This window comes from Antechinus flavipes, chromosome 4, assembly GCF_016432865.1.
Source record: "Antechinus flavipes isolate AdamAnt ecotype Samford, QLD, Australia chromosome 4, AdamAnt_v2, whole genome shotgun sequence".
Lineage (NCBI taxonomy): Eukaryota > Metazoa > Chordata > Mammalia > Dasyuromorphia > Dasyuridae > Antechinus > Antechinus flavipes.
The window spans coordinates 362,144,310-362,216,398 of record NC_067401.1 but is presented as its reverse complement, the minus strand read 5'-3'; the positions used below and the strand labels follow the sequence as shown (position 1 = coordinate 362,216,398).

The following is a 72,089-nucleotide window of genomic DNA, read 5'->3' as shown; positions in this document are numbered from 1 at the left end:
AAATCTTAAATACAATATTAGCAAAAAGATTACACAAAATCATCCCCAGGATAATACACCATGACCAAGTAGTATTTATACCAGGAATGTAGGGCTGGTTCAATATTAGGAAAACTATTAGCATAAATGACTATATCAATAACCAAATTAACAAAAACCATTTGACAACTTCAATAGATGCAGAAAAAGCATTTGATAAAATCCAAGATCCATTCCTAATAAAAACTTGAGAGTATAGGAAAATAAATGGACTTTTCCTTAAAATAGTCAGGAACATCTATTTAAAACCATCAGTAAGCATCATATGTAATGGGGATAAGCTGGAACCATTCCCAATAAGATCAGGAGTGAAACAAGGCTGCCCACTATCACCATTACTAGTCAATATTGTATTAGAAATGCAAACTTCAACAATAAGAGTTGAGAAAGAGATTAAAGGAATTAGAGTGGGTAATGAAGAAATCAAATTACCACTTTTTGCAGATGAGATGATGGTATACTTAGAGAACCCCAGAGATTCTACTAAAAAGCTATTAGAAATAATCCACAACTTGTAGCAAAGTTGCAGGATACAAAATAAATCCACATAAATCCTCAACATTTTTATGCATCACCAACAAAATCCAACAGCAAGAGATATGAAGAGAAATTCCGTTCAAAATAACTGTCATAAAATATTTGGGAATTTGTCTGCCAAAGGAAAGTCAGGAATTATATGAGCAAAACTACAAAACACTTTCCACACAAATAAATACAGATTTAAACAATTGGAAACATATTAAATGCTCTTAGATAGGCTGAGCGAATGCAATAAAGATGACAATACTACCTCAACTAATCTATGTATTTAGTGCTATACCAATCAGACTCCCAAGAAACTATTTTAATGCCCTAGAAAAAATAACAAAATTCATATGGAAGTACAAAAGGTCAAGAATATCAGGGGAACTAATGAAAAAAAAATCAAATGAAGGTGGCCTAGCTGTACCTGATCTAAAACTATATTATAAAGCAGGGAACAACAAAACCATTTGGTATTTGCTAAGAGATAGATTAGCTGATCAGTGGAATAGATTAGATTCACAGGACAAAATATTCAATAATTATAGCAATTTAGTGTTTGACAAGTCCCCAAATTCCAACTTTTGGGATAAGAATTCACTATTTGACAAAATCTGCTGGAAAAACTGGAAATTAGTATGGCAGAAACTAGTCATGGAACCCCCACTTAACATTGTACACCAAGATAAGATTAAAATGAGTTCATGATTTGGGCATAAAGACTGAGATTATAACTAAATTAGAAGAACATAGGATAGTTTACCTCTCAAACTTGTGGAGGAGGAAGGAATTTGTGACCAAAGAAGAAGCAGAGATCATTATTGATCACAAAATAGAAAATTTTGATTATATCAAATTAAAAAGCTTTTGTACAAACAAAACTAATGCAAACAAGATTAGAAGGGAAGCAATAAACTGGGAAAACATTTTTACAGTTAAAGGTTCTGATAAAAGCCTGATTTCCAAAATATGTAGAGAATTGACTCTAATTTATAAAAAATCAGGCCATTCTCCAATTGATAAATAGTCAAAGTATATGAACAGACAATTTTCAGATGATGAAATTGATACTTATATGAAAGGGTGTTCCAAATCACTATTAGAGAAATGAAAATTAAGACAACTCTGAGATACCACTACACACCTCTCAGATTGGCTAAAATAACAGGAAAAGATAGTGACAAATGTTGAAGGGCATGCAAGAAAACTGGGATACTGATGCATTGTTGGTGGAGTTGTGAATGGATCTAGTCATTCTGGAGAGCAAATTGGAACTATGCTCAAAAAGTTATCAAACTGCATACCCTTTGATCCAGTATTGTTAGTATTGGGCTTATATCCCAAAGAGATATCAAAGAAGGGAAAGGGACCTGTATGTACCAAAATGTTTGTGGCAGCCCTTTTTGTAGTGGCTAGAAATTGGAAAATGAATGGATGCCCATCAATTGGAGAATGGTTGGGTAAATTGTGGTATATGAATATTATGAAATATTATTGCTCTGTAAGAAATGACCAGCAGGTTGAATACAGAGAGGCTTGGAGAGACTTACATGAACCGATACTAAGTGAAATGAGCAGAACTAGGAGGTCATTATACACTTCAACAACAGTACTGTATGAAGATGTATTCTGATGGAAGTGGATATCTTTGACAAAGAGAAGATCCAATTCAGTTCCAATTGATCAATGATGGATAGAATCAGCTACACCCAGTGAAGGAACACTGGGAAATGAACGTGAACTACTTGCATTTTTCTTTTTCTTCCCAGATTATTTTTGCCTTCTGAATCCAATTTTTCTTGTACAAGAGAACTGTATGGATCTGTACACATATATTATATCTAAGATATACTCTAACATGTTTAACATGTATGAGACTGCCTGCCATCTAGGGGAGAGGGTGGAGGGAGGGAAGGGAAAAATCAGAACAGAAGTGAGTGCAAGGGACAATGTTGTAAAAATTACTCATGCATATGTTCTGTCAATAAAATGGTATAATTAAAAAAAAGAAAGAAAGAGCTCAATTGTTAAATAAATACCAGCATACTTTTAGATTTCTCTATAAATTTTGCATGAATTTAGCAGATCTATAAGAGAAGGTCCAGAGAATGAAATCATCACTAGACTAGGGGTCTGCTGAGTGTAAGCTAATAATTTTAAGAATAATTGGCATTTATATAGTGCTTTAAGGTTGTGACTCATTTTATCACTATTATTTCATTTGAGCTTCACAGTACAGCAGAGAGAAGTTTATAATTTTGATGTGTGTACTACTGAATAGTCTTAAATCTATTCATGAATGCATCAATAGATATGCAAATTATATAAATAACAGATAATTTCTAGTTTATATTTCAAATGCCTTATATAATTTTGAGTCTCATAACAATCCTACGAGATTGGTGCAAAGTATTGTCATAGTCATCCATAGTTTCCTGATGTGGATACTGAGAAACAGAGAGATTAAGTAACCTGCCTGAGGGCATAAACTAGTGAGTATTAAATGTTGGATTTGAATCCAGACATTTTTGATGCTAAATTGAATATTTTGACCATGAGACCCTGATGATTATCAATCACTCTGATTTTCCTCTCTGTTTTCTCATACTAGTACATAGTAAATCAAGTGTGATTTTCTTTTTTTGATATTAGAATCCTAACCTAAGATTGGTGATATTTTCAGTACTTAATAACTACTCAAAGTAATGCTATGAGAATATTTTTTCTTAGATATCATACAATTGACCTCCTAAACACATTGAAACATTTATGTATTTTTATAAAGCACTTCATTAACCATATCATAATGTTCATTCTTGAGAAATTCCAAAAAAAAAAAAAAAAAAAAAAGGTCTTGAAGGCCACACTTTTGATCAAATCAGAATCTTTCTGAGTAATGTACAAAATTCCGAGAAGGGGAAAGGATCCTAAAAGAATCATCTGGGAGTCAGTAGGCCAGTGATGTGGTGAAATAGCCTCTTTCCTCCTCAAATCTCTACAATCTCTGAACTTGTGATTCCACAAGATAAGAAGATATACACTCCTTCTTTAGTACTCTCTAATATCTATGAGACCTATATTCTCATGAGTTGATGCTGAAGAATTTAGAACTCTTAATCATACCCAAGGTTATGTTATCCCTACTTACTTACAGCAATGAACTCAAAAATATTCCAAGACTTATGATTGAGTGACTTGTTATAAGAATTACCCATAGCAGGGAAACAGTAACAGAAACTGAACGAGACTAAAAATGTGCGAGTGTGCGTGATGTTCTTTTGGGGCCACAGATTGTGGGAAACCCTGTGCAAGGCATAAAACCCTTAGTCCAGTAAGGAACTCTGCTGACATGTCTGGTTTGGTTCCTCATCTCCCTAATGGTGCCTTAGCCTTCTTGAGAAGTCAGGGGGTGTGACAACCTGTGTTGTACTTGAAGCAGAGTTATGCTGACATAGCAAGGAAACATCTACACATAAAAGCACGCCATTTATGTAGTCCTGCATGCACAGTATCCTATAGTTATGTGTTAGGGGCCATAACTAAGTGCAAAAGCTCCCAGAACTGTGAATCATAACACACTTGAAGGAATTGCATATCAGTCTTTATTGACACAAACGTTGCTTGTTAATTGTGAATGAAATGAAGTGGAGGCAAGAGGGAAGAGGAGAGAGGTCAGAAAATGCAACTGTCTCTCAGTCTCCTTGTATCATTATCATCCTCTTCCATGAAGGGATTTATTCTGCTGGACAGAATTAGATTCCCAGCAATTACTAGCAGGTGGCTCCTGTAACAAATGGCACCCAACATGGCACAAAAAGAAAAACAAGAAACAAAGAAGCAGCAGCACTTGAGAGCTGTTTGTGAGTAGGATCCTCCCAGGAGAGGTCCTTCAGCAACCTGTGGGGAAGGAAATGGAGAAGAGGCTCAGTAAGACTTTTTCAGTTGGTGTAATTAAAAAGGGTCAACACATCAAAGAGTTGAGCCAGGAAACTGGTCAGAGACATATGAAAAATGCGTACTCTGACTACAATCTACTTCTCCATTTGTCAGAAAGTTTGCCTCCATGATGGACTATTATGATATTAAAAAAGTTACATCTCATAAGACTAAATTGCTGCTATAGCATTTCACCCTGAAACCATCCTGAGGAATAGGATGGAAAAGATTTTGACAGTGATGTTTGAGTTTCTTAGCATGCAGACTCACATAACCCACTTCATAATATTGGACAAACTTACTGACTATGTTGTTGGGGAGAAAATAACCATCTTCCAATAAACAAAAAACAGGGAATTGTTAGGACCATGCCTAAGTGTGAAAACCCCCATAGCCAGGAATCATAACATACTTGAAAGAATTGTGAATTAGCCTTTCCTGACATAGATGTTGTTTGTGAATTGGGAATGAAATAAATCAGAGCCAAGAAGGAAGAGGAGAGAGGTCAGAGAATTCAACTGCCTCTCAGTCTCCTTATATTGTTATCATCCTCTCATGTCAAGGGATCTATTATGCTGCTCAGAATTAGCTCCCCAGTAGCCACTAGCGTGTGGCTCCTGTAATAGTTATGTAAGTATATTACATAAGCATACAGTATATAAGGCTGAGGATTTCTTTGAATAAATGGACTCCTGATTGCCTATCCTCCTGAGTTCCACTTCTTCACTCCTCATTCAAGATGAGGGCTTAGGCTAGTACTGAAGTCCTCCCTTGAGCAGATCTGGATAGTATTCATAGCCATACTTTAAAGAGGATCAACACCTTGTGTCAGACACAAAAGAGACTGGAAAATAAGCTAAATTTATTCCCCACTCCCAAGAATGAAATCAATATTTTCATGATTTTATGTTGTTTTTGTTATTGTCTTCTGACTTTTATTACATTTTGTTCTTTTTTTATTACTATTACTTTAAAAATACATTACTTGGCCTCTTTAGTTGTTATTATTGCTGGCTTGAAGTAGGAGCTGATCCTAGATTTACTCTCACTTCACTAACAAGGCTTCCTGTTGCATTTATTAAGGAATCTAGTCTGATTTTATTATATGAAGACTCTGCAATTGACTCTTTTCTTTTACTTTACTTTTTTGGCATTAGGTAGAATGGGATAGCACTAAAACTGGCAATTCACTGGTATAGGGAACGTTCAAGGAGGAAAATCCTTATGTCAATATAAGTTAGCTCTTTTTCTACAAGAGTCTGAAAGAGGTGCTTATTATTGAGAAACTAAATGACTTGTCTAAAGCAATACTACCAGTACATGAAATAGGCAGGACTCAAAAGTTGAATTTTCTTAATATCAAGCACTGTTCTCAAGATTGATTTTCTTTTATTCTTGGTATCTTAAAACTTGTTCCCTTGCCTAATTCCGCTTTTTGAGGATTTTTTTTTCATTAATTTCTTGGATTTCTTTCTTCAGTTGATTGACTCTTTTCATAATTTTATTGGATTGCTTTCTCCCTGCCCTCTTCATTTTTGCTTTATTTTTCTTGTTTGATTTTTGAAGTTTTCTTTAAGTTCTTCCATTGGATTATAACCATTTGATGTTTCTCTTTAAGGAAATAATGGTTCTTAATAACAAAAAAACAAAAATGAAAAATAAAACAACTTTACTCTCTTCCTCAGTATATGAACCCGGATCTTCTTGATTCACATAGTAGCAGTCTGTGGCCAGATTCTTTCTCCTTTACTTACTCAATTTTTATTTTGTTTAGTTTAATTTTAAGCAGCTTATTGTAAAAATTATTGTGGTTTTTGTTTCCAGGTGTGGGGATTGATGTCTCATACCTTCGGTCCTTCCTACTGTTATTTTCTGAACTCTTTCTGGGGACCTAACTTTGGGTGTTCTTCTCCAACTTTAAGCCATGGCTAAGACACTGTCTAGAAAATGCTCTTGTTCCATTTGATTTTTTTTCATCGTGGCAAACTTTAGCTTTCCCCTCTGTCTTGAAACAGAAACCAGGGATTCTGTTCTCTTTCAAGTAAGTGCCTACAGCCAGCAAAGTCCCCATTCCTCTGCTACTGCACTCACTCTTGTTCCTTATCTCCCAGTCTTTGGTCAAGAGTGCTGAGACTGAGGTCCTCAGACAGCTGAGGTTTCTTCAATTTTCTCCTGTTCATTTGTCTGACACCTCCCTTCCTCCTCCCCTCCCCCCCACATTGTCCCAGCTATCTCTAGGGCTTTGTGTTTATTATAAGAAGTGGGCCTGGAGGTGTTTGCTCTTCAATAGGGCCAAAGCTCTACCCCTGGAGATTGAGTCTTTCTTGAGGTCTTAAATTGTCTTAGTAAGACAACTATTTTACCAAGACTTTCATTTACTTTTGTTGCTTCAAGTTCACTTTGAAATGATATTCTGTCTTGGTTATTGAGGAAAATTTAGAAAGCCTAAAATTTTCTGACCTACCCCACCTTCTTTTCAGAATCCTCTTTATTATCATTCTTGATAATTAATATATAAATTACATTCAATTTTTTTCCCAGATAAAAATTTATAGTTATAATTGGTTTGGATTAATCTGGTGAGTAATGATAAAAATGAGGTCAAGAATGCTCAGAATCAAAATGACAAAATGACACAGTGTCCTAGTAACTATAATTTTAGTCAAAATTGCCTTGTCAAACTTTTGAAGTTCAAAAATCTGAATTGCATTGCTATAACTTAAGGAATACTTTATTCTGATGTCAAACCAAATAAAGTTTTGTGTGAAGAGAACATACATATTTCACAGTCTTTTATAAATATGAGCCATGTCTTATTTTCAGACACTTAGGATCATGGACAGATTTTGTCATCACATGCAAATGTTTATGAATCTATTTGTGATGACATTGACACAAATAGGTTTGAATATATGATATAACAACTTCATGCAAGAAGAATAAGTAGCTATGTGACAAAGGCCAAGCATAATAACAAGTAATGAAAATATGAAGTACAATATTAAAAACATTCCTACCAGCAACTGAACTTGACTCTGCAATATGTTAAAAAATATGGAAAGGGTATATGCCTAAATGCCTAAAGATGTTCATGGAGTGTAGATTTATACAAGGATGCTGCCCAGTTGCTACTCTGAGAATAGTTAACTTGCTTTAAAAAAGAAAAAAAAAAAGAGAAATCTTTACTTTTTCCAATGCTGTACTATATATTTGATCACAAATTCATCAATTTGTCAAAAAAGGTTCCACAAATAATTTTTTTCACTTGTCTTAAGCTATGAAATACTAAATACTGAGACCTGGAGAATAGGAGAAGATAAACAGTTCTTGACTCTTTCAGGAGATACCTACTACTTTTTGCCAAAAATAATGGTAACAAAAATACCTACTTAGATACAAAGAAATTTTTTTATTTACAATTCATTACAGTAGTAGTTGATCTACATTAATTTTACATATACATGTGTATATTAATATTTTTATGTGCATAATATTAATATATAGCCTTAACAATTTAGTCAACATGATCATTGAAAATAGTGTAGTTAAGATTACATTATGGGAGGAACATTCTGTAGTTAAAGGTAGAAAAAGTAAGAAGACACAAAATACCATTTTAAGCTAAAACATATATTATTTGTAATATCCAAGTAGTATCCATCTTTTAAAAGAAAGTATTTCAAACTTAAGCTGTTTCATTCACAGCTTCTGAAAGAACTTAATATATTTCCCAAGGCTTTCTGTATAACTTCAATAATAGAATGTACTTCCAGTTGTTTTCTGAGCATAGTAAAATCTCAATTAACTAGAATTCTACTACTTAAAAGAACAATTGAATAATATTTTTTCCCTTTTCCCCTTTTTGCTGTATATTACTTTATATATTACTATATATATTACTTTTATATATATATATATATATAAATTACTTTAGGACAAAAAAAGAAAAATTTTTTAAAAACAAGTTGGTTAAAAGTGTTTCTAGCAAAAGAACAGGAAACAATGCCTAGGTTGTTTTTTGAAGGTCTTTGTACTCTTAGCACAATTTCCTAGATCATCTATCTATCCAGCTATATAGTTATAGTAATGACTCTTGATTATTGATATTCAAAATAATGATCATTAAAGAAAGATTTCTAATCTTTAGAGAAAGAAGAACTTACTTGGAAGTATTTATAATAATAGTAATTGAAATAAAATGAAATTTCAATTTAATTCAGTTAACCAAAACATAAATAGTACAATTATAGATCAGGAATGGAACTTATATGTTATCACATCCAGGTCCTTTATTTATAAATTGAGGTTACACTGAATTTAATGATTGGAGCATTTTCTTTTGATATCATAAGAATTGATGATTATATATGGACCTTATCTAATGATTATTCATTTCCTTCTCTTTTGTGTCTACAATTTTAATAGCATTCTTTACTTCACTTCACTTATATAATTTTTTAAATTATTGAGTTTTTTTGATAATGTGTTACAGAGTTCTGGTACCTATTGCTAGCTTCTCTATTGTCTTTTGGGTAATCATCAGTTTCAGTAATCTAATATATAACAACTAAGTGAGTGTCTATGTCTCTGTTCTAGTTCCTGCTCATTTCTCCCCAGTTCAAAACTGCCCACTGGCCTTTTCCAAAAACAAAAACAAGCAAACAAAATCCCTTCTCTATTCAAAGGTGGCATTTTTATATGGCCATGTAGATGAAGGATTTCTCCCTCTCTCCCTAACTCTAACCTCAGAATTCTCGGTATGGATTTAGATCATTCTATTCCCCAGAAATATCAATGATGCTAGCTACTACAATGATGATGATTATGATGATGACAACAAGAAAAAAAACCTTATGGATTCACCAGAACTAACCTATAGCTTCTAGATGGATACTTCAGAGACTGGAATATTCCATTAATTAAAACCATGGAACATTATTTGAAGTATAGAGATAAAATTACGGGGCTTTGTTTCAGGGAGAAGCTTAGGAGTTATTAAAAATTATAAAATATTTGTAATTCCTTATAGGCAATCTAACATGCTATTGTCTTATTTATTTCTGGAATTAATTCTCTGACCCTTTGTATTATTTTTTTCTTTATTGATAAACCCATAAGACAAAGCAAAATATATTATACTCATTCTGAGCCTTTCCCAGTAATATGAAGATTGGATTAATTCCTCTTATTTTCATTTTTAATCTTCACACTTAAAAGTTTTTTTTTTATCAATATGATTTTGCCCTAGTGTGATGGCATTAATATGATTCTGTCTTAGATACTGACTAGCTGTATGATCCTGGGCAAGTCACTTAACTTTACTGGACCTTAGTTTCTTTATCTCTAATTTTATCTTAGTATCTTTATCTAATGACTTAATCACTGCTAAAGTCCATTCTAGCTCTAAATTTATGATCCCATGTGTAGGCAACTGCGGATTCTCAAAATTTATGCCAGTGGAGAACAAGTTTTGTCTGGCAGAACACAGGAAGATAAAAAGACTTGAAAATGGACTTTAGTGACCGAACTTATGTTTGTTGGTTGACAATCAACTTATGAGAGTCTCTTCACAGGAGTATTAGCCATGGAATGGTTAATTGTTTTGGCTACAGTAATGCATTGTTAGCTCCTAAGATGTGGAGATTTTTCAATTTTTATTAATTGAGGGAACATTCACATTAACAAAATTGTAGATCTCTGTAGTATTGATATGATTTTTACCATTTCTACTAAACATCTGTTCTGATATTCCCTTGAGGATAGGGAATGACTGAATTTTCAAAGGCCAAGTCTATAATAGTATTATAATAACTACTGAAATTCTTACAAAGTTAAAAGAATTTTAAATATTGTCCCAGTATTAGTATATATTTGTGTGCACATGTGTGCACATGTCATAAGGTTTTACCTAGGCAAATATAGAAATGTTTATTACCTGAAGATTGTGCATTGGAATATTTGTGATTATTTCAAATCACAAACACTATTGAATGATTTGTAAAGTGTATTCAGTTAACACTGGTAGAATTTGAAAGGAACTTGTATATTTGTGATATCATTGATGTGATTATTCCCTCCAGTTATGCAGATCACAATCTGTCCATTTGCCAATCCTCTGAAAACCTTATCAACGTCCTTTAATAAATTCATGTAGAGATAAGAAAGTTTTCTTTATCTTTAAAAGTCAGAAACATATTAGGATAATGCATAACTCTTGGCTATATTGTTAACATGTGATGCTATTTAAAGAAAATGTCACTTCCAATTTCATTTCAATGAATATGCTTTTCAGAATGTCAACTTTGCTCAACATGGAGCGGAGTCTCATTTGTCATACCATCAGTGGTAGTTGATAATCACTGAAATATTTTTCCATTTCTGAATACACAATAAGTTTCAGTACCATTAAATAATATATATATGCATACATAGCATATAGTCACATATACTAGTGAGTACCACAAGACACACGCAGAGTACACACACATGTATACACACACAGACATACATGGGCATGTACACATGCTTATACACACCCCAATCAACCTCTTAGTACAAAGCTGACTAGTGGCCCAAACATTCTTCCATTCTGTTTCCATATTCGGATTCCTGCCTAATTACAAAAATATTGTTTATATGTCAGTCACATGAATCTTTGTTGCAACCTCACTGCCATGTGTGTATTCTCTTAGGATATCCTTATAAAGAGGGGTGAATCATCTTTGGGATATTTTCCTCAAGAAGAAGCATATTGAGTAAATCATCAACAAAATCAAGTAATGAAGCAAGAAGCCCAATTGTGGTCTAATATTTCTGCTGATTTTTTGTTAATAATTTGTATTCATTTGCTTCAATTAAACATTTCTTAGATATCATTTACATGCAAGGAAGTATGCTAAAAACTGAGAATACAATGACCAAGCCAAAATAGCACTTGCACTCCAAAAACTTACATTCTATTTGAATACTTACCAGTAGAAGAGAGAGTTACCTCTTCCAAGAAGTAAGTCCTATGAGCATTGTTTGTTAGCAATCTTTGGGAGTTAGTACACGGTCATTTCTAGTTTTTATATAAACTTCTAGGCTACATCTCTCATCTTCTCCTCTCATTCTCTGAACCTCAGTGTCCTAGATTTGGCCCCTCTTCAATGCTCACAAATATTCCAATACACAATCTTCCTTTAGATCAGGAAAAATGCTAAATATGGTCAAATTTGAGAGCAATTTCAATGCATATAAAGAATGGAAAATTATATGATAGTTTCAGTAAAAGCACATTCTCTTCCAGAAGGAAAAGTCAAATTCATTCACATTCTGTTTGCTTCCTATGTACAGCAGTGTCTGTAAATGGTATGTCGTACTCATTTCACACAGGATGTTGGGTAATCCAGTGAAGAAACCTTCTGTAAGGTAACATAATTATCTCTGTATTCTACATGACAAAGTGCACAAAAAATTTTTTTGAGAAGACTTGTGTGGTTTAGTTTTATTGCAAGTGCAGGAAAAAACTGCCCATTGACAGAACGGGGAACTTTGAGGATGAAATATATGTTTTGTTAATTTCACTAAGATGATAGTTATATTCTGTCTTTATTATTTATAGCATTTCAATTTTCACTATTACATATGAATTTCATTTCTGCTGACTATTTCTAGTCATGTAGGATAACTAGTAAGCTTCAGTAAAAAAAAAAAAAAGATTAGACATGGAGTTGGAGTTTCTGCAATTTTTATTATTGATTTTAGTACATACATCCCAAACTTTCTTACTATATCAATGCTAGCTATGATTTCTCTGTATACCTTTGGTGCTCAATAAATGTTTCTTGACTTTCAATTTGTATGTAAGCTGGAGAAAAATTTCATCTTTTTTTGAGAAGACTGCATAAGCATGATCAAATTGCTATTTTCTAAAGCTATATAACATCTCTTCTCAGATTTTAATTTTATTCCTGTTTTCTTAAACCAGATCCCTGCCTATGCCAGAAAGCCAGATAGCTGAGTCACAAATCTTGACCATCCCAACCCTTGTGTGAGTCCTTACTCAAAAATGAAGCAAATGAATTAATTTGGTTAAGTCTTTGGTGCTACTGAGTTTCATAACTGGTAACAATATGATCTAGAAGAAAGAACATTGACCCAGGAGATAGGCAACCTGGTTCATTTCTTAGCTTAGAGGCTAAGTTAGAGCTGTGTGGTTTTAATAAGTTACCTTCCTTTCTGCTTTTTTTTCTTATTTATAACAAAGTGGACAACAATAATATCTTCTTTTTTACTAATTACCTTACAGGGACATTATAATTATAGATTATTGTTCTAGACTTTTAAGATCTAAAATTATATACTATATAAAATGAGAGTTAATTTTTAAATAGTATAACCTCAACTTCCCCACCTCCAAACCAGGTTTTAGCTGCCCTGTGCATGTCCTTAGTCTGCACGAATTGTTAAGTTGTCAAGAATGGAAAGGCCCATTATCTCATCCACTTCAACCTCTGCCGGCATGGGCTTTGCTCTGGAATAGTTTCCCCCTTGCTACCAATCCTGGGCATGCTAACAAAGAAATTTCAAACTGTTGTTTCCCTTCTGTTGTTAGTGATGATAGGGCAAGTTCCCATAACTCTTCTAGACAAGGGAAGTGAGAAGGGACTATCGCTTACTCACTAGCTTGCTGTATTTGTTCATCTTAATGATGAACTAAAACAAAACAGATGGCTGCAGCTGTGACGTCTTTCATTGAACTCGCTCTTTAGTTAAATGTTTTCCAACTAGCCTATGTGTCAGCATACACCAGGGTGTCACAAAGACCTCACTGATCTTTGTATGCCTCAGCAAACTGGTTATTCCCTCTAGTTTTTGTCCTGTTTCTGAACTACCCTAAGACAATTCTGGGAAATAAAAAAAAAATCTAAATTCCATATGAGGATTGACAGAAGGAACTAGGAATGTATAGCTTAGCTAATTGACATGGGGACTTAGAGAGATATAGTAGGTATTTGAAAGGCTATCACATGAAAAAGTGAATTAATTTGTTCTACCTGGAACAAATTGAGGAAAACTAAGATCAGTAGGTGGAAGTTACAAAGAGTTAAGTCTAAGGTTACTGTAAAGGAAACTTACTTAATAATCAATATTTTTCCAAAGTGGAATTAGCTTCTTCGAAAGGTAGTGGGTTTCTCACCACTAGCGGTTTTCAAAGAAAGACTGAGGGCCCATGTATTGCATGTTTTGTAGGGGTCATAGATATTATGAAGGTTTGATTTAGATTAGTTTCCATTTCTAAATTTCTGTGAATTTTTAGGACTCAGAACTCTAGGCAGAACTAGGACTAACTACTGAACCATAGCTATAGGGAAGAAGCACTTTAAAAGGCTATTTCAAGTCTTTCACTTTACAGAGAAGGCCAAGAAAGGCCAAGGCTTAGAGAGGTAAGTGAACTGCTGAAGCTTACATAAGTAGTATATATCAAAGATAGATAAAAGCCAGGGGGCTTTTAACTCCAGAATTAATAGTCCTTTCCCCCAAATTTCAGAACAACAGACTTCCAAGATCAGTGATCTTTCTACTATTTCTTTCTCTCCACTCCTCCTCTCACTTTCTCTTTGCTTTCCATATGCACAAATATATAAATTATACTATAGTTTCCATATGTATTTTTATTAAAGACTTACTCTCCTACTCTATTCTCTCAATTAGCATAATTTTCTTATGTAAATGTTTTGGTTTCTGTGTAGACTGATTTAAAATTATATATGATAAGGCTTTCTGTAATGAATAGATTAATCAATAAGCATTTAGTAAGAAAACACCTACCTATGTATAATGCATTGAGGTAGGCAATAAAGATACAAAGCAAGGTAAATCATTTTCTATCCTGAAGGAATCTGTATTGCATTGGGAAAACAACACTTACATGTATAAGTATATCCAAAACAAATATCAGAAAATTAAATACAAGATATTTTTGGGAGGGAGCTAACAGTAAAATTAGGAAAAGGTTTGTTTACAAGATTGCTTTTTAGCTCTCTCTCTATACACTAAGATTTCAGTCAAAATTTTGATTTATATACTCTAAAATAGAGCAATTTGATATGTCACAGTTTTCTAGGCTGGTCACAAGAAAGACAATTGCATTTATATGTGTGTGTGTGTGTGTGTGTGTGTGTGTGTGTGTGTATGTGTGTGTATATATATATATAATGTCGATAATTCTATTATTGAACTCAGTAAGTAATAATAGCTAAGATTTACACAGCAATTTAAGTTTTGAAAGAAGTACTGAGCTACCACATAGGAGAATGAGCTGAGTTCTTCCCTTGTACCTCCATATTCTTCTCCCACCTCATCTGAATCTGGGCTAATGTGAGTTGTGAACTTGGCTCCAAAGCAAAAATTCATGGTTATAATTCTGTATATAGGGAAATGAGATACAAGGTCCATCCTTTATTTAAACTAATAAAAATGAACTTATGGGCAAAAATGAACAAAATAGGAAGTCAGTATCCAGATATAATTAATTGGGATAATTTGTTTCTACTTGTATTTTAAGGTAATATGTTAATGACATACATTAGAAATCAAGTGCTTGGTTCTTCGAATTCAATTTATTTTTTTAAAAAAATATTTAATAAATATTAGCTATATAGAAGGCCACATGTTAGATGCCAGGGTTTTAGGGACCAAAATGACAAACAACCTTTGACCTTCAGGAATTTATACCCCAGACTTTTGTTTCTCCCAGTAATTGTAGCATGAACTTTATTGCTTTCAAAAACCTGATATTTCCTCGGTGTGGACAATTGCTCCATCGAAGTCCATGATAGATAAGTCTCCCATAAGATCATACGTAGATCTTAAACTGGAAGGGACATTGAAGGACATGTATGAAAGTTTATATATATAAGGTAGGGGTGTGTGTGTGTGTGTGTGTGTGTGTGTGTGTGTGTGTTTTAGAAGGTAGACTGGCTTGACTCTCAAGCCAGCTCTTTATCTACTATGCAACACTGCCCCTTGAGGTTGGTGGGAAAAATATGATTATCCTTGCTTATGCAAGGAGAATCTCAAAGATGTGACTTGCTCAAAGGCTCATGTGCAATAGTCAAAATAGTAGTTGAATTCAGCTTTTTGACCGTTACAATAACCTTCTGCCTCTTCTAAGTATGACATTTAACCTGGGCAACTGACTGGTACAGCGGATAGAGGACTATGTTTTCAATCACAAAGACATGAATTCTAATCGGGGCTCAGATACTTAGCAAGAATTTGATCTGGACTGCTCTTTCAGGATGTCTGCCTTAGTTTCCTCATTTGCAAAACGAAGATAATTATAGTTGTTGTGAAAATGAAATAAAATAAGATAATATTTGTAAAGTGTTTTGCTAACCTTAAAGAGCTGTATGAATGCTCATGGTTAGCTATTTTTATTAGCTCTTTGCGCTGCTTGTCTCATATGTTCAGTTGAACTAGGGATTTTGTTGAAAAGTAAGGAATAACTAATTAAAATGATAGTGAGACGTGTAGAGAAGAAAATCAGCACCAACCTTATAATTACTTATGATTTTATCTCTTTCATCTGCTTCATTCTTTTTTCCCTGTTCCTTCCTCTTTGGCTTCCTTAAATATACAGACCTCCCCCTGGAGTAGGACATTCTACACTCTCTCAGCCTCCACCCTTTCCATCTCCTGCTGGAGACATAGTAATTGGATAGGTTGTGGCAGCAGTGGCTACTGCTGTTGCTCCTGTCTGGCTTCTAGCTCTTCATAGACCCTGCTAATCAGTGCCAGGTTTATTCATTTTGGTCCCACTGCCAAAGAAACAATGGAGTTTGAAGAAGTCTGTTTAGGAGATTATTTGTCCCTTTTCAACAAAACACGCAAAAGCACTATGTGCTGTTCTTCAAAAAGATCAGCCTTCCACCAACCCCTCTCATGTCCAGATAAATACCTGTGCTTCAGCCACACAAAGAAAGCATGACTACCAAGGACTAGCATGATGTATCACAGACGTGGGATTGGGAACCCTAGATTTGTTCTAATGGGATAGATGAGTCTGGTGAATATCACATTTTCCCCTTTCCTTAAATTCACTTTATGGGGAACACACATTTTTAGTTGTCACTTTAATGGAAACATTTAAAATCTAAGTCTTTGAGTTGCCATCTACTATTATGCAAACCTGTTCAAAATAGTCACTGACAATAGAGAATGAGGATGTATTTGGTAAAGCCAAGAGTAAGTGAATAAAGATTTTTTTTAGATGAAGAGCAATCATTTCTTAAAGCTACAGTGTTTCTTCACAAGCATATGTCTTTCTAAAATAAAAACCCTCTGGCAGTAATTCCTCCCTTCAAAGTACATACATACATACATGTATACATATACATATACATATATATATATAGGTTTGAAAATACCAATATTCAAAATATATAATTTTCCAATATTTACATGTTCAGTAAAATCTCATTTAACATACACTAACTAGAGTTTTGAAATACTCTCACCTTTTAATTTGAAAACATTCATACTTTAGCCTAAATGCCTATTGCTTTAAGCACTGCATTCCCAAGTAAAAAAAGAGACTTCCAGACAATCCTGCAATCCTAGTAGTTTTATTTATAGCATTTTGTTTCCTGAGAAAAGACAGGAAAACTAAGTTACTGACTTTCCCTTTCTTTTGTCTGGCTCCTCCTCCGTCAGCAATCTGGGATTGCCTTTGGTGGAAAAAGGAGGAGGGGGGTTGGTACAGAACCCCAAAGGGGCTGGATTTGGAATCTCCTGCCAGGTGCCCCTGAGCGAATTGTCAGATCAGAGGGAGAAATTATGTCATTTTTTCAAAGGAATGAATTAAAAAGTGCTTCCTCGTGTGACTGATTGACAGAAAAGAGGGTATATAAAGGAAAGAGCTGCTGCCTAAAAGGCAGTAGGAGAAACTCCATCTATAACAGAGTGAATTCTGAACACTTGAAGTTTTGAGTTAGCTTTTCAAAAAAAGTTCAACTCTCATTCTTTCTGGATTTGAATCGGAGTATCAATTCTAATTAGAACATTTTAAAAATATCAGGTAAGTGAAAATTCTTAATCCACAATTTCTTCATTAAGAATTTTGCTGAGAATTATTTTATTTAAAAGAAAAGAAAAAGAATGTTGTGTAAACATGTAGTCTTTCCTGTGTGTATCTAGCCCTATGTAAGCAACTGCAGTGTTTTGGATTAAAAACAACAACAGCAAATTTTTCTGTCACATAACAAGGACCATGATAATTAAATATTTATTTAAAAGTTTTATTTGTAATGCTGCTTTTTTTTATGAGCTAGTATGTTAAAAGTCGTTTGAATGGTTTTCCTTCTTCCTTATTTCTTTTCTTATACCTGCTTGTGAACTCTGTATATTCTTGAAGATGCCAAAGTTTATATTTGTGAATAACTCTCACTTGCTGAAGTTTCTTTAAAGAGGAAAGGGACTATTAAGATGTGGTTAAAATGTTTTGCTGCAATTTGACAATCTCAAATTTCATTGAAAATTTTGCAAAACCTAGGAGAGATCACATTGCTACTAATTTGAAACCTGCTTAATTAATGAAAAAAAAAGACTTTAAATATATAGTTTTTGGAATGAGCAACTTCATTAAAATTCCAAGAAAATGTAACATTACCTCCTTCAAATTACTTGGTATGTAGATGTAATCATTTCCCAAAAATATTAGGGGAAATGTTAGTGTGTGTTTAAACTACAGCAAATAGTAAGTTGAATTTGGCTGTTAGCAGAACTGGAATCAAAATGATCCCCCCCCACCATGTATTCCAATGACTTTGTGTAGGGATAAATACAACTTAGTCATTATTTTGTCTCTATTAACTGAAGAACTCCCATTCTCAAATGGGAGATATTTTCCTCTTTAAGAATTTTAAAAATAAATATTTAATATTCTGCCACAAAAAACTTTGGAATTTGATTTACAAAATGTAAGCATGGACTAACAATATGAATTACTTTAGAATTGAAAGAACTCATAAGACTAATGGATATAGATATTTCACAATTCAGTCACTCAATACTGCTACTAAGTATTTTCTGGTCATATACATTTTTTAAAATGTTACAAATTTTTCTCCTTCCCACCCCTACATCCTGCACTCCTGCTTTAATGAGGTATAATTCCATTATTACATTTTTCAGATCTCATTTTACAGCTCAAATAATCACGATCACAGTCACAATCAAACAATTTTAATTATATTGTAAAGTTATTATTCTAAGTTAGTGGAGGAGCTGGGATTTTTGATTTGTAGGTATTGGATTTCTCCTCTTATTCAGTGCTTGATTCCCATGGCACAGGGGGGAAAGTATTAGCTCTAGAAAGACATATTCTTTGTATTGCATGTCTGATGTGACACTTTGGGTAAATTATTTAATCTACAAAGTCTCAGTTTCCTCCTACATAAAAGGAATTATTTCTCTGAGACTGGACCTCTGATATCATTTTCAACTCTAAAACTATGATCTCAAGAATAGGTCACCAAGACATGATGGTGCTGTTTTGGAGCCATATACTTTTTCCAGAATCAGGAATCTTGTTATCCTGACTTGGAGGATGCAGTTTTAAATAAGGGATAAATTGAAGACTATTGAGGCAGCATATACATGACAGCAGACATCTGGTTGAATAGTGAAAAATGCAGTAAAAGCATTCCAGATGTTTGGTCTATGCAGTGCCACCTAATCAGCATTTGAAAAGAGTTGGCTGCATGAATGAATTTTCTAATTTTCCTCTGAAACATTGTATAGATATAGCTTTAGGTACTTAGGTCAAAAAGGGGCATTTGAGGACATAAAGTTCATTCTTTTGTCTTCTTAAATGATTTTAATTAAATAATTTCTTAAAATAAATTAATATTTTCGTTTTTTTCTCTTTAAATGTTCCTAAATATTTTGAAGTAATAATACTAAGCCACTTTGGTATTATTAATGTTATAATAGATTGGATTTCATGTTCTAATTTCATTTAAAATAGAATGATATATAGACATGTCAAAGGACTGATCAAAGATCATGCCCGTTAGTAGCACAACTGGAATTGTCTCCTGACACCCCTAATTAGTCAGATGTGGTAATGATAAAAACACTAAGGCTGGATTTAGGGAAACCTAAGTTCAAATCTTGTCTCAGACACTTACTGGAGATGTAACCTTATGTAATTCATTTAACCTCTATTTGCCTCAATTTCTCCAACTGTAAAATAGGAATAATAAAAGCTTCTATTCTTCAAGTCTTGTTTTAAGAATCAAATGAGATATTTGTTAAGCACTTAACACAGTTTTTGGCCCATAGTAGACATTAAGTAAATGTTGTTTTAATTGCTGTCACTGGTAGTGGTGATGGGGAATATTTCTCTTTGAAATTGTCATTGTTAGAGAGATCCCAGCAGTGCAGGTACTCTTTTCACTGGTTCAAGTCATTGTCCATATATGTCTTTTTATCCTACGTAATTCTTGCCCATCCACTTCCGCTAGCCCTTTGTAGAGGAACTACTCAATCCCTTTCTCTGTGGTTTATATGATCTCATAGATATCAATACTATAATTAGACTTTCTATTGTAATCCTTTGCCCTCAATAAATGGCAAATCTATTTCCTTATTTGATCATACGTAACTTTGGTAACAATTTACTCATTTTGGTGGTAATTTGTTGACTGTAGGCAAGTCACTCTTCTGAGTTTCCATTTCCTTATCTATAAAATGAGGAAATGAGATGAAGTGGCCTCTAAGGTTCTTTTCATCTCAAGATCCAATGCTCTGACATAATTTATGTTCTTTCCACCATATTAGCTCAACGTTACTAAGAATTAAACTCACAAAAAGAAATTACAGTAAGTAAAATTTTCCAAATTTAAAAAATAAATCCTCCATATGTAAGGAGTGATGTCATTTCTCTAATATTTTCTATTCAATCATACTGAACAAAATTTGTATTTAATCTTATTTTTAAATTATTTATCATAACCACTTTACTTTAATGAAGTCTCCTTATAAAGGCACATTAACATTTCTCTTTAGATCATTTTGTCCAAATTGCTGCTTTACTGCTTGAAATATAGCACAGTGGGAACATTTTGATTTTGGAGTCTGAAGGACCTCAATTTCTTTCCTGATCCCAAATAACTCTATCACCTCAGGCCACTCATTTAATACTTCTAAGCCTTAATTTCCAGCTTCAATAAAATGGAAATAATAATCCATGTTTCCTAGTATATAGAGTTTGGGAATTGTAAAGCACTTAGAAAAAAAGGCCTTTATAAATGGAAAATAGCAAGATTATTTTAAATAATAGTTATCAATTTAAATTCAAGGTTACCATAATACCTATCACTCAGCTTCTCACATGACAATGCACATTTGATTTTATTTACATATAAGTATTCTAAAATGGTCAAGTGGCTAAAGAGCTCTGTGCATGGTGAAAGCTGTTTTTTTTTTTTTTTTTCTCCCTCTTGATTTATCCATAGGTGTGATGCTACAGGGAGGTAGGATGCTCTGGTGGCTGGTCCTCTTGGCTCTCTGGGCTTTTTCCAGTACTCAAGGTATGTCCTCATTAAACATATTAAACCTTAAGATGTAACCTAGATAAACATTGGGAACAAGCCCAAACAAAATAGTTTTTCAGAATATCTGGTACAATATAAATGCTGAGATAAAAAGATGATTGTAACATTTTTTCTATTAGTTCAATTATGATGTCACAGCATTAACTTTTTTGCTTGTAAATTTCAACAATAGCTTTAGGCTATTGATTAAAAGAAAAAAAAATGTATTATCTCCATTGTGTATAAAGTTCAACTATTGCCTAAAGCACTTTATGACCCTTACCATGGGCTATAATAAAGAAAATAAACAAATGGACCTTAGCTAAATAAAATGGTTCAAGCAAATAAAAAATAAACCAAAGAGCTCTTTTCTAAAAAATTCAGTTTAAATTAAGGAAGGGATATAAATGTATTTTTCTTTTCTTTCTGGGTAGATCAATTTTAGAGTTAACTAGTTTTATATAAAACATTTGTAATGGAAAGAAACAGGATAAAAGAGAAATTAAAGGAAAAAAAAAACCAGAGCGATTTCATTATATAGATATAAAGTCATCATAACTTATATGCTAATAATAAAAAATATGCAACCTTATATATATATATATTTTTCGATATGCTTTTCTCCTTCCACTGGTTAAAACCTTTGTTATTTGCCATTAATTTTTTTCAGATAGTGATGGAGAAGATGACACTTCCTTTGATCTATTTGAAATCAGTAATATAAATCGAAGGACAATTGGTGCCAAGCAATTGCGAGGACCTAACCCTAGTAGCCCAGCTTATCGTTTTATCAGATTTGATCACATTCCACCAGTGAAAGCTGAGATTCTCAAGAAGATGCTGAAGATCATGAGGCAAAATGAGGGTTTCTTCCTCACTGCTACTTTAAAGCAGGATAAACATTCACGGGGTACCCTCCTGGCTTTGGAGGGCCCTGGGAACTCTCACAGGCAGTTTGAGATTATATCAAATGGTCGGGCCAACACCCTGGACCTGATTTACTCAGGAGATAAGGGCCAGAATGTGATTTCTTTGGAGGATGTGGATCTGGCTGATTCCCATTGGAAAAACATCACTGTGCAACTGACAGGGGAGACATATAGCCTGTACGTGGGCTGTGATCTCATTGACAGCTTCATTCTGGAGGAGCCTTTCTATGAGCAGCTGCAGGCTGAAGATAGCAGAATGTATGTGGCCAAAGGCTCCATTCGAGAAAATCACTTCAGGGTATGTGTGCACTTACTTAGAGGGATAAAACAGGAAAATAGTGTATCTTTTAAAATATTCATACTGTTTGATGTCATCACTTTCTGTCAACGTGATAAAGGATGTATTCCTAAATAAAGAAGGTATACAAAATGACAATATACATTCCCACATTCAAATGACCGTCCTACAACTGCATTATACAGCTCCTATAAGACTAATAGTAATCCTTTTAAAAGATCAAACTATTTTCAATCTCACATATAGATGATGGCTTTGGGATTCTGAAAAATTAGTCCCATTCAGATTGTTTGATTCTGTAAGGTTATTTCCACTGTTTTCTGAAGTTACACTTGAATTTTGTTGTTGTTGTTGTTGTTATTTTCCCCCTGTTTTTTTTTTTTTTTTTTTTTTTTTTTTTGCTGAGGCAATTGGGATTAAGTGACTTGCCCAGGGTCACACAGCTAGAATGTATTCAGTGTTTAAGGCCAAATTTGAACTCAGGTCCTCCTGACTCAGCACTCAGGGCTCTTGCTCTATTCACTGACCCACCTAGCTACCCCTTTCCCCTTGTTTTTGAAGAGCTAAGGAAAGTAAACCATTAGCTATCCATGTCAATATAAAGACTAATTGTGAGAATTTATTTCAGTGCATATTTCAGTGCTCATTTAATTTGCTATGAGTATCTTTCCAAGCATAAGTGCTTGATGACACATAGTAGAATTTTAGTGACATTATTTTTTCCCAATGCTTTGGTCCTTGAAAATTTAATTATGATCAAAATTAGCTAATGACTTAAATGGTTCAATGCTAATTATTTTAATCTTATATTATTTTTAAAATAACTTAGTTGAATTTGATTAGTTGGACATATTACAATGGATGGCATACTCTACTTTATTACGCTACTGAAACCTAGTATTTTGCCCCTTTGGGATGCAATCTTCATAGATCTGTAGATCATCCTCTAAAGATTAATATGAACATTATTTCAAACAGTGGTTATTTCTGGGTTTGTCAGCATAATTCAGACAAAGAAATTTTAAAAACAAGAATACTGTTTTTTATTTATTTTTACCCTTGAATATCACTCTTTCAAAATTCTTTCCATTCCAGGTTTTTGTATGGATGGTCTTCCTCTCCTCATTTAGAAATACTTTTATGTCAAGTTCTTATTTTCAGATATTTATAACTGAAAACATTTGATGGTAAAGTCAGGATAGCCTTGAGTTCTGGTTGGAGTATTATAGAAGAGACATGAAGGATACTAGCCAACTATTGAGGGGAGAGAGTCTCATGTATGGCCTCCTTTATTGATCCTTGAGTCTACTTTTATTCTTCCTTCTTGGGCCTTTATTCTCCCTAAGTCCAACAGGATGCAGAGAACCTAATACCATGGAGCAGTGGAGTGCTATTTGTAAGAAGTAGTCCCTTTCTTCCAAGAAAAAGTGCTATTCATGCCAATGTCTGTGACAAAGTGCTCCCTACCCCAACCTTTATAAATTTCCAAAGGTATGAAAAATAATGTGATTTCATGTATTTTATCCTCATGTATCCTGAGGATAATTATATACAGAGTGGTCAAGTTTACTAGCTATAAATCATGAAAGAAAATAATTTTTATTTGTCCTTGATTATTTCAAAATATTTCCCCTCTTATGTTTTTATTTTCCTTTCTTACAGGGTTTCCTTCAAGATGTCCACTTAGTTTTTGAAACTTCTGTGGAAGATGTTCTTATCAAGAGAGGATGTGAGAGAAGCCAGACAGGTAGAGATGTTTTGTTTGATATTGCATTCCGCAAATCATTTCTGATAGCATTTTTAGTTAAATGTAGCTCTGGGGAAATTAATTAAAAACTACTAAATAAATTATCTTTTGTACATTTTGGATAAAGTACCCATCAATTGCAGATGTTGGCAGTGAAGTGATAAATCAATAGAGAGACTGACTTTGAATGGATTTTAAATGGTCCAAAAATCTTTTCCACCTTAAGTTTCCTTAAGCTATTTATTGCTGGTCTGTTAAAGTTGTGTTGAGTATATGTTACTTGTACAATATGGTCCTGTTAAAAAGTTAAATGAATATTATCAGCAGAAAGAAGTTTGTAGGGATTGCTTTCATTGCTGATTTATTTTTTCCCTTTATCATTCCTAATCAGTATTGACAGAACCAATCATGCTGACTCATTTCACCCCAGGAAAGAGAGAGCATGAATCTCCTACAAAAATTTTAACATGTGATCATATTGATCAAAATATTACATCCCTAAAATTCCAAATGAAGAAAGTTTAAATCAATGCTTCATAGAAACAAATTATAGTAATATACAAACCCCAATCACATATTGAATGTTAATTGTAGTCTAAATTTGGCATAGAGAACCATTAGGGAACTATTTGACTTCCTTGGTACGTGAACATACTTGTCTAAATCCACATCTTTCTATCTTCTCTCTTCCTTCCCGCCTTACCTTAATCCCTTCCTTCCTTCCTTTCTTTCTTCCTTCTTTTCTTTCTCCTTCCCTTTCTCCCTCCCTTCCTTTCTTCTCCCCTCCTTCCCTCTCTTGCTGCTTTCCTTCCCTCTTTCCCTTCTTCCCTTTCTCCCTCTCTCCTTTCTTCCTCCTTTGGTTCCTTCCTCCCTCAATCCCTTCATCCCTCTCTCTCTCTCTCTCCCCTATCTCCCTCTCCCTCTCTTTCATCTCCTCTTCCTCCTCCCTACTCCTCTTCCTCCTCTTTTTCCTCCTCCTCCTCTTCTTCCTCCTCCTCCTCCTCTTTCTTTTTTTCTTTCTCCTCCTCCTCCTCCTCCTCCTCCTCCTCCTCCTCCTTCTTCTTCTTCTTCTTCCCCCCTCTCTCTTCCCTCTGTTTCTCCTTCCTATCTATCTTTCTATCTATCTGTCTTTACCTTCTATCTGCCAGCCTTTGAGGCTGCTTTTTACTTTGTCATGGGAAATATTACCCATATTCCCTATAAATAGCAAAATAATAAATACAAATGAGTCTTATATTCTTTATGTCTTTGAGTTAATTGTATAACTGTGAAAATATAATATGTGATAATCTTTTATGAAAGCTTGATTGTTTCTTGTATTTTCATCACATAAACTCTTGATATATGTGAGTTTTTATAACAATTTTTGAAAAGGTAACTATTGATAACCTCTTAATTTATGTTTTCATAAGTAATATTTTCCCCATTCATTTGGTATCTACTTTTTAATATTATATTTAAATCATTCATTCAATTATTTCAAAATTGTGTTGTTTCCATCCTGGTTCCTGGTTTTATATTTACTTGTCTACTCCAGCTGATCTTTTCATCATGAATATACTTAGTGTTATTTCTATCTATCTAGAATATTTGGGACTGAGATGTGGTGGTTCCACACTAATTGCTGAAGAAAAAAAATTGTAATAGTACATTTATTTTTTTAGATGTATTCTTAGTGCCTTCAATTCTATTTTTTGCCACTATTACAATTAAAGAAAATCTCATAAGATTGAAGGCAATTGTATTTTTCTTTATTTCTTCATTTTCTTTATCATGTCCAAAGAATTTATCACCTAGTTTTCAGTGTTTTGACCATGAAGCTCTTTGTGCTGACCTAGGCTGTTTTTTTTTTTTTTTTTAAAGAAAGTAGACAGAGTATATTATTTGGATTATACTTGAAGACTTTCCAGAATAGTGGAATCTTAAAAATTCTAATTTATTTATTGTCATAGCTTTCAAGAGTTCAGGGTTACCTTTTTACAATGAGGTTTAAGGGTACAAGCTATACTTTATTTAATTTTATTTGCTTAAAATAAGTTTTTTTGAGTCATTAAAATCTAATTTTTAAATTGCATACTTCTTATAGATATTATATAGTTAGTTATATTACAGTGATACATAGTGTAGTTGTTATATTACTGTGACACACAACATATCTTGACACAAACCATCTTCTCAATCTGAAAAAAAAACATAATTACTAAAAATGCTAAAAAAAAACTATCAGTAAAAGATTTTTGATAAATTAAGATAGGATTAGAAGGAGGAGATCAAGAGTATTTATTTTCTCTGATTTTCAGAATTATTCTTTTCTTAATTATAAAATTATAAATATAAATTATACCTATTACATATAATAATATATAAAATTATAAAAATAGACATTTCTATATTGTGAAAATATGAACACAAGTGAGGCTAGCATTAGAAGACCTGGCTCATGTGGAAGTACAGAAGATTAAGATTAAGCATATTAAATATCATCTTGATTATGGTTGATTAGTCCTAAGCTGGGTTAGTGATTATTATAGGTGACTTTTCAAAAAGGATAACTTTTTGGTTAGTTGAAAAGCAATTTTACTTGGAATCAGGAGAATAAACCACACCATTTCCTTTCTGCTCTATGACTGCATTATTTTTAGTTAGTCTTCATAAATCATGTCCGAGGTAAGTGACATGAAATAATAGAGCCATGAAAACTTACATTTGGAAGGTGCCATAAAGGCCATTTATTCTGACCTCTCTTAACATTATGAATCCCCAGTGTAACACCATTACATTGTTATCAAAAGTAGTTTCATAACATTTGTGTAAAATAAGAATAATCAATGTGGCTATTGAGTTCTAAGCCTCTAATATACTTTATTTAAGTAGATCTTTTGTTACTTTTAGCTTGTAGTATGAGTAGAAAAGTTTGAGAGGTACAATTATTTAACAACAACAACAACAACAAAAAAACTATATTGAATTTGGAGGGAAAATTCTGAGATTCCTGGCTCTGCCCCTCAGTACCTGTATAAGTTTGAAAAAGTCAATTGAACATTGTGAATCTCAATTTTCTTATTTGTAAAATGTACTTCTGCCTTTCTGTTCTAAATCTATGATCCGATGAGTTGGGTAAGATTGTAGTAGTGAATGAATATAGGGTAGGATGCAAAATGATAAATGTTATAAAGTTCATGTCAATAATCATTTTTTTAGACCTCAGAATTTTTCTGGAAAACTTCTTCCACACTTCTTATATATGATTATTTCTAGTTCTCTGAATATGTGTGTCTATACACACACACACACACACACACACACACATTTATATGTAAATATATATGTGTGTCTATACACACATCATTATGGCAGCTGGATGGATCAGTGGAATACTGGGCTTAGAGTCAGCAAAAGCTGAATTCAAATTAGATTTCTGACACTTGTGATTTGTGAGACACTGAGTATGGCACTTCATACTGTTTGCCTCAGTTTCCTCATCTGTAAAATGAGTTGGAGAAGGAAATGGCAAACTACTCCAGTACCTTAGTCAGGTCGTGAATGTAGAACTAGACATGGTTGAAATGATTGAACAATAACACGTATTATGATATTGACTTGAAGACTTATTGCCTTGAACAAGTGAAGACATATTATCAAGATCTGAACATGCTATGTGTATACACACACACATATACTGTATATCTGTATTATACATACGCACACACATGCACATCATATATGTGATGTGTATATGTGTGCATATGTATAATACATTCATGTATAATATGCATATGAATGCAATGCACACATCATATATTTCTATATTTACTATTACTGTTATTTTTCTCTATTACTATTCATTTCTCTATTCGTCTTTCACTGTTTCTATCTATATTTACATACATACATACATATTGATAGATATAAATATAGATATATAGAACCAGAAATGTGATTTAATTGGTAAAATAAATTCCCACCTGTCTTTAGCAATGTAAATAAATCAGCACCTGATCTGCATCTTATAGTGTGAAAATTTCCTGGAATACTGAGCATTTAAGTGTCTTCCTCAGTGTCAAATAATTATTATACAGCATAAAGAAAACTTGAACTCAGGTCTTTCTGATTCCAAGGCTTTTCTTTATCTATTACACCTCATTAATTCTTACAAAAGTGTCAAAATTTGGTCAAAATCCATAATTCTTTCCTCTGACACTCTAACATATCATCTTTGGGGATCCTGGAAGGTGGTGGAAAAAAGCAGTGATCTTAAGAATTAAAAAATATGGATGCAAATTGAGATTCTGACTACTTGACATTGGATAAGTCACTTTACTTCTATGACAATTTCCTCATCTAGAAAATAATAGATTAGATTAGATAATCTCTATGTCACTTTTGTTCTGATTTTTTACCCTCTTTCCCCACATAATATATGTGTGTTTTTGCCTGTAATAATATATACCATATTAATGTGACATAATATATATGTATATATATGTATATATATACATATGTGTGTGTGTGTGTGTGTGTGTGCATGTGTGTGCATACATGTGTGTGTGTGTGTATGTGTGTATGTATTCAGATTTTTTTTGCTCCCTCTGGCATATACACATTCCTCCTCCCTACCTTCATATCACTTGTTATTCCTAGCAATGACCTAATTACAGCTCATTTGAGGTTCAAAACATGTCACTGATAATTAATAAAAAATGCTGAAGTTTAAATATATAATTAGGAGTATATGTATTGACTAGATCACACCCATTTCTAAAACATTAGATTGTGAGTCATTGATATCAAAACTGTGTTCTTAGATAAGTAATTGAGGCTCTTCCCCTCATATCTGACATGATTTCAAGCTTCTCTGACTCACCTGCAAGTTGGAGATCAGAGTCAATTCTCTTTCTATGCAAGGTGGCAGATGGCTTTGCAGAAGATTGGAGAAAGACAAAGTCAACTGATAATTTATTATCCTGAGAGAATACTATCCAGACAAGCCTCTACTCTTAAGGTGTAAAAAACCAGATTTTCATGTCTATATGCAACTCAAATGCTAAGGGAAAACCAATTGTTAAATTTCAAACATGAGGTTCTATCCCTTGGGAAATAGCAGAGGTTACAATCAGATGTGTTTATATAATAATATAATGTGACATAATATATATGTGTGTGGATGTGATTGTATGTATGTGTGTTTATTGTCTAGATTGAGGAAAGTGAAGGAGAAAATGCATGTTACATTTTGAATTAATATTTTTAGATGGAAATTCAACTTAAAAGTTTGTGGTTTATACATTTTTTTTTTTTTTTGGTGGGGGAGAGCCAGTTGTTAAAACTTTTACTAGCACACTGCTGCCTATATCCAACAATTGAAACAATCTGAGTAACTCTGAATTTAATATGGCCTGGTTTCTGTAATGTTTATAAGAAATAATAGTTTTTTTCTAATTTTAAAGGATAATATTTAATAAAAAATCTTTGTCTCCTTTCTTCATTATGAAGAATATTTGTAAGTGCCACAAAGGTTCATAACTGTGAGGATGGGATTAGTTTTTCTATATGAGTTTTAAATTCATCTTAGTGAATCTCTTTTGAAGGGGCTATGAAAGTGGGGAGGTATGTATTAAAATGCTTGTTCCATAAGGTAGTATGCCAATCCCTCTTGTGATGATAGATTTTTAATTTGCTCTTTTTAGTAGAAATATTAAAATAACCATCTGTATTATGGTTTATGCAAAGGCATATTAAAGGTGAATGATTCCACATGTTGAGAAAATTGCAACAGGTTTAAGAGAGCCAGTAGTGCACACAGAGAATAGAATTGTTTTAAGATCACCATCCATTTTTTGCCAAGAGGAAAGAGCATATAAAATTTTTGTTAAGATTTAATTTATTTGATTTTTGTTGATAGCTAAATTAGATACATTGAATCAAAGAATACCATTATGGAATCTGAATTGTTTATTCATTGTTATTACTATTAAGAAAGCACTTATTAAGCACCTATTATGTTTCATTAATTTCATTAATATTATCTAATTTGATCCTTATGAAAATCCTGAGAGGTAAGTACGTTATTTCAATTTTACGGTTAAGGAAATTGAGAAGGCAATTAAGTGACTTGCTCAGATCGCAATTATTGTGTCTAGAACTGGATTTGAACTCAGACCCTACTGATTCTAAACCCAGAACTCTAGGTACTGCTCCACCTGGAATTGGAATAATAACAATAATGAAAATGGTAATATTAAAAATGAAGTGGAAAATTGTCTTACCTTATATAATAAGGTGTAGTTTCATTTCTAAATGTTATAGTTTAAAATTCAGAAATCTATGTTTTTTTTTCATATAAATAAGCCAATTGAATACATGAAAGTCCAGAATTCAGAGTTCGTAGTCCTTTCTTACATGAGGGTGTCTCATGAGAAGCTGATTTATTGTTTAGGAAAATTAAGTTCTTCTCTCCCTGTTATGAGTTGAGGGTTACTGGGAAAGATCCTCTCTGCTTCTAAATCTTTTCTATCTAAACCTCACAATTAATTCCTTTGGGTGAAAATATTTCCTTTTCTTGGCATACTAATTTCAAATGCAAATTTAGCTGTGGGAGGAGCAACAAAGCATATATTAATCCTAAATCTTTTGGCGTGAGTCATTTTATAAGAGCTACATTCCTCTGCAACTGAAAACTAGATGGAAGAGAAGAATCCAGAGGGAGTAGGAGAGTTCCTGGCAATGGGGGAACAAGGAGAAATTATTTTGAAATAGGATGTGTCCTGGAAAAATATGGACTTGGAAATGATTTTAGGGCAACTGGTCATGGGGGTAGGGGTGGTTAGTAGAAAGACAAACTTTCATCAGTTATTAGCTTTGCCAAAAGAAGCCGTTGTCCTATAGATTAGTTTTTTATAAAAATCCCAGAAAAAATTTCACTTTCTTTGGCATTTTATCCATGCCATTAGAAGGAAGGAGTGTTTGAAAGAATGAGCTGTTACATTTCTGTCTATAAACAGATGGAAGGCAAATTGCTTTATCCCAAGCCAATGATCTGGTTTCTAGTTGACTTTGTCAGCAGGTGCCATGTTTCAAGAAACAAAATACTTATCTTTGTACCCTACTGGCAAACCACAGTGGATTCAAATAGCTTTTAATATTTGATTCACTGAGGGGTGCCAGTAGGATAAGCCAAGTTCTAAACTCAATATTCAGACACATGTATTTGCCTGATATGCATGTTACCATTGGACTGTAATGGAGTGTTTTGTGGGAAGTTGAGACAAGGACTTTGCCCACAGTATAATTACCTACCTATCAAAATACTTTAGAAAGGGAGAAGTAGGTGTGTAACTCTGCATGAAGGAAGATTTTGCTAATATTTAAATAAAGTAGAGACATTATCAGCTTAAATAATCTAAGTAAGTCAGTCTAGCATTTATGAAATATGTTTTATGATGGAAAATGGAGAATTATGATGAGACAATATTAAAATGGAAACTGCCTAACAAGCCTAAAGAGAAAACATTGCTGAATGGAGAGATCAATGGTTTAGTATGAAGAGCACTAAAATTGAAATAAATAGAGAACTGAGTTGAAATATTAGCTCTGACATTTACTAGTTGTATTATTATCAGCAAGTTATTCAAATTTTCTAAGCATCAGTTTTTTTTCATTTATCAAATAGGGATTAAAAACACTTATATTACCAACCTATAGTATATACAGGTGTATATACTCTCTCTCTCTCTCTCTCTCTCTCTCATATATATAGTACCTAATTCATTGAGGGCAGAATTAGATAGGTATGTACACACACACACACACACACACACACACAAATGTCAGTAATCTTTTATTTGGATTTTTATATTCTTCTATTATTTTATTTTATGTTCATCCAAGGAGTAAATATTATTTCTTGTCTCTCATGAATTCATTTTAAATAGGGAACTATTACTAATTGGTAAAAGTTCTAGACTTTAGAATATCCAAGAATGCTTGTACCAGTCAGTGATTACCTAATGTCTGAGAATATTTTTTTGTATTTGGGGATTATTGTTTATTGATCCATTTGGAACTATTGATCTTTCTATAGTCATTCTGCTTGGAAACATGCTCTAATTGCTAAGCACCTAGCTAATGTCTATATGGTGCTTAATGGTCATGGTATACCATATACACATTATCCAATATGGTGTGGACAAAGCAGGACAGATTGAGGAAACAGACTCAAAAGCAAGTAATTTACTTGAAATGATATGATTACATTAAAAGAAAAAAGAAAAAGAGAGGAGTTTCAATTCCTAAAACTCTGAATCCACGTCTAAAGTTTTTTGTGATACCATACATATTCTTATGTCTGTCAGGATTCTTTCTTATTGAAAGTCAGGAAGTTCACTATTCAAATGTTCTGCTTTAAACATTTTCTAGCAAAAACCATGAGTAACATTAAATTCAAATCAACTAAAGGCTAAAATTTTTTCTTAAAAGGAACCCTGAGTAAATAGAAAAGCATAATGCGAACTGTCTAGCAAAAGTGCCTTGGATATAGAAGATTCTTTAGAAGTTTTTGTTGAATTAAGTGTTTTTGAATCTAGAGAAATGGATTATAATTTAAAAAAGGCTCTGGAGATGCATAGAAATTATATGCTGAACATGAATGGATGAAGTAGTTTTAGAATTAAATAACATGAGCAAAATAATGGCATATAAAGATGAAATAGTACACATAAAATCTGGTTTGTGAGGTACTTGTAGTACAATAGTGATCTGGTATTGGTCTGAAGAATGAACAAATGAAGGATAAGGTATGTGCTTAGCATGTATCAGGCACTGTGCAAAATGTGTTGAGGATACAAATATTAAAACAAATACAGATCTTGCCTTCAAAAACTTTACAATCTAATGCAAGAGAAAACACCTAAAAAAGTAGTGAGAAGAAGGGGCATATTGGTTTAGAAATTTAGAAGAATGATGAGTGGAAAGATCTTGATTCATACATTTTCCCTAACACTTACTATCTGTGAGCCCTCAAGCATGTCACTTAACTTGTAAGTACAACTGTCAGATTTCCAATTAAAGGTTAGTTGTTAACCAACATTAGTGGAGGAAATCTTTGACCCTAGGAACTCCCTGTGAGGACAAAATCACAGATGGTTTGAACCAAAGAAAATGTAATATCTATAACCCAGTGATGAAAGAATGTAGTATTGAAAGGTAGGTCTGCATTTATGTTTGAGTTATGAGTAGGGCATTGTTTCTCCTGGGTGGGTGGGGAGGCAGGCATTAAAATTAAGATGTGAACCCAACCTGGACCCTTCATTTAGAGACTGACAGATTTGACAACCTGACTTGTCAAATTCCAGGCCAGAACTGTTGTATAAGTGCTGGGGCCCTTCATGGTCAGTATCAAAAAGCTCTAGGACTGAAGACCCAAATAGCACAGTCTTTGTCTGCAGGAAAAGAAAGGTCAAAATAAGCATTGTAAATGGATTTTATTTTTAATATATAATATTTTGTTTTCCTCAATAACATGTTAAAACATATTTAATATTTATTTCATTTTGAGTTCCAAATTCTGGCCCTCTCTTCTCTCCCTCCGTCCTGAGACAGTAAAGAGTTAGATAAAGATTATATATGTGCAATCATGTAAAATATTTCATATTAGTCATTTTGTCCAAGAAGGTTTGACTAAAAGAAAGAAAGTAAAAAATAACATGCTTCAGTCTGTATTCAGACAGTAAGTTCTTTGTTGGAGTCAGATAGTATATATGCTTCATCATTAGTCTTTTGGGATTTTCTTGGATCAATGTATTACTGAGAATAACTAAGTCATTTCCTCCTACAACATGACTGTTACTATGTAGAGTGTTCTCTTGGTTCTTTCTTTGCATCAGTTCATGCAAGTCTTTCCAAGTTTTTTCTGAAATTATCCTGCTTGTCATTTCTTATAGCACAATAATATTCCATCCCAATCATATAGCACAATTTGTTTAGACATTGCTCATGTGGTGGATATCTCTTAGATTTCAAATTCTTAGCCACCACAAAAAAGCTGATGTAAGTAGTAAATTAATATTAATAAGAATATGTAATCCACACACAAAGTTAAGGGAGAAAGTCTGGCTTCTTTAAATAGAGGAAGTAGTGGTACATGTGCTTTGTTTCAAGAAATTTAACCTAAAATAATCAACCAATAAACATTTATTAAATTCTTATTATGTGCCAGGAATCAACCTATGCTAAAGATACAAAGACATCATTACATAGTCCTTGTTCTTAAGATCATACATTCTATGAAGGAAGTCTTTGTGTGTGTGTGTGTGTGTGTGTGTGTGTGTGTGTGTGTTTTTAAGAAGTAAATATAAATTATATTGATGGGTAGAGGTTATGGCTACAAAGATCAGGAAAAATCACTGGGATACATGAAATTATAGCAAAAAAGGGAAGGAGAATAGATTACAGTAAAGGTTTCTCAAATATGAGACAAACCTGAAATGTACTAGATGAAAGAATTATGAGGAAGAATATTTGGTGATAGAAAAGAGAGGAAAGTGAAGTTATAAGTGATCAGCAGAACAAGAGTGTATGCAGGGATATTTTAGAATTGGAATTGGGAATAAGAGGCATTCAGAATCAGGGAAGGAACAAGAGGAAGACATGTCAGCATCAGTGTGAATGAATGTTATACTTCATGTAAAATTTGATTATGTTTGTAAAGTTGCAAATGTAAATGTTCCTAGAATACTAAATATTTTCTCTTCAAAAATGAAAGCTTTATTTTGTCAGTGAACTATCTTTACGTGGTAAGTTGAGTTTTGTGGAATGGAATTGGACTCCCTTGTGAAAAAAGAAAAGTTGTAATTAGAAACAGCTGATTTTCAACTCCTCTCTGCTGTTGTGGGTAAAATTTAGCATCAGATCATTCCAAAAACAGATGCCACTCAACTCCACCTTTGGGGTCAGCATGTAATTCCCTGAACAAGCTATAATCAGAGGTCCAATGTTACCCATGCAACTATTCTTTGTACTCTTCTCCTGCAGCTGAAATGAACACCATCAATGAGAGCACAGAGATACTCCATCTTAGCCCAACCATAGAGAAAAAAACAGAAGTCTGTGAGCGTTCCTGTGAAGAACTAGGCAGCATGATCAATGAAATATCGGGGCTACACAGCCTAGTCAACAGCCTCAGAGAAAATCTAAATAAAGTGGTAAGTTCCTGTATGATTAAGCTGGAACAGAGAAGTATATTTTAAAGTGAGAGGATCAGAGTCAAATCTTACTTCTAGTGTTTATTCCTTGTGAAATCTTATCAAGGACTTCTAATTCATAGGTCTCAGGTTTCTTATTTATACAATTAGGGAGCTTGAGTTAGATGGACTATGAAGCTTTTAGCTCATTTGATTATAGATTAGTATTTCTCTAAGTATAGCTGAAGGAAGACAATGTGTGTGGCTGAGGTATAGCTGTTGCTTCTTCTTTGTAGGACAGAAAAGTCTCATCATGAGGTAGCATTTATGTCCAAGTTGAAATAGTTTCTCTAGAAATTCTATATTGGGTATTTGGCAGATGGTTGTTCAAAGAGTTCTGTTTGTTTGTTTGAGTACCATTTGATGTATGAGTCCATTGACAAGAGAATAGAACATGAAAAGATTTGCAAATTTTCGAAAATTCCATCTGTCATATGTCCAGATGGAGTCTCTGTTTTAAAGAATATATGGCATTTGTAGGAGATGTGGCAACATTCTTTGGTTTACTGGTTGATTATCTGGAACCTGAGTTGGACGAAGAAGGGAAGTGAGAAAAATATGCCAATAAGGAAAAATTATAGCTCTTTATAAGAGATAAAAAGCAGTAGAATCTAGATTTAAATTCAAATATGATGAATGCTACAAGTTTACTTTTGCACAGTAACAGAGACTACAATATTAATGGGAAGATAATAATGGTGAACAAAACCAGAGATAGACCATCTAGGTCTGGTTATTTTTGGGGAAAAGAAGGGGAAGGGAAACATCTGTGAAAACTATGTGGCTGGGAAAATATTGTTTCATGACCTAAGAAATGTCCTGTGTTCAAATTCTAAATTAGAATTATACAGGCTTCTCTCTGAAACAATCCTTTTTTATGTACAATATTTTTTAATTCAAGCTGTTTATTTTCAGAACATGTATAAAGATCAATTTTAACATTCAACTTTGCAAAACCTTTCTTCCAAAAGTTTCTTTTCTTTCCCCATCCTCCCTAGAGAGCAAGTAATCTAATATATTAAACATGTGCAATTCATCTATACATATTTCCACAGTTATTATGATACACAAGAAAAACCAGATCAAAAAGGAAAAAATGAGAAAGAAAATAAAATTCAAAGAAATTACAATTAAAAAGGTGAAAATACTATGTTGTGATCCCACTCGGTCTCCATAGTTCTCTCTCTAGGGGCGGATGGCTTTCTACATCACAAATCCATTGGAACTGGCATTATTGTTGAAAAGAGTCATGTCCATCAGAATTGGTCATCATATAATCTTGTTGTTGCTGAGTACAAAGTTCTGCTGGTTGTATCTAAGACAATCCTTACTATTTCTTGCTATAGTTTTGTAGAATTAGCAAGTGGATGAGTTATCAGTCTTTTTTTTTTTTTTTGTAATTCTGGCTGTCTAGAGTATATAATTGCGAGATAAAGTAGGGGGTCATGAAAAAGAATGATGCTAGGGCTATTTTGAGGTGGAAATATTAAGCTGGCTTTCTTGTAGCACCAAGCACCTCAAGGACAAGTCCTACAATCATTACTTTCTCCCATTATTTAGAGAGTATTTAAATTTTCCATTTGAGAAATTCATTTACTTTAAAGCTAAACTTGGCCTAAGGAATCAGAAACTATATAACTTCCAATTCTAATATCTTGCTTTCTTTATTAGTGGAATGGCTTTTGGACCTCTCTGAATCTATCTGAAGGAAGTATCTGTCAGGAATAGTTAAAAGTAGAAATATAATCTCATTAGACTAGAAAGCATGGATCATTCTGTACCAAAGCCAAGTAAAAGTTTGACAGTGTTTGCTTGATGCATGTAGGTTGGGATCAATCCACAAAGCACAATGTTTCCTCCCCTCTAATATATTCTTATATCAAGAGTTGTCTTTAAGGGGGCATGCATTTAAAGCAGGCTAGTCAGGCAGATAGCTCTAGGATAGAGGGTATTTGCACTCTTTTGCCTTGATGATGTTGGTGTTGGTAGGAGGTTGGCAAATATTTTTTTCTTTTGTTGTTAGCACAAGTTATAAGAGCTACTTCTGTCTATTCTTTCCCACTGTTTTTTGAAATCTTAGTCCAGTGGCAATGGGCAAGGGTGGCTGCCTTCATTTGTTTGACTCATCAGTCAAACCCATGAGTAATTGGGTAGAAAAAGGGAAACAGTTCAGCCTATTGTAAAATCAGCAGAACATCAAGAGATGAAGTGGGTAAAAATAGAAACTGCCTGTATAGTCTTAGTTTGTGGTTAGTAAAATACTTAAGGCTGATGTTAGGTAGTAATAGTATTAGCAGCTGTAGTAGTAGAAGATCCAGAAGTAGTAGTAAATTAGTACTAATAATATTAAGCAGTGGGAGTAATAGCAGTCATAGTTGTAGAAGTTGAAATTGTAGTAGTAGCAGTACAATAGTACTAGCAATATTAAGTAGAAGTAGTAGTAAATAGTAGTAGTATTAGACATAATTTTACAAATGGTTGAATAATAGTAATATTAAGTAGTAAAAGTAGTAGTAAATTGTAGTTGTAAAAAGTAGCAGCAGTAGTAGAAATAGTTGCAATGGTAAAATAGAAGTGATAATATTAAGGTAGTATAAGTGTTGATAAGTAATAGTAGCACAGTAGTAGTAGCAGTAAAAGGAGTAGTAGTAGAAATACTTTAGTAGTAGTAACTGCCATCGAAGAATATTAGTACTATTAAGCAGTAGAAGTAGCATTAAGTAGTTTAGTGCTAGTAGTAGTAATAGTAGTAGTAGCAGTATTAGCAATAATAAAAGTAATTGTTGTAGTGGTAATAGCAGTAACTATTTATATAGCGCTTTGTATTTCTTCAACTTTCATTATTTTCCATCCTTACTAACCCCAAAACATCTATCACAAAGTAGTATAGATATGCTTTATGTTTCTTAATAATAATGTTACAGTAGCTAATATAATGCTTCAAGGTTTTCAAAGGCTTACTTTATGTCCATTATTATTTCATTTGAATTTATTTCAAGGAAGAAATATTTAACAGAAACCAGAAAGTTAACATTAAGATGTCTTAATACTGACTTGGAATTGAACTTGGATTTGGATTTCATGTGTGTTGGGTGGTGTCTTTACTTTTCTAGACAAATGATAATCAAGTTCTCTGGGAACTCGTTGGTGTCCCTCTAAAGGTGAGGAACCAGACAGCATGTTGGCAGGATGGCCGTTTCTTCCAAGATAATGAGACCTGGGTAGTGGATAGCTGTACTAAATGTACTTGCAAGGTGAGAATTTGGAAGCATTTCTCTGTATGAGAAGGGGGAAAAAGGGGTGGGGAGAGAGAGAGAGAGAGAGAGAGAGAGAGAGAGAGAGAGAGAAAGAGAGAGAGAGAGAGAGTGTTTGTGACTGATTTATATATTCATGCTCCTTTTTTTTGGTCAATAAGGAGGATAAAATTAACTGGAGAAAATGATTTTGCTTCTTGCTGCCTATCAATTTTAGAGTTAGAATTCCAGAGAGGTAGGCACTTTTGTATCTCCTTCAGAAGTGACTAGTAGATATAGTTTTCTTACCTCCCTCACTCCCTCCTTTCCTCCCTTCCTCCCTTCCTTCCTTTTTTCTTCCTTCCTTCCTTCCTTCCTCCCTCCCTCCCTCTCTTTCTTCCTCTCTTCCTTCCTTCTTTCCTTCCTCCCTTTTTTCCTTCCTTCCTTCCTTCCTTCCTTCCTTCCTTCCTTCCTTCCTTCCTTCCTTCCTTCCTTCCTTCCTTCCTTCCTTCCTCCTTTCCTCCCTCCCTCTCTTCACTGTTGCTATTCTGCAAAGGTTGTATTGTCAGTGTTTTATAAAGAGCTTTAACTACAGAAATTAATGAAATAATTTTCTCTGTAGAAATTTAAAACAGTTTGCAGCCAAATCACCTGCCCAGCAGTAACTTGTGCCAATCCATCCTTTGTTGAAGGTGAATGTTGTCCATCCTGCTCCCCTTGTAAGTACAACTACAAATGGGAAGAATCAATTTTATGCAAATTAAGGGCAGCTAATTGCACAGTGGACAGATGCCTGACCTGGAGTTAAGATGATCTGACTTCAATTTGATCTCAGATACGTTAGCTATGTGACCCTTGAGAAAGCATTTAACTTTTTTCTTCTTTCTGCATCTGCAAAATAACACAAAACAAGTGAAGAGTTAGATATTATTGAATGACCAAACATTAATGAAATGTGCTGAGCACTTTATAAATCTTTTTTTATTTGATTCTCAAAACAATTTGATGATAGTGGCCAATATTATCCCCATTTTACAATTGGGAATATACTATTTCTCAAGATTATTGTGAAGATAAAATGAGATAATATTTATTTGTAAATATGTCTGAAGTATTTTAAAATCTTAAAAATCTGTATAAATGCCAGCTGCTATTGCTGCTATTGCTACTACTACTATTATTCTTCCTCTTCCTATTAGTGTATATATATATATGTAATTGAAGGTAATAAATTGGTGTGGAAGAAAGAATGAGGAAAGTAAATGCAAAAAAAAAACACAAATAGAAAATTCAATCTTTTTTAGGGACTAGTTATGCTTTTTAAAAGACATTAAATATTATTTTTCATCAAGATGCCTTGAAATGCCGCAAAATTAATGCTTACATGAAGAGAATAATACTATGAATTATACCAATTCATATTTATATAGCCATTAGCATGCCTGGGGCATGGACATGGGGACTTGACCAGTAAGTAGTGGATCCAAGTTTCAAACTGATGTCTATTCTCACTATAATATGTTACTATGAGTGATATTTTCTAGGAAAATGTTCTACTTTTTCACTGCTTTTTAAAAAAATGTTTCTTTTGATTGGCAATTAAAAGAATAAGGAATGACATAGGGACAAAGTTTTCCTCTGTCATGATATTATTGAGAATCTTTTTTTTTTTTTTTTTTTTTCACCTTTCTCCCCAAGTCTCCTCTGTTGGGCATTCTTTTGTGTTCTCACTGCTTTTTATATTCCATTACTAGAATATCCCAGCCCTTGAGATTTTATCTCTGATATTTGGGTCAGGGTTGAAGACTTTCCCTTGGTGGGATTTTAATATTGTGACCTGCTATCAGTAACACAGATGTGAAGTCTCTGATTTCAGAGTCAGTATTCTTTCCACTGTAACCACCTACGATCTTTGGTTTTTATTGTTCCTAGGATGGTTTCTATATAGGATGGCATACTTGCTAGAAAGGGGAGCAAATGTTTTATTTCATTAGATGATAGACAGTGTCTGGTAAATGTTTAACAGCTAGGTCTTTGAAAGAAAATGCATACATGACACATTTAAATTGTAATATATATATATACATATATATGTATATATATGTACACATTTATATATATATGTATATATATATACATATATATATAATTAGCATTCTTTCCATCATTTCAAAAATCTAGATAATTAACAAAAAAATAAATCAAGCTCTGATTTGTGGCATTGATCATTTTCCACCCACATTGAAAATTTATCAACTGTCTTCTGTGAGCTAACTCTGGTTCACTTCTGAATCTAAAAACATTTTTAAAAAAATCATTATTGTTCAATTTAGTTTTGATATTAAAAACTTCCATTAAATATGAGACACTATATCATTTCTATACCTAAATGATCCAAATATCTATGAAGGTGGGGCCTGGACTTCAGAATATTTTATTTTCTCTGTCACCTAGTCAATGATAATGAAGAAGGCTGGTCCCCATGGGCTGAATGGACAGAATGCTCTGTCACATGTGGTTCAGGAACACAACAGAGAGGACGCTCCTGTGATGTCACCAGCAACACATGTCTAGGACCCTCTATCCAGACAAGAATGTGTAGCCTTGGCAAATGTGACAACCGAAGTAAGTGATGGAAGTTCTATTGTTGCAAAGTCCCTGTTTCCTTTAGTGCTATAAGCTGGTATGTCAACAAATTCAGACCATTCAATTTTGAGCTTGTTGGTATACTTGTAACTTTTTTTGTTATAGAAATGACGTGCCTTCTAATTGCTTAGTTTCTGATTGCTTATTATAGTTACCCTCCACTGTTATAGAAATTTTTTCCACATTAAGTCCTAGAATGTTCAAATTTAGAAGGTTAAACTATTTCTTATTCTCATTTTAGATAATGTTTTACTTCTTTTCTGGATTCCATCTTTGAAATATCACTGTTAACCAGTCAAACATCTGGATTTGGGTTAGGTCCTCTGGGTGAACTTTAGTTATTCCTTCCTGTTTTCAGCAATGTAGGATTTTAATCTCCTTCTGCTATGTTTTTGCATCTGTTAGAACGGCAAGATGGTGGCTGGAGTCACTGGTCACCTTGGTCTTCCTGCTCTGTAACCTGTGGATTGGGGAACATCACTCGTATTCGTCTCTGTAATTCTCCTGTCCCACAGCTGGGAGGAAAGAATTGTAAAGGAAGTGGACGTGAGACAAAAGAATGTGAGAAGTCCCCATGTCCAAGTAAGTCTGTATGAACAGTAGCACCCTACTGGGTCTGCTTGTATGTATTACTACTAGTTGAAGGATTGCTATGGTCACAAGCTGATAGAAAGAAGATATTTGTTGCCAGAGTCTGTTTTCAAAACTAGCCCAGCTTGAATAAAATAAGCACTGGAAACATTTTCATTAAAATAGAAAATGCTGTATAACTATCTTGGCATAGCCTACTTTTGAAATTTGGCCTTTCAGATTGAAACTGATTGCCTGGGTTCAAAATTGAACTTATATGGTTTAACTCTGACTTCATTTGTCTTTTGTGAAGATTTCTGTATAAAATTAAAACAAACCAAACCAAACCAAAATAAAAATCTCTCAAACTGTAAATTTTTATAGTAGTAAATTCATAAAGTAATAGATGGCTTAAAGTTATGTAGCATAAAAACACAAACAATCCCAAAACTATTTTTCCCTTTTTCTTTTTTCTCAATTACATTGTAAGGAGTGGGGATTGTAAAAGACAGGATTACTCTGATCAGATTTGCCCAACTTCAAGAAGATCTATTTGATAAAAGGTGAAATATGATTGAGAAAATAGATCACTCTTATTTTATTTATAGAAGAAATTTTCCTTTGCAAAATGTCAAATTGCAGTCTTTCTTTAAATGAACAAATCACTAGAGTTGTCTAGAAGAGCTAAGTTCAGAGCCTGTCTTTCTTATTACCTGTTTTATCTTGAGAAAGTCACCTCATATTTGTGTGCACTTGGTTTTCTCATCTGTAAAATAGGTTAGATGTAAAATGAATTGCTTGACCTCTGAAGTACCTTCTGGCTTTATATTTGAGGTCCTTTGAGCATATATGAAATAAACTAAATTGATAATATGAAAGTTCTTTATAAAACTTGAAAAGTTCAAAATAAAGTAAAAATAATTATCTTAAATATTACTATTTTTAAAAACTCTATAAACTTCACCTCAGAATCATAGAATATTGCTACTGACTGGATTTAAACTCTCTATTAGTGATCATCCCAGCCTTTGCTTGAAGATCCTAGGATATTCTGGTCATCTCATTATACCTTTTTTGTTGCTAGGTCATTCAATTGTGTCTATCCTTAGTGACCCCATGGTTCGTAGCATGATAGACTGTTCTGTCCTTCATTATCTCTCAAAATCTGTCCACGCTTATGTTCTTTGTTTCCATGATGCCATTAATCATATCTTCTGCAGTCACCTTTTCCTTTTGTCTTCAATCTTTCTCATTATCAGAGTCTTTTCCAGTGAGTCCTGCCTTCTCATTTACATATTTGTGGTGTTTTTACTTCATTAGAGTCAAAAGAATCCTCTCTACTTCTTTTCATTTGTATTGGCCTAGAGTATCTAATAGTTCTTTCATAAGACAGGCCTTCAAATACTTAAATAAAGTTATCATATCCATGTTTTGCTAATTAGTATCAAACTCAAAATAGAATCAATTCTAAATTCCCCAGAAAGTTAATTACACATTTATGCAGTCCTTTTAAGTTCATAAAGAACTTTTCTGATAATTCTGAAAGACAGGTTAAATTAGTAGTAGTATAATCATTTTACAGATATGGAAACAGTCTTAACAGGTTAAGCAAAATATGCATGATCATACAGAATAAGACCAAAATATTTTCCTCCACTCATTTATACACACATATATTGTTTAACAATATATACACATATAATAACATATACATATATTTATGTATATATCTCTGTCTCTATTTATCTATTTAAGGGCCTTGGGGGCAGGAATTTTAAAATCTTGTTTTTAATATTCTGAATACCCAGCACAGTGTAAGCATTTAACAGTACCACATAGAAACCGTTTAATGTTTTTATCTTTGTTTATAGGTATTCTTCTTATCACTAATCTTTAATTCTTCTTTCAATTACAGTTAATGGTCGATGGAGTCCATGGTCTCCCTGGTCTGCCTGCTCTGTTACATGTGCAGGAGGGATTCGTGAGAGATCTCGAGTCTGCAATAATCCTGAGCCACAGTATGGAGGAAAGGATTGTGTGGGAGATGTCAAAGAACACCAGATGTGCAACAAACGGAGTTGTCCCATTGGTATGTATGAAGTAATCAGTGCTTCTGTTCTGATTTGGCAACATATGAAATTTAACTCTGCCTTTGGCTGGCCATGATCTATATATTTTGATATAGGAATTATATCCAATATCGTCTGAATTATAGCCATAAAGTAGTCCATCACACAAAATGAAATTTCTGAATAGAGTCATCATGACTTGTCATATATATTTTTTAACATGATTAGTATTTGGAATATTAAAAATATAATTCCATCTTTCCTCCTCTCTTCACAGATGGATGTTTATCTAATCCTTGTTTTCCTGGAGCAGAATGTAATAGTTTCCCTGATGGCTCTTGGTCATGTGGCTCTTGTCCAGTTGGCTATTTGGGGAATGGCACTCATTGTGAAGATCTTGATGAAGTAGGTGCCTTCCTGGGCTATCATATCCCAATATATTTTTTTGCCCATAGGATAAAGTTCAAGCATCATTTGAAGATTAGAAAACTCAACAAACCAGTTGTTTTGCTTTTTTCCCTACAGTGCACAGTTGTCACAGATGTCTGCTTCATATCCAGTAAGGTTCACCGCTGTGTCAATACCAATCCAGGCTTCCACTGTCTGCCATGCCCCCCACGCTACAAAGGAACTCAGCCTTTTGGGGTGGGGCTGGATGCAGCCAGAACAGAAAAGCAAGTAAGTAATGTGGATGTGAGGTCAGTGGGCAAGAAATCAGCTGTGTAAACTCAGAGTGGATCACTTTCTAATGACAACTTAGCCAAGAGCCACAAGGAAAGAAGGGTGGGGAGTATCTAGTCTCTCATCAGATGGGAAGGAAATGCACCTTCTGTTTGTGGGCTTGTTAGCACAGGCTACATGCTTCACTTTGGATAGCACTGTGAAATTATTTCTGGGAGTTTGGATTGGACAACAAAAGAAGAAATTGAGAAAATGTCATAGTTGGGTAGGGAGGTATAACTGCAATTCTAAAAATGCAATTTCACAATTTCAGTAAAATAAAATACCCCAAAATATCAGAGGAGACTTGATCTAATCTTTTAAACTGTTAATCTAGCCATTTACCTACTACACTACAGTCTCATTATAGACATTCTAAATACTTGTTAATTTTATTTAGCATGATAAATTAATGTATTTAAAATTATTTGGGGTGGTGGTGCAAATTTTTGCAATTTATGTAGACAACATGTCAAACAGAGGGAGTCAGCAACATTTTCAAGTGTAGTCCAGATCAGATTAAAATGTATTATAAAAATATTAAACAAAATAAATAATAATGCAGTAAAATAAAGATTATATTACATGTTAAAACTAAGAGGGTTTATAGAACATAGAGATTCTGATTCTTCTTCCCATTTCTTTTTGAGTTTGAAATAACTGATGTAGACTTTTTCACATGCCTGCCTAGAAATATATACATGGGGAAGAGGGAAATGTAGGGAGGATTCTGGAATGGGATATAAAGACAGAAAAAATAAGATGGATTAGTACTTCTAGGCTACTTGCCACTTAAAAGGAGGTACAGATTAGCTATAGCAAACCAGATGAATGAAGACTTCTGGTTACATGAATTCTGCTGTCTATGTGGAGTCAACCATAGTCTTCTGTTTTTCCTTAATGCCTTTAAGGTCTCATATATCACCCCACCACCTAGTGCCTCATCCACATAGTCACTTAGTAAGTATTGGCTATTGATGTTCAGATGTCTGGTATTGCAGGTTTGTGAACCTGAAAACCCATGCAAAGACAAGACTCACAACTGCCATAAGCATTCGGAATGCATATACCTGGGCCATTTCAGTGATCCAATGTACAAGTGTGAATGCAAAACTGGCTATGCTGGTGATGGGCACATCTGTGGTGAAGATTCTGATTTAGATGGCTGGCCTAATAAAAACCTTGTCTGTGCAACAAATGCCACATATCACTGCATTAAGGTAAGTGGGAAGGTACATGAGTTGTGTTTTTTTTTTTTTTTTGAGACATTTGTGTATTTTTGTGTTTGTATGTGTGTGTATGTCTTATGGAAGCAGGTTTTGTTACTTTCCTATTGTATGGCATCGTTGTGATATAATGAGAGATCCTCACAATCAGCCTAGAAGGAGGGTGCTATTATTATTCTCATTTAACTGTTGAGGAAATGTAGGCAGTTTAAAGACTTATTCAAGGTTACACATCTAGAAAATCTCTGAAGCAAGATTTTTACTCAGGATTTCTTAATTCTAGACCAAATACTATATACATTGAACTACCTAGCTGTTTAAGTTGCCATTCTCATACATTTCTTTCTTAAGTCAAAGATCTCATAATATGATACTTCTGGGGAGTAAAATTCATCTGACCATAAAAATACATGATAGGTATAAATATTCATATTTTACCTTTTGTAGCCCAAATGAATTTTAAACATTCTACAAGGAGGATTTGTACCTAGATATACAAAGATAACAAATATTTACAGATAATATATATTAGATATGCATACACACATATATAAATGAATTTTAGTTCTTTCGAAGTTCCTTTCAATGATGCAGATTGTGAATGATCCGCTCTTGTCCAACCTGTATAGTTCATGTATGTGCATGTATATATGTGTATGTATTTATACATACTTGCAAAAATTCAAAATTTATGTACACTGAGAAAGAGATAAAAAAGCATAGAGAAAATTAAAGGGGGAATTGATTCCTCTTAGATCGTTTGTTAACTTCGCAGACTTTATGCTCACTGAGCTTCACTTGCCAATGCTGATTTAACTTGACTATGACATTTCAAGTACTTCATCTATAAAACAAAGGAGCTGGAACTGATGGCTGACAATCACATCCACCATCACCACTAATACCGCTATTATCACTACAACCACTACCACCACCACTACCACAACAACATTTATATATCTCTTTAAAAACCAAAGAGTTTTACTTCCACTGCTAAATCTACAAACCTATAATAGAAGAGATAGTTTATAGCATGAATAGATTATTATTATTATTATTATTATTATTTAAATAGCTTTTTATTTACAAGTTATATGTATGGGTAATTTTACAGCATTGACAATTGACAAACCTTTTGTTCCAATTTTTCCTCTACTTCCCCCACCCTTCCCCTAGATGGCAGGATGACCAGTAGATGTTAAATATATTAAAGTATATCATAAACAATAAGTATACATGACCAAACCGTTATTTCCTTGTACAAAAAGAATCGGACTCTGAAATAGTGTACAATTAGCCTGTGAAGAAAATCCAAAAATGCAGGCAGGCAAACATATAAGGATTGGGAATTCAATGTAATGGTTCTTAGTCATCTTCCAGAGTTCTTTCTCTGGGCATAGCTGGTTCAGTTCATTACTGTTCCATTGGAACATTGCTGAGGATGGCCAGGTCCATCAGAATTGATCATCATATAGTATTGTGTTGAAGTATATAACAATCTCCTGGCCCTGCTTGTTTCACTCAACATCAGTTCATGTAATTCTCTCCAGGCCTTTCTGAAATCATCCTGTTGGTCATTTCTTACCGAACAATAATATTCCATAATATTCATATACCAGTTTATTCAGCCATTCTCCAATTGATGGGCATCTACTCAGTTTCCAGTTTCTGGCCGCTACAAACAGGGCTGCCACAAACATTTTGGCACATACAGGTCCCTTTCCCTTCTTTAGTATCTCTTTGGGGTATAAGCCCAGTAGTAACACTGCTGGATCAAAGGATATGCACAATTTGATAACTTTTTGAGCATAGTTCCAAATCGCTCTCCAGAATGGTTGGATGTGTTCACAATTCCACCAACAATGTATCAGTGTACCTGTTTTCCCACATCCCCTCCAACCTTCCGCATTATCTTTCCCTGTCATTCTAGCCAGTCTGACAGGTGTGTGGTGGTATCTCAGAATTGTCTTAATTTGCACTTCTCTGATTAATAATGAGTTGGAGCCTCTTTTCATATGGCTAGAAATAATTTCAATTTCTTCATCTGAGAATTATCTGTTCATATCCTTTGACCATTTATCAATTGGAGAATGGCTTGATTTCTTATAAATTAGAATCAATTCTCTATATATTTTGGAAATGAGTCCTTTATCAGAACCTTTGACTGTAAAAATATTTTCCCAGTTTATTGCTTCCCTTCTAATCTTGTCTGCATTAGTTTTGTTTGTATAAAAACCTTTCAGTTTGATATAATCAAAATTTTCTATTTTGTGATCAGTAATGATCTTTAGTTCTTTTTTGGTCACAAACTCCTTCCTCTTCCACAGGTCTGAGAGGTAAACTATCCTGTGTTCATCTAATTTATTTATAATCTCATTCTTTATGTTTAGGTCATGAACCCATTTTGACCTTATCTCGGTGTACGGTGTTAAGTGTGGGTTGATGCCTAGTTTCTGCCATACTAGTATGAATAGATTATTGTATTAAGATATAGAAAGATCTTAAGTTAAATGCCACCCTAGACAAATAGTTAGCTTTATGACCCTGTGCTAGTCACCCGATCTCTCTCAGCTCTGGTTTTTTTTTTTCATCTCATGGGGCAATGATAATATCTACTTTCATGGTTGTTGTGAGGATCAAGTGAAATAATATATTTAAAACTTTCTTAAGGTACTACATAAGTATTAGGTATTATTAAAATGTTTTAATATTTATAAATTTTTCTCATCACAAGAACCTCATGAGATAGGTTATTATTATTTTTATAGATGATTAATATGAGATTTACAGTAGAGAAAGGATTTGGCCCAAGTCACATATTTAATAATTAGAAGTTCTGAGAACTGGATTCAGTGATTTCTACATTCTGTGCTCTTTCTTCACCAAGTTGCAAGCAGAGTAGAAACATTAGTGACTTAGAACCACTTTAAAAATGAAGGTGCAAATGTTGCAAACGCCAATTTTTCCTCCAATTTTCCTAATTCTTCCTTAGGATTCCTATAACCAATGTATAGTAGAACTAGTATTCTTGATCATTCACCTAAAAATGGTATATTTCCAAAGATGGGTAGGTGAATGATTATTTCATATTTCTGGTGCATGGTAAATGTCTGAAAAATGTTTGCTGATTGGCCGAAAATTCACATGAAACTTTTAATTATAATCTGAACTGGTTCTGATCAATTAACCAAGCAAAAGTAGATCAGGGCGTAGAACTAGAAAGATCATGAAAATGATGACATCCATGACTAAAGGAAAGCTTTACCCAGTTGATCCTGGAGGATGTCTTTTATTTTCCCCCATGTCTGTAGTTAGTTAATCAATGAATATTCATTAAGCATCTACTATATAACAGTCACTATAGTAACACTGGAGACACAAAGGCAAAAGATAGTTCCTTTTGTAAAGGGATTCACAATGGAATGGGATAGATAATATGTAAACAAAAATATATGTATATTTTTTGGATCAATTTGAAATAACTAACCTATGGAAGGCACTATAATTAAGGGGAGATTAGAAATGGCTATAGGATTTCACCTGAAATAGAGAAAAATTCAATGAGTTCAAAAGCAGCAGATTATAATGTCCATACACATAAGTAGCATGGGTTTGAAGACTGATCTGAGGCTAAATGTGGTAATACCAGATCACCATGACTAAAAAAATTCACAAGTAAACCTGGGGCATCATTACTGCTAGTATTAATAGTAATACTACTAGTAGAACTAGTACTCTAGTTCTTTGGATCTGTGTCAGTTTAATGCACTCCTCTACTCCTGTTGTCATGATATTCTGATATATATTGGCTCAAGGTAAAGTATTTCTAATCAGAAAAATGATATATGTTGAATACATTTGGAAGCACTTACCCTTTGAAGGCTTGTTAATGCCTATGTTGACTTAATAAAAACAAATGTTTTTTTGATGGTTACATTTTGATAATAGCAAGTATTCTCAGGAGGTTCTTATCTGGAGCTCATTTTTAATTGTTAATATGATTTTAGTCCCTTTTTGTATATCTTGTTCACTAATAGGAACAACATAAAAAGGCAGAAAATAACTTTTTTAGGTAATAAGCTCCAAAATGAACATGACCCTCTACCCAAACTATCTTTTTGTGGAAAATTGAAGTCCACTGGGATTGCCAGTTTTTTCCTTTGGCATCTGAATTTGTCATCTAAGGTTGTGAGAAGAAAGGGAAAGATTGACTAAATATTCTTGAATGCTTTTAAATTTTTATAAGGAGACAGTTCTATGTTTTCTTGTTTAGCACTGTTTGGCAAACCCATGGAGATTCACTGCTTAGAAAATAAGATTATTTTTTGTCTCCAGTCATTATAAGGCACATAATTTCAGGGCAGAACTTGAAAACAAATACATTCATCACTTTAAAGGCTGGCAAATAACTTATGCTCTTGTGATTTCTATATAAAAGTTTCTTATTAAAGAAGCCTATTTGGCATTTTTTCTTCTTACTTACAAGAGTTGCTTTATTGAATACATTTATTGAACCATGGAAATATTGTGAAAATGATGACAACCATGACTAAAGTTTAGAGGAAAACTTAGAGGCCAAATCTAACTTCTTCATTTTACACAGGAGGTAAAGGTCTGAAAATATTAAATGACTTGCTGATAGTCCTCCAAGTATTACATGACAGAGGCAAGATTTAAACATGAAAATCTTCAAACATGTCTGCAAAATTGACTCAACTTTTTCAAAAATAAAATTTCAGGATAACTGCCCCCATCTGCCAAATTCTGGTCAGGAAGATTTTGATAAAGATGGCATTGGTGATGCTTGTGATACTGATGATGACAATGATGGTGTGGATGATGAGAAGGTAAGTTAGTTCTTTTAATTACATTTCTAATCATGTACCATAATATGGCAACTATTTTAAAAAAATATTTGACAGTAATTACTTTTGATCATTTTTTACCTAATGAAAAAAATCTTTCCAAATATTTCTACATGCACATGCTTTCTCTTGGCAATCTGCTCTACTCTGGACTTTTGTCCTCTCCCACTAATTTTTTTTTTTGTATGGATAATTCCCAAGTTTCCTTTTTTTTATTCCCAGATTCTCAATAGAATTCTGATCCTATGTGTCCAATTATCTGCCAAATAACAGTACATGAATGCCCCACTAACATTTCATCAACAGGCCTCAAAGTGAATTCAATCATCTTCACCATAATTCACTCTTGTCCTTCCCCGATAGCTTCTCTAGTTGTATTAGTGACCCTACCTTTCCACCATTATGAGCCAGACTCTTAAATATGACATTGTCTTGAACTTTTCTCTAGTCTTTATGTCTCACATCTATTTCATTTTCTGATATGATTGATTCTGGGAATACAATGTCTGCCATGGCTGTCTTTTTTTGTTCCTAATAGCATGGCAACCACCATTACTTAAATTCTTGACTCTCATTGTTTAAAGCTGATTGATACCTGTGTAACCTTCTAAGGTGCCACTTTCTCTGATCAAATGATTTTTCAACTCAAAATCTTTTATTGGTTGTTCATTGCCTAATAAATAATGTATGAACTTCAACTCATCACTCAGCTATCTGACTTTAGCATTATTTGGACATTCATGTCCTTGTATATTTTCCAGCTTCAAAATGCATCTTCTGCTTTATTCCTTGTTTTGCAATTTTTATACATTACCCTCTGTTCAAACTAAGTTACTTCCATGATGAATAGACATCCTTTTTTACTCATCTTTATGTTGCAATTCCCCTCCCCAGAGAAATTCTCTTCTGTCATATTTATCTTTTGAATTTTTTATTTCTTTAAGGTCCAGCCTAAGTTACTTAAGCCTCTTAATATTTTAACAGGAATCAAAATCTCTCTTCAATTTTATAGCACTTTATTTGGATCTCTTCTGTTCACATCATGTTCTCCTTTTGTCATAATTAAATATGTGTATGGAAGACATATGTGTGTATATAATACAGAGGAAAATGTGTGTTTTTTTGTTCCAAGCTGTGTATTCCTTCCATCTATGCAGATTGCAACTCATCTACATATTTTCACATATAGTGCTTCTTGTCCATTTCTTCAAAGATTCTCCACAAAGTATTTTCTTCTTTAAGGTTCAAGATTGTCTTCTGCCACATCATAGTTAGGGGATACTGAGCAAATCGCTTAACTTCTTAGTTTTCTAGGTACTTACCTAACTAAGACTATAAATTGCAGGCAAGGTCCTGTATTGTTAGAGGAAGTGTCCTCATCTAACAGTGTCCTGTGTCAATGAAATCACAAGTCCTGGCCTTGTCTGTTTAAATGTAAACTTGATTTTATATGATACAACAATTGAGTAAATTGTGGCAAAAATAACAGAGTTAAGATTTTTGCCCCTGAATTTGACTTCAAGTCTATTCATTATTAGACTCCACAACTATAAGAACAAAGACATTTCTTAAGACTTATCTGTACTATATCTTTGACTAGACTTTATTATTTCACTTCTGGCTATTTTACACCAGACAATAAATATGTTATAGTAAAAATACATAAAATAAGGAACTATAATCCTCAACTGAGCAAAATTTCAAATGAAATAATACTTATAAAGCACAGTGTCTGGCTACATACTAAATATTATGTAAATGCTTATTTCCTTTTCTTCCCTTTTCTTTCAACTCAAACAAGCATTTCCGATTTTGTTCTATTATGTTTTCTCTTCAGTTATTTCCTTTGTCTTTGTAGGACAATTGCCCCCTTCTTTTTAATCCCCGTCAATCTGATTATGACAAGGATGAGGTTGGAGATCGTTGTGATAACTGCCCTTATGTGCACAATCTTGCTCAGATTGACACTGACAATAATGGAGAAGGTGATGCCTGTTCTGTAGATATTGATGGAGATGGTAAGTTCTTTTTCTTTCTCATTGCATTTCATGGTTTTTTTTTTTTTTTTTTTTTTTCTGGTAAAGGATTAGAAGTAAATGCAAACCACGATCTATTTTGTGGTAGTGTGATGCTTCATTCATTTTTGGAAATTATGATAAAATGATCAACCTAATTGACCTCATATGCATTCCCCTCTTATTTTTATCTATTTACATCCTTCTGTGATGAATATCTTCAACCCTACTGAAAAAGACACACAAGTTTGATGAAGTTTGTGTATGCCCTCCTTAGTTTTTGTGTTTTTCACCTTTTATTTCTTTCACAATTTTGGGGGATCAATATCCTCTTGCCTCAACAAAATTCTGCTTTGGAAAAAAATGATAACAATGATTTATAGTTGTGCTTTATATTTGTTCAAGAATATATGCATTTTTGCATTATTGTAGTGTGTATACCATGCAAAAGCATTTTAGCCATTGAAAGCAAATAGGGAAATTTTTCTTCTTCAGCAGGGGGTTTTCAATGGTCCTGAAATTGTTCCACAGAAGCAATTACATGCTTTAACTACCAATTACTATAAGGTTTCACCATTAATACTATTAAGGGACTTGTTTGGGGCTTTATCCATTCATGTGATGTTTCACAAGCTTACAGCCCTGCATTACCAACATTGCTTCCTAACTTACATCCTTTTACCAACTATCCTATATATGAAGGTGCAATGTCTACTGCAATTTGGCATTCTAGTGATGAGGAATGAACTACTTCTGCATGCTGCTCAATTCTGCTTTGGAGGAAGCCTTAACTACTAGGACTTCTCCCTCTCCCCCGAGTGTTAAGGCTGAATTTGCCTCTTTGCAATTTTTACTTCTTGTTCCTAGTTCTGCCCTGGTAGACCAGAGCTACTCTAACACTTCTTCCATATGACAGCCTTTCAGATGCTTGGGGATAGCCATAATGTTCCCTCCAAGTCCTGGCATTCACCATCCTGTTTATACAACTGAAGTTTCATCATAGTATCATGATCTCAAGGCCTTTCACCTTCCTGGGGACTTTTTCAAGACACTTTTCTATAAAACAGTGTCCTTCCCAAAATGTGGGATTCAGAAGTAAACATCCCAATCCAAATCAGGATAGGATACAGGAAGACTATTGATTCCATGATTTTGGACAGCATGTCTCTCTCATTCTTTGGATCTCACAGATAATTTCTCAGATGGCATATGAGTTGAAAGTATCTACTATTTGTAGATAGGATGCTTCTTTCCACTCCTATGCATGCTATTATTTGAAAAAAGTTGAATATGTAATTAATGCATGCCAGGTAATACATATATATACATATACACATATATACATATGTATGTATATAATATATATAGTATATATACTATAAAATTGTGTGCATATATATATATATATATATATATATAGTATGCATGTATATGTATGTATAGAGTAGAGATATAAATATAGATAGGTGGATAGATAGATAAATAGAGTGAATTTCTGGGGAGCATTGAGGAGTCTGCACATTTATATATTTATAAATATCTGAGGATATTGATCTGAAAGAAAATCTTTAATTATTAAGAAATCTGTATTAAAAGTATTCCACTCCCAGCATATTACTCTCAACCAACTATTCCCATAAGCATCAATTTAGTCATTCAATCTAAACCAATTTTCCATCTTCTACATATTCATTTCTTTTCTCTGCACTCTATCCAGAAATGCAGGGTAAAGTCTCTTGATTACAAGCACTAGGGGGCATTCTAGTGATATTTTCTACCCCAAGGGTCATAAATGGCCATGTGTATCTTTGAGACCTTTTTCACTAAGTCCTGAAGTTGTTGTCTCTTCAGTCTATAAATAGGTTAAAGAAACATTTCTTACTTTAAGCATTGTAAGAAACAGGCCTAAAGTAAGAAAGCTATCTTCACAGTCATAGAGCTAGTAAATTTTAAAGAGTGCACTTGAACTGGTCTTTTGGGTGCTGTCTTAATACTATTTCCACCATAGTATGCTTTATACCAACCTAGAAAATTTTCTCCACTTCTATGATTTCAAATGTTTAAGTTCTGGAACTGGTTCCAATCTCTTTTCAACTACTCAGTTACACATTTCTCCAGTATACTCCCAACTGGTTATATCAGCACCATCTCAAATTCATTGTGGTTATGACAGAATTCCTCATCTTCCCCCTTAAATCCTTTTCACATGATCCTCCTTACTGTTGGCAATATTATGATCCTTTTTGTATGTAAAAAGCCTCAATGTTATCTTGGATGCTTTGTTATCCTTTAGTTATTTCAGTCAATTGCCAATTTATATTATTTATTTCTACACAATGTAACTTTTCCAGGAATGTAACATCATTGATTAAATTTCCTGAAACAAAAGAGTAGACAGAAAATCTGGCAAAGCTTTATCATTGGTATTTTCCCACTAGCAAATGCTAAATTAATGCAATATCCTGCAGAACTCATGGAGTCTCAATGGAGATAATCAATTGGTCATACAGGTTGGAATCCCCAAAGGTGTGCATTGTAAATACACTCACTAAAAAAACTATTCATTATGATTTATTACTAAGAAATTCCCAAGAGTGAGATCTATTTTTTAAAATGGGAAAATTCTAAGCAATTTCCAAAAAGAAATAGAAATCATGCTATTTGATAAATCCAAATACTTGCACATATGATCTTATTCTAGGTCATTTGCTTATTGAAGACAAAAAATACTGAAAGTGATTTAAAGAATAGGACACAAAGTATAACTTTTTCCTAAATTCAAAATGCTTCATATCTTTATTTGGTTATTTGCAGATGTTTTTAATGAAAGAGACAATTGTCCCTATGTCTACAATACTGATCAAAGGGACACTGATGGTGATGGGGTTGGAGATCACTGTGACAACTGCCCCTTGATGCACAATCCTGACCAGGTAAATAATTGGATTAAATGAATGAGTAGAGAAAGACTGAACTATAGCTTAGCCTAATAAAAATTGGTAAATGAATGAATAAGCATACTAAAATGAATGCCTTTTAGTATATATAACAGTTTATGCACAAATATGTTCGTTTCATGAAACATGGTGCAAGCGGCTTTTGTGGTTGTGTTCTTAGCTAGAATTTTGTATGCTTGCAGCAAATTACCATTGAAGGGCTCTGATAGTCACCGACAAAATATAGTGGATTTCTTAGTCTTAGTTGCTATGACATGAAAGTATTTATTAAATTCCAACTCTGGTCTCAGATTCCACATAATGTCTTTCCATAAAGTATTTGTGAATGTAAAGGGATACTCTCACAGATGAAATAATAAGGGACATAAAAAGAAAAGGAAATAATAAAATATTTTAAACTCATGGTATTTATATTCTCATAGTGAGAAAAAAATCAGCTTTTCTACAGTGGATCTTTGTTAAGGCCAATAATTTGAATTGTGCTCTTGATATTATCTTTTTTTTCTTCACTAAAGTGGGATTAATAATTTGTCACTTGATTCTTGTTAGACTGATGTAGATAATGACCTTGTTGGTGATCAGTGTGATAACAATGAAGACATAGATGAAGATGGCCACCAGAACAATCAAGACAATTGTCCCTACATCTCCAATGCTAATCAAGCTGATCATGATAATGATGGTAAAGGGGATGCCTGTGATTCTGATGATGACAATGATGGCATTCCAGATGACAGGGACAATTGTAGGCTTGTTTTCAATCCTGACCAGGAAGATTCAGATGGTAAGTACCCTTTAAATGAGAAGAATGCTGCTTGTTTTGTTTTTATTTTTTATTTTTCAGTTTGTATGTGTGTGTGTGCATTTGTGTGTATCTGATTGTTCATTTGAAAGCCAAGAAGTCTGTCTAGAAATGTGTTCATGAAAAGTTCTCCAAAGGCAGATAGATATTAATGTGATGAAATCATCCTAAAAATTATAATGGAAAAACACAGTTGTTTTAGATATCATATGGAACTGGACACTTGAAATGCCGTTTGTTTCTGCATGACCTGTCTGATACATTGCTGACATGTTGCTGTGTTTGCATTCTTTAACAGATGCTAAACATCAAATGTGTATGTATTTGGCAGTGGGGATAGGTAATGTCAGAGTTTTCATAATTTATAAAGGGTCTGGTGATCTTTGAGGAACAAGTCTCACCATTTGAAAAGGAGACAGAGATGAACTATTGACCGGGGAATGATACTTTTTTTTTTTTCCTGAGAGATATGGGAATTGCTAGCTAGCTAGATATTTTTCTTTTATTTTAATGGGCAAAGATTATAAACTATAAAAATAACATGAAATGCTAATCTTCCTTGGGAAAATTATACTTTCATAGGACAAATTAATTTGAATTAGCAAATTCCAGAATCTCTTAGAAACAAGGAGATTGAGAAAGTTGTGTCAATGGCACGTGTGAGCATATGGAAATCTCCAGGGTATGACTCTCATTATTTAAAATCTAGATAAATAAATCACACATGCTCTGATCTATGGTCTGTATTAAATCAGGTGTTTCTTCTTTAAATCCCATGCTACTTACAGGACCCATTCTTTCAAGAGCTTATAAATAGAAATCTCTGGTACTGCCAGTCAATATTCCCTAGGAAAAGAACCTCCTCAAAGGAAGATGGATTTGCACAAATCTTAATTTTAGACATAAGAACTCACTCTATGACTAGTGTAAAGGAATTTGGAGTGGGAGACTCCAGTATTATCATAAGTGTTAAGGCAAACAAGTTCTGTAGCACACAGCTGTCCAAGATTTGGAGTTTGTCTTGGGATATTACCAAGTAAAATGGTCTTGGAAACTTGAACACAACTCTGGAGAATCTGGTCTCCTTTTCCCAGCAGCTGGATTGTTTCCTTGCATAGCTTTTAAAGATCCTAAGATCATAGTATTACAAATTTAGAGCTATAATGGAACTTAGAGTTCATCTTGTTTTGCCACCTCTTTTATATTTTAGGGAACTAAGACCTAGAAAGTTAAATTACTTTCGCCAAGTCACACAGACCTATATATATATATATATATATATATATATATATATATATATATATATATATATACATCAGAACTGGGCTTCAAATTATACTTTTTTGATTTCTTATCTAGAACTAATTTTTTTAAAATCAAGTAAAAGTATTTCATTTTTAAAATTCCCTCTGCATTTTCAAATTTGTGGAATATGATTTGTGGCACTCTGGCAGTTTGCAAATTAAAAAAAAAAGAAAAAACAAAAATATCTTCTAAACATAAAGAACTGCATAAAACCTAATGGACTTCTTTACAAGGTAATGAGTCCCTTCTCACTTAAAGTCTTAAGACAAAGACCTATTGTGGAATATATTGTAGATGTACAATACTGTAGATATTGTAGATGGGAGTTGTAGATATTTGTTCAGAAATAGACCTTTGGCTCCCACCTAATTCCATGATTCTTTGATTCTGCATACATTTGACATAATCTCCTTATTGACAGAAAATTCCAGGAAAAGTAATCTTGACCAACAAGATCTTGTCTACTTGTATCTTGAGTATTATATTAATAGCATTATGGTACTAGTTCTATAGAGCTCAGATAGTTTATCACATTGTTCCCAAATAGGTTCCTTTATACAAACTGTTCTTAATAAGGTTGCTAAAAATTTTCCAGTAAGTAAATCCTAAGTAAACTCAATTTGTTAGTTTAATAATCCTGTCTGAAAAATAAAGGAGCAGAAGATTAGGAAAGAAATATTTTACAAATGGAAAGAAAAAGTTAGCATTATTAAGGAAGTTCTCAACAGAGTAAGAGTAGAATGCAAAAACTTCTGATATATGTTTCAATTAATTCCAAAGTAACAGTTTATTTGAGTTTTCTCCTTAATATATATCATTAATTTCTGCTGCACATGATGATTTTTGAGATGGGGTGTGTGTATGAAAAGATGGAATGAAGCGGAGAAGTGGTAGGAATGTTGTGATGTTAAAACAGTCAGACTAATAACTGTAGAAGTCCCAAGAGAGGAACCAATAAAGGAATATAGACTTTTAAGATGCTGTAGTAACTAGACTTCAATTTTCAGGACATGTAAATTTGCTTTTATTAGACAGAGAATACTCTAATTCTAATTGCTACTAATCATTGCTATTTAAGAAAAAACTAATTTAGGTTTCTTTCCTTTTTTTTAAAACATAGGTGATGGAAGAGGTGATATTTGTAAAGATGATTTTGACAATGACAATGTCCCTGATATTGACGATGTGTGCCCAGAAAACAATGCTATCAGTGAAACTGATTTCAGAAAGTTCCAGATGGTGCATTTAGACCCTAAGGGAACAACCCAGATTGATCCCAACTGGGTAATTCGTCACCAAGGCAAGGAGTTAGTGCAGACAGCCAATTCGGATCCTGGTATAGCTGTAGGTGAGTTTCCAAACAAAACATTATGCCATTACAGTCATTTAGTGGATGAGGACCATGGGAGATACACATATTGCTTTGCAAATTATGTGGGCAGTATTTGGTGTGATATTTTGAGTATTCTCATTGACATGTACTATTTAAAATCTTGCTCATTAGAACCATCACTACATTAGGAAATGAGCTGTTAATGTTTAATATTGAGCATGCCATTTTGTATTCTGAAGTGTAACAATTGGAGTAATCCAACATACTGTATGCAAAAAGGGAGAATTTACAAGAAAATAGGACATTTACTAATATTCTGAATAGAAGGTTACCTATAACTCTTCCCCCACTTCCCCTTCCTAGAATGAAATTGAGGAGAAAAGGACAATGATGGCTCTTCTTTTCTTTGAGATTCATTGGAATGTTAGATATATCAAAGTTTCTCTAGATTTACAGCAGAGCTTTAATATTTTTATAGAAAAAAACAGTAGCATAGTATGATTTATATATCTAGGATCTATCATAGTATTTTACATGTTTCTGGATTATTCTAACCTACTTAAGGGCAGTTAAAGCCTAAATGGCCAATGAAAGGTTATCCCACTGAAAACTAGTGATGAGTATCAGGGGAAAAATAAATAGATAAAATAAGCTTTCAGAGAGTGCATACTCCTGATTGAAGCATTCTGGAAGACACAGGGGGATGATGTGGAATCTCATTTTCTGAAAACATCCCTTAAAAAGAAGACAGATTTCTCTATGACAGGTTACACATCACTTTGCCTTTAACAAACCAATGTGGAATATAGCAGAAAGAGCTTTATTCATAGGATCAAGAGATCTGAGTATAGATTGCCCCTTTCATATTTATTTGATGTGCCATCACCAGCAAAATACTTAACTTCTCTGACCCTGTTTTTCTCTCTGTAAAAGAGGACTTATAACACATTCCTTACCATATACAGTTCTTATGACAAAAAAAAATGCATTGTCACATCTGGTGTAGGTTTTTATGTGAGTTGTTATCATTATAGATAAAATTGACCTTTGTATTTTTAATCCCTTCCCAGCCTCACAATATTCAAACAAAAACAGACAAAGCAAGGAAAAATACCAAGGTTAAAATCAAGGGCATATGTAGCCTTCCTTGAATTTCCTTGCCCTTGAAGGAATCTTCCCTAGCTTTCTAATTCCATAATACATTATTTGTGTTTCTATTATAGGTCTTATCACATGTGTAATTATTTGCATCCTTATTTCACCAGTGATCTGTAAACTCCTTGAGGTCAGGGATCATATCTTGTTATTTATCAAATCCTTTCTTGGCATTTAACATCACAAATCAGCCAACAACCCTTTCTTAAATGCCTACTAGAAACATAAATGATGAATGCATCTACCTCCCAGAAAGACAAAGGACTATAGTAATGGTTTAAATAATTGTAAGCCTATTCAATAAGATTAAGGATTTATTCATCATCATCTGAAATTATTGCTTTTTTCTCATTTTGAAACCAGGTTTTGATGAGTTTGGCTCTGTGGACTTCAGTGGCACATTTTATGTCAACACTGACCGTGATGATGATTATGCTGGGTTTGTGTTTGGCTACCAGTCAAGCAGTCGGTTTTATGTTGTGATGTGGAAGCAAGTCACCCAGACTTATTGGGAAAATCAGCCCACTAGGGCTTATGGCTACTCAGGTGTATCACTCAAAGTGGTGAATTCTACCACTGGAACTGGAGAACATCTCAGGAATGCTTTGTGGCACACAGGAAACACAGAAGGACAAGTAAGGAAATTGTGGTCTATAAAGTATAAATATTAGCAAGGGGAAATGATTACCTGCTTTCTCCTTCAATATCTTATAGTTACTATTTCTTTTAGAAATGGAGTTTTGAAACCTCCCATCCTTTTCCAGTGGCAACACTTTATTCCACTTATCTTATAAATGTCAAGCTATAAATCTTTAGGAAAGTGTAATATTTCAAAAAAGCTAAATGATAATGATATTTATTTTGCATGTGAAAATTCCTATTTCTCTTGAGATGTGCTATTTCTTGTAGAAAATGCTAAATAACTATTACATTTACTTTCAATTCTGTACAATTTTGTTTTAAAAATTTTTAGGTACGTACGTTATGGCATGACCCCAAGAATGTAGGCTGGAAAGATTACACTGCTTACAGGTGGCATCTGACTCACAGACCCAAGACAGGTTATATGAGGTAAGAGGCCTCAATTCTTGCAGTGTCTTTCCTATTTCCTAGGTATAACTTACTTTTTGTACCTTTCTCTTTTGAAAAAAAAAAGATTAATAGATAAATTCACTAGTTAATCCTATTAGCCAAATTTTCTCTAGAATCTTAGATTTAAAGTATTTTTCTTTTAAATCTCCACTTTTCTATAGGGCATAGTTTAGTTTAAAGAAATGCCTCTAAAAACACAGTGAGATTAGAAGGATATGTGTGTATGTGCTCACATATGTGCAGGCACATATACATTCTTTGGGGTGAGGGGTGAAGAATGATAGAATTAGCAGTAATTGAAATGGGGAAAAATATTTCATGTAAACAACTCATAATATAGTTATTCAGACAGTTCCAAACTGCTTTTAATTTATGAGTAACCTATGATTATAGTTAATATAATATTAAATATATTAAAAAGGAATCCTAAAGGTAATACTAACAAGTATTTACTCCTTTGAAAAAAGATAATTTCTTTCTGATATGACAAAATATTTACATTTAAAACAGAAACATTTTTGAAATAATTCCCATTAAAAATTAAGGTTAAAGCCAAAGAAAGAAAAGGGCAAAATGAATGGCACAGTCAGTCATCAGTGAACCATTGTTCAGGAATAAAAATTTGTTCTCATAACAACCTTACATGATAGGTACTATCATTAGTCTTATTTTTATAGTTGAGGAAAACAAAGCAGAATGAAGTTCTGTGACTTTCCCTGGTTAAACTGAGAGAAATATTGGAATTATTTATTACATTTTGCTAAATTATTATCTAGAATTTAGATTCCTAATATATTCAAAAAGGAATTAGAATATTTATATTCATAATTTAAAACTCATTAAAGATAACCAACCAGTATGCATGTTTTTCCCTGATATGTTAATTTCAACAAATAAAAAATATTTCTTTCTTAATTGAAAAAAATCAAATTTCAATTAATAAAAAGAAATACTTTACTCCCTGTTTCTCAATTAATACTTTGAAATGATTAAATTAATGCAGAGCTTTTGCACATATTTGTTTATTTATAGGGTCAATTAGTTAACTTTTTTTTTTCTCATTAGTCAAATGGCTGTCCATTGAAATACCCGATAGGTTAGCATGGAAATCAGGTTCCTTGGAGCACAGATATTGCTATAGTGTGCTTAGTTATAGTAAAATGAATTTTTAAAAGGATTGTGATTCAGTGGAATTCAGTATTTGTGTGTGTGTGTGTGTGTGTGTGATAGCCAAATGCTTTTCAGAGCTATAGTAGTATGTCTAATAAATAGCATATGGCTATTAGCCAAGCAGGAATGGGGGACAGTTGGGGGACAAGCAACATAGATTTGAATAGATAGAGAGCTAAAGCATTTATTAAGTATCTACTGTAATAAGCACTGTCTCAAGTGCTGGGGATACCTATAAAAGCAATCAAGTACATCCTAGAACTCAATGAGCTTCTATTCTAAAACAGGAGCTAAATGACTAGGGACTGGGTGGATTACCTTGCAGGGATAATTTGTAAATGGTCAGGAAGTCATGTAGAGTTTTGGTTCCAAGACAAGATAAGGTGAAAGATGAGCTTTCAGAGCCCAGTATGCTAACATAAGAGCCCAAAGTTCGAATGAAAAGGGGATAGGAAAAATGACCAGATTCAAGGCTGTGTGAAATGAAGATTGGGAAGTGGCATGGAACCCATCCAGATCATATGATATGTTTGCTCTCAGAAGCAATGGTTTCACATTGCTAGACCACAGACTAAGAATGAAACAGACTTATCACATATTTAGAGTTATTAAATCAATAAAATATGTTGAAAAGACCACTGGATTTAGATACCAGGGTTCAAATATTATTTGTGTGACCCATAGACAAGTCCCATTACTTTCCTAAGCCTCTCTTTCCTTATCTGTAAAAGTGATATAAAGATAGCTATGGTGAGACAGTATACTGTAGTGGATAGAGAGATGATCCAGCCTTTATGTCTACTTTTGATATGTCTACTTGATTATGTCTACTTTTGACTCTGGTCACCAGTGTCCCAGCCAATTCAATTGCAAAGCAGATTGCTGACCTAAATTAATAAAGGAAGCTTCCTCACTATACAGTGAAATCATTGATACTTTCAAAAAATAAAATATGAAACAGGAACTTGATTGAATTGTTGAAGATCAAACAAAATAACATGAATGCTTTGTTGAATATCAAGACTTAAGGGCATATCAGTTACAATCATCATAATCTGACCCCTGAGAATAAATGAGTAAAATCCTTTACATGCATACCTTAAAGCACTCTAGAAATGTACTGTATAAACATTAGCTATTATTAGTGGATTTATCCACATTTTCTAGAAAGTTAATTGAACTTTTATTGTTTCTTTTTCAACAGAGTTTTAGTACATGAAGGGAAGCAGGTTATGGCAGATTCAGGACCAATCTATGATCAAACCTATGCTGGGGGACGGTTAGGTCTTTTTGTCTTCTCTCAAGAAATGGTCTTTTTCTCAGACCTCAAATATGAATGCCGAGGTGAGTTTTGGTGAGCATTTTTTGGAAATAGTTCACTGTCCCAGAGGTACAACTTTATGTTGCAAAGCTATATCAATTAGATAGAGTTCCCTCCTTGGAATTTCATATCAATCAGAGGTGAAATTTAAAAAATTGAATATAAAAGATGTATATCTTTATGTTGTCTAATGGACATTTGGAGATCTATCCTATAAAATAATCTGTGACTTGGTCAGTTTATAACCTCCAGACTATCTGGGAATCTGTAATGAGTTTTTTTTTTTAAAAAAAGAAGTGCCTGTTCTCTGTGTAATATCTATATTGTAAATTAAAACCTTGGAGAGAGGAATCTTATAGACAGAAGGCAATTACTCTTCAATATTCAATCACATTTGAATTATGACATGAAATGTTATATCTGGAATGTCCAAGTTCCTGCCTTCAAACAGTTAAGGTATTTTAGAGATGAGATGAGACACTTGAGGGCTAGGGAATTGAAAAGGCTTAATTAAGGTAATAGTGAGTGGAGGAAGGAGAAAAGCTAGAATCCTTGGCTTCTGCTCTCCTTGTGTCTATTTTCTTCCCTTTATATTAAGCTATCTGTCAAAATAGCTTCAGGTATTTCTCCCATTAAACATGGATGCTTCTACTTTGTGTAGAGCATTGTGCTATTGTGAATAACCTTTTCATAATATTTGGATTTAAGACATCACAAGGCATTTATCTTCCCTGGAGGTTATAAAATGAAGTAATGGGGCTAAATCATCTAACCAGCTCTCAGTCTATGACCTCTATGTTCTTATAATCAATTCTTCCTCTCTCTTACAGATAAGGCAATGAGACCCATAGGGAAAAAGTCAATTGTCCAAAAATAGCTCATGTCACAGTCCCATTTATTCATTTTAATCTTTTTTTCTTGTCCCTGCAGATGTCTGAGTGAGTGATGCTGCCTTTCCAGCAAAATACTGTACGTGCTGTGGGTAACTTAGACACCTCAATTCATCAAGGAGTTCCTCTCTCTGTACCTCCTTTTCCTTCAGTTCCTTGATCCTCTCCTCTGAGCAGCCTTTCATCTCTCCATTGCTAGAAGTTGCTCAGCCAATCCTATGCTCAAGTGCCTTCTGAGAAATAATATCAAAAGGACCCTATTTTTTATGACCAATGTGTCATAGAAGCAAAATATGATAGAAGCTTTCTGCAGAGTGAAAAAATTGAGTATGACTATGTATGTCACTGTTTTTATTTGTTTCTAAAAGGATGACGTTTACATGTAAAGTGTAATTACTTAATATATTTATGTATATGTAGTTGAAGAGGATGCTGAGTATAAGTCGTGTCTTAAATTAAGTAGGAAAATGAGTGCTAAACCACTTCTCAATCCAGGACTGGCCTACATGAATATATCAGCCAAGTGTGAATAGGGGTTAAATCAAAGTTGTAATGCTACAATAATAAAGAAAGTGTTGGAGAGTAGTACATAATTCACAGAAACCAGTGTAATGTGTCTTCCAACTGATTGGGGATGTTCTTGGGAGAAAAAGCCACTGATAATAACCAAAAGAACCCACATATTAAAAAGACATCTTTTTCACATCAACATCAGGAAATACCTTTCAGTAGAGACCTAGCAATAAGACCTCATTTGTGACAGTGTGAAAGGCTAGATTCTATAGATTAAAAGAAAGCCAGTTGGCCAAAACAAACTTCATGTATACAATAACAAAGCAGAGTACCCCAGCTTGAGCCTTGAACTATTTTAAATCCCTCTTCTTTTTTTATGGTTTGCCATTCCTTCATTTCTTGTGGGTTGTTACTGTTTTTCTCCCTGACCCATTTTCCCAATCTCTGCTGCTGAAAAAATTAAAAACAAAATATAAAAACAAATAAAAAATAAACAAATGCACTTTGACATGTAAATCCTGATCTGGGCTTTGCAAATGATGGCGATGTTACCGTTACCTAGTTTGGTAACACATTAAATTAAGGTTCCAGTTATAAATGTTGGTTAATATTTATTAGATGATTATCAGATGCAGCTACATTCTCTAATAACTTATTTTAAGCATGTCATACATACATAGCCTCTCTACTATATTTTTGAGAAATATAAGTATAATGACCATATAACAATGTGTACATACTACTAAAGTAATGTATGTGCCTATTAAAATACATGACTCGATACTATTAATTTGCCATATAGAATGCTATAGATTACTATAGGAAGAAATAAAATCATAATAGTTTATAAATGGAACCTTAATATATAGTTACCCCCAATTTTAACTCACCATTTCATTTTATTATCTCTTTACTGTACATAGGATGTTTTCTTGATTGAATATTGACAGGAAACTAGCATTTATTCTTACCAGATTCATCAGTTAATTAGTTACTCACTAATATAAAAATGTACAATATCTTTTTTCTTTGCATCAAGTTGCATGTTGTTTCTGCACAGAAAATACTTGCTAATCAAATTTCACGAACAAACTTTACTAAAGGAAAACTTTTTCTTGCAAGGCCCTGGGCAAATTATTTCTCTTCATATCATTTTTCCCCAATGGACATTTTATTCTTATAGCAATGAAAAATAATCCATAACTTTTGACATTGTTGCACATTTTATTGCATTTTCATATTAACAATTTAAAAATACTTCTGGTGATTATTTTTATTGTTGTTTTGAATTTGTAATGTTTTCATTCTTAGTTCATGCTCCTGGTTTTTGGAACTGTATCCCAATTCCAAGTAAGGGTGGGGGAGACTTCATTAAATGTCACAGTTGTCATGGCCATGTAGGATTTTGGTCATTGGGAGTTGTTTGATTGAAATGGTACATTAGTGTGGGACAATGATGTTAATATTTAGAATGTACTATATTTTCCTTTGTAAATTATTTATATTGTTTTTCTTTTAAAAAAATCTTTCTCGTCCATATTGATGAAACTGCTTTGTTTTGCCAAAGACTGTAAATAATTATTTATTTGTTTACATGGACAAATTTTTACCATTAATGTCCTTCATTTAGCTAGAGACTCATTTTTATACTTTAAAGATTAATAAGAAGAAATAAATTGTAAAAAGGTTTTATAGAAAAAGCTTCTCTCTTTACCTTTTTTATAAAATGAAGAGATTTTTTGGGGAGGGGAGAAATAGGGGGAAAAACTCAAACAGGAAAGATAATTTTTTAAACTGTTACCTAAACAAATCTGTTGCTTGGTTATGGATTGTTTCAAATATACTCCTCAGAGGACAAACTACAGGTTTTCTGGTCCCTTATGGAGATTCTTAAGTTCTGCACAGATCTCCTAATATCCCACAGAATCTTCTAGCACTCTTTATGATCCAATCAGTTAAAAATTTACCCCTGCTGCTTCTTGTCATTGTCAAACAAAGTAGGGAGCAGATTTTTTTCACAGTGGATATTGGCAAGTAACAGGAGAATGATTCAGACAAATTACAGCAACACAAGGGACACCCCTCACTAATACAAGCTGTACTTTTCTTAACTCAATCAAATACTACAAAAAAGGAATCACTTTTTCTAGGCAAAGAAATTGAAAATCTTATTGTACAACAAAAAACAAAAACATGCAAAGACCACTACCCAAGCATTTTAAGGAAACAACAACATGATAACTTAGTGTAGTGACCCACAAAAGTTCCTCATTGATTTTTGGACAGATTATAATGAATTAAAAGGAAAATAGGTTGGGAGGATGGAAGGACAGAAATATTAGGGGAAGAAAGGAGGAGAGAAAGAGGAAGAGAAAAATGGAGGAGAGGAAGAGGGAGAGATAGAAAGGAAAGGGGAGAAAGACAGAGGCAGACAGAGACAGACAGAGAGACAGAGCAGGAGAGAATGACAATAGGAGAGGAGAGAAGAGTAGAGAAAAGAGAGAGAACAGAAGAGGAAGAGAGGGAGAGACAGGGGAGAAGAAAGGAGACAGAACAAATGGAGAATGGGAATAGATAGAAGAGAGAAAAGGAAGGAAGGAGTTCTAGAAGACTTGGAGAAAAAATAGAGTGAGGGGAGAGATAGAGGAAAGCAAACAAAGGAAAGAGAAGTGAAATGGAGAAAAGCAGGATGAAAACTAGATGAAAGAATGGGACAGAAATAATGTAAAAAGCAAATTATATTAAGTTGAAAACTTAGGTTAAATCAACACAATGCAGGAATAAAACAAGAAGATATAATATGGTCATTTGGCAAGAGCTGAACCCAACACACTTGTGATGGCAGATATTACAAAATATACAGCTTTTATTGTCTAAATTATAATTTCAAAAGTTAGCTCTTTGCTGAGTAACATATTATAATAGACTTAAAAGTGAAAAGAAAATTTAAAATATACTTGTATAACATCTGATTAAAAAATGTATGCAAGATATTGTAGAGAGGACTCTTTTTCAGGTACGGAACAGACTAGTTGACCCCAAAGGTCTCTTCTAGCTCTGAAGTTCCTATTCCTTTCTTCCTTCCTTCCTTCCTCCCTTTCTTCCTTCATTCAATCTCTCACTCAATAAGCATTTATTAAGAATCCACTGAACATATGCACTGTGCTAGATGGTGAGAACAAAGGAAAATAAATAAAGCTGTTCTCATCCTTAAGGATTTTACATGCAAATTGAGGAGACAAGAACCTATTTATCATCTATCTTATCTATTTGTCTGTCTATGTACACATGCAAATAGATACAACATAGTTTTTTTTTTGGGGGGGGGAGGGTTGGGAACCAATGGAAGTATCAGGAAAGACTTCATGTGGGTGATGGGGATTGTTCTGAACTTTGTAGGGAGTTATTAATTGGAAGAAGTAAGGAAGAAGCACATTTCAGGCATAGAGAACACCCTATGTGAATGCATAAAGATAAAGATAGAGTGCAGGTCTATGGATCAGCAAAAAGGCTCATTTGGCTGAATTACTAACTGCAGGAAGAGCACAAATATGTTAAAAAGCCAAGAGAACCTACCTCTGTAAAAGGTTTGGTCAAACAGAATTGTTTATTTTTGAACTGGATGGGGAGAGCTTAACATATCAATTAACACTGGAGGTTTTTTTTAAAATCATGACAATGGTATCATTAGGTCTGTTTCTTAGGAGTATCACTTGAGCTGTGATGGACTGAAGAAGAAAATAGGAATAGAGTACTTAACCTGCATATACTAAAAAACAAAACAAAACAGTAGTTTTGGGGAAATCATTTAGCTACACATGAGAGTTATAGCTGGCTAAGTTGAAATATAATAGCTCAATTCCCCATTCCTTGTGTATGAGCTCTCTCACTTTCTATGTCTGTCTCTGTTTTTCTCCATCTATTTTTCTGTTTCTTTCTTTCTTTTATTTTTCTCTCTCTGTAAACTATGACTGGTGAGTTATGTTTCATTGTGACTTCTCAGTCATAGTTATAAACAATTTCTCCTCAGGGAAACTTTGTGTGGAGGTCACTGGCAGGCAACTGGTTCAAGAAACAATACTGTTCTTGCTTGAGGTTCATCAAACATGCTCTATTATTTCTAAAAGAGACAGAAAGAACACATTAATGCATATATAATACTTATTTTAAATTAAAATGCTGGTGATTTCAATTAGATTTACAAATTCAAACTAAAATTTGAAAGTAACCTCCCAAAGAATACATGAAATTATTAAAAAAATTCTCAAAAGTTTTAGTGTTTGGAAATATAGTCCCTCATTAGCAGTCCCTCAAGCAGCTATTACTTATTAAAGTTGAGGGCAGCCAGCCACTGGGAAGATAAGGCAGTTCATGTTGTGAGTCTGGTTAGGAAGGTCCTATTCAATTTTAAAGAACCCCAGATCAGCTCCAGACTAGGTCAGTTCATTTGTGGAGAACCCAGACTGACTCTTAGAACCATAGGATGTACCAAATGGCTCAGTGACTTTTTCTCTGACTGTCTGTGCAAATCCCCTAAGGAGTACTCAAATAGTATATTTCTGGAATACTGTGGGTGGCTTGCAATTTGTGAAACTAATTGATGCAACTGAAATCTGTTTCTTCTGTAACCAAATTGAGAGGAATTTAAAAGATGGTTTCTTTTTTTCAATTGAATAAATGAAATTGTATTTATCTAGCATTTATTAGATACTACTAATCATTGAAAATAACAAGACAAAATGAGATAATCTTTGCCATCGAGGATCTTATGTTTTATTTGGAAGAGCACATATGATGGAAGTGGTGGTGGTGATGAGGTTGATGGTCAGGGAAAAGAGTGGTTTTTGTTTTTTTTTTCCTCTGAGGAATTATAAGAATGGTGAATGTAGCCACAGGGCTGTCAGTTAGTAGTCAGATTAATTACTCTCTAGAAGCAGTAGTAATATGGTTATATTAATTTGATTACTATTTTCAAAGCAAAAAGGTAATGTGAGGGTTGGATCTGAGGATAAGGGTATATAGTCTAGCAATGATGATGGCAGGCTGTCCTAAGATGGCTGGAGGAGTTATTGTGAAGGCTAGTTTGGAACTAGCCAGGGATGAAGGTATGATATGGCACTGTTCTCAGGTTGTATGTATGTGGTGTGTGTGTGTGTGTGTGTGTGTGTGTATGTAGTTGAATTAGGGGGAAAGAGGCATATGTAACAGTAAGACAAATGATAGATATGTATCTATACATAGTAGATATGTTAAGACATCTAGGGATGATGGATAGTCAATATAGGCGAATTTGCACTCATTCATTGGGCTAATCAAATACAGTCTAAGAAAGAGCTTCAATCTGAACAGATTAAATAAACCAGGGAAGGAGGCATGACCTATAGTCTAGAGGAGGCTATTTTAGAATTTTTCTCTGTGGTTGAATAAAAATGTAATCAAATTGGCATTATTATAGACTAGATTCAGAGGAGAAAATAGTAAGGTAAGCTCTTTGGGTTTCTGCTATAGATGAACAAAGCTAAAACAATAGTTTTAATTTGAAATAAATCATTAAGAAATATGAGAAAATTTAGGAACTTTCCTTTTAATGCTCTACTAGTCTCATCTATGACTGCTCTCCAGAGGTTACCCTTATAGTTGACCATACAACTCTTCCAATTTTACAAATTTAAAAGTGTTACTTCCCCATCTTTCTTTAGCCACATAATAGTAATCTCTTGTCACACCATGTCTTGGATTGCATCACCTCAAAGATATTTTTAAATAATAGTTTTTATTTTCAAAATACATGCAAAGATAGTTTTCAACATTCATGCTTGTAAAATCTTCTGTTCCAATTTTTTCTGCCTCCTTTCTCCTTCCATCCCCCTCTCTTAGACAGTAAGTAATCCAATATAGGTTAAATATGTGCAATTCTTCTAAACATATTTCCATATGTATCATGCTGTGCAAGAAAAATCAGATCAAGGGGCAGCTAGATGGTGCAGTGGATAGAATGCAAAAAAAAAAAAAATCAGATCAAAAAATAAGAAAGAAAAACAAAAAAAGCAAGCAATAACAAAATGGGAAAACACTATGTTGTGATCCAAAATTCAAACCCCATGGTCCTCTTTCTGGATGCAGATGACACTCTCCATCACAAGTCTATTGAAATTGAAAGCCTATATACTATTTATAATATTCAATCATATTAGATTAGACCTTGAAGAACATGCAAAGATTATATTTATATATATGTGTGTGTGTGTGTGTGTGTGTGTGTGTGTGTGTGTGTGTGTAGTTCTTGCCTGAGCTTATAGTCTCTTTTGAAGAAAATAAGACATTTATTATTAATGAAAATAAAATGAATATTTGATAAGCATTAGTTCCTTAAGATACTATCTACTTAATAGATGAATTCATCCTATTACATCTTTCACACCCTAAAAACACCATACATAGTATTCATGAGGGTTGGTTGAAGGATAAGAATTCAAAGACTAAATTATTCACATTGGTAATTTAAAAGACCCTGTCATATGTCAGGTGCCTATGATTTTACCAGGCAGCATTTGATTCAGTTTAAGCCATTTTCCATAAGGCTCTGTTATACAACAGGATTTGCTTAGTTTAGTTTTTTCCACATTTAGAGAAGATGATTGTAATACACACAATAATTGTATAATTAATTTTAAGCCTAGGAAAGGGTCTACATAGGTATCTCTTCTGTGACTATTTATTTATTTTAAAGTTTTTTTTAAGCATGAAAATATTTTTTTTCTGATTTATTTATTTATTTTAATGTACATTGCTTTACATCTCTAAGATTTGTAACTTTGAAATTCCCCTCTCCCTCTTTTTGTCAATTCTTTTCCTTTTTTCTAACTGATATTTAACCTAAGCTTCATCATTATCATGAACTGCAATCCTTTGAACT

At 33.5% G+C, this 72,089-nt stretch overlaps 1 protein-coding gene across 1 annotated transcript; it reads left to right on the top strand.

Annotated features, from left to right (window-relative positions):
* Positions 1-21,006: 21,006 nt before the first annotated feature.
* Positions 21,007-66,873, top strand: THBS2 (thrombospondin 2). Its single transcript, XM_051998155.1, has 21 exons — positions 21,007-21,077; positions 21,751-22,307; positions 23,970-24,054; positions 35,083-35,252; positions 38,405-38,545; positions 39,147-39,243; positions 40,979-41,149; positions 41,576-41,752; positions 43,656-43,829; positions 44,087-44,214; positions 44,335-44,487; positions 45,531-45,749; positions 50,495-50,602; positions 52,479-52,638; positions 55,450-55,568; positions 56,142-56,376; positions 58,820-59,047; positions 60,551-60,822; positions 61,161-61,258; positions 63,654-63,793; positions 64,701-66,873. Exons 1-21 carry the CDS (start codon positions 21,008-21,010, stop codon positions 64,706-64,708), a joined length of 3,510 nt encoding a protein of 1,169 aa, XP_051854115.1. The 5' UTR covers position 21,007; the 3' UTR covers positions 64,709-66,873.
* The last annotated feature ends 5,216 nt before the right edge of the window (positions 66,874-72,089 follow it).

Coding starts and splice junctions, on each gene's coding strand:
- THBS2 (XM_051998155.1), top strand. CDS start 21,008: ATGCTACAGGGAGGTAGGATGCTCTGGTGGCTGGTCCTCTTGGCTCTC. Junction 45,750..50,494: donor CCACATATCACTGCATTAAG/GTAAGTGGGAAG, acceptor ATAAAATTTCAG/GATAACTGCCCCCATCTGCC. Junction 56,377..58,819: donor TGACCAGGAAGATTCAGATG/GTAAGTACCCTT, acceptor TTTAAAACATAG/GTGATGGAAGAGGTGATATT.